Below are 72,089 nucleotides of genomic sequence, written 5' to 3'. Positions count from 1 at the left end.
GTAGGCTATTGCAGAAAATACGGAAGTATGGGATTGAAGGTGATTTAGCGGTTTGGATCAGTAATTGGCTAGCTGAAAGAAGACAGAGGGTGGTGGTTGATGGTAAATGTTCATCCTGGAGTTCAGTTACTAGTGGTGTACCGCAAGGATCTGTTTTGGGGCCACTGCTGTTTGTCATTTTTATAAATGACCTGGAAGAGGGTGTAAAAGTATGGGTTAGTAAATTTGCAGATGACACGAAGGTCGGTGGAGTTGTGGATAGTGCTGAAGGATTTTATAGGTTACAGAGGGACATAGATAAGCTGCAGAGCTGGGCAGAGAGGTGGCAGATGGAGTTTAATGCGGAAAAGTCTGAGGTGGTTCACTTTGGAAGGAGTAACAGGAATGCAGAGTACTGGGCTAATGGCAAGATTCTTGGTAGTGTAGAGATCTCGGCATCCAGGTACATAAATCCCTGAAAGTTGCCACCCAGGTTAATAGGGCTGTTAAGAAGGCATATGGTGTGCTAGCCTTTATCAGTAGTGGGATTGAGATTCAGAGCCACGAGGTCATGCTGTAGCTGTACAAAACTCTGGTGCGGCCTCACCAGGAGTACTGCGTGCAGTTCTGGTCACCACATTATAGGAAGGATGTGGAAGCTTTGGAAAGGGTTCAGAGGAGATTTACTAGGATGTTACCTTGTCTGGAGGGAAGGTCTTATGAGGAAAGGCTCAGGGACTTGAGGTTGTTTTCGTTAGAGAGGAGAAGGCTGAGAGGAGACTTAATAGAGACATATAAGATAGTCAGAGGGTTAGATAGGGTGGACAGTGAGAGTCTTGTTCCTCGGATGGTGATGACCAACACGAGGGGACATAGCTTTAAATTGAGGGATGGTAGATATAGGACAGATGTCAGAGGCAGTTTCTTTACTCAGAGAGTAGTAGGGGCGTGGAACGCCCTGCCTGCAACAGTATTAGCCTCGCCAAATATTTTGGGCATTTAAGTGGTCACTGGATAGACATATGGATGAAAATGGAATAGTGTAGGTCAGATAGGCGTCAGATGGTTTCACAGGTCGGCGCAACATCGAGGGCCGCTTTTATCCAGGTTAGTTTAATAATGTGCGCATGTTATTAAACTGTTAGTCGTGACTTGATCCAACGAGGGCCCAAAGAAACACTGATCGATTTGATCTGCGTTGTGCTCTCAGTAAAACTGATAATTCAAACATTTCCTGATTTCACATCACCTTCATTATTCCCGATTACCATTCCACCACATTTTCGCAGCTTTACATGGCACCAGGCCTGTGATGGATTTGCATATTCCATTCTCTTTTTCAACATATCAAAAATAAATAAAAATGTTGGCACGTTTCAGATGCTCCAACTCTGGAAATTTCCAACATCTGAGTGCTCTCCCAATTGGGAAGTCGTCCGCATTCTCAAGAACTTTCAAAACAAAGGGTAGAACTGGGTAACAAATTCCTGAATTCAAAGTGTTAAGATACCCCGGTAAACTGCTTCGCATCTTAAACTCATTTCAAAAGAAAATCACTTTTTATACGGTGACTATGTATGTAGCGTCGGCTCGAATATCTGCCTCTGTTACTCCATACTAACTTACATTTCATGACATATCTGAGAAGCGCTTTGGTTCGTTTTACAAGATCAATAGCACCATATAAATCGCAATAAGGGGATGTATCGGGACCGAAAGTTCCTCCATGGAGCTCAGGGTTCAGCTAGTTCTGGTCAATTGAAGAAAATTAACATTTTCAGATGGCTATGTCAATACAATCATGCTCTCATTAATGTTCAGGAGCACAAAATCTCGGAATTTACTGCATTATAGATTTTCAATTTCAGGAATCGTTTAAACTGTTTTTGTTGTCACATTCAGTCAGATGTTTGGTGCATGGTACATCCTTACGTTAATCACAACTCAGGATTAGTTCAGACTGAGCATATAGTTCAAACTGTTTTTTTAATTGTTACTGAGCACTTGGAAATCAGCTTTGAATAAGATCCATTTCCCGGAAAGCTGCAATTTCGGAGATCAAGCCTCTCTCACAGCAGCAGCACAATGCTCATTTGATTAGTGTGTGTCGGACCCCTGTTAGTTCCTGCCAATTGGGGACTTAAAACAGGCACTTGCGTGATCGTTTTTCATCAAATCTGTATATTCTCGCTGCGTCTTGCAGGCATGGGAACGAAAACAAAATATTACTTCAACAAATTCACTTATTTTGAGAATGCTTTTGTTTGAATATTGTTTCAGCTCAGACACACATTTCACATCGGTCGATTCCTTATTAATTCTGAAAAATGCATTTTCAGATTCTCATGTCTCTCAAAACTAAACTTGCTCCCGAAATATGGTATTCATATTACCAATTTGTAAAAGGGTCGAATAAGAAAATTACGTGTAGATGCATTAAGCCAACACAAACAGTTCTCACATCTGGCTACCCTTTATAGAATGATTTTTAATGCTCAAACTTTGCATTAGTTCTCTTATAACGGGAAGTTTTCGACTTAAAACCACTTTCATCCGCCAAATGATTGAATGTTAAATACATTTTCTTGTGATTTGAACACCAAACAACCCTATAAGTCTGTATTAAAAAATCTCCAATGGCTTTTGAGATTTGTTTATGCATGCCTATTTGAGCCTGTGCATACGTGTGCTTGCAAGTACTTGTCTGGGTTTCGTCCACTGTGTGCCACACTCCAGCTAGTCCTGGAACTTTGCTTTAGTCTAGTAATTGCGCAAAACTGATCACAACATTTGACATGAGGAACAGGTGCCTGTCAAATGTTCTGTACATTTTTCAAATATACATCACATTTACAAACTGCCAGGAAATGTTTGGACCTGCCCTGTGAATCAGCCATCAGAGGATTATCAGTTCTATTCATATCCACCGATTTGTTTTGTGTAGCTGAGATCGAGCCATTCTTTCTGGCACACAGAGCTCCTTTCGTTACTTCATATGGCAACAGGTTACGAGAATGAAACACCATCAGAGATCGAGACCTCGGGGTGGGCGCCATTGACCTGTCAAGCGTCATCGTGTAATCCATTGGGTTTGGAAACCCGTCCCGAGGCGTCATTGGCCAAAGGCCACAGGAGTGTCTTGAAAGGAATGGAGGAGGTGGGAGTGTATGCCCTCCCAGAAGTGACGGCTCCACCCAGCAGAGACGGAAGGAAGCAGCGTGCGGGACCCCTCTTTGCAATGAAGAAAGTTCCTGCGGAAATCTAGGAAATGCAGACACAGAGAACCGAACCCCTGGCACAGCTGAGTTCATCGGCATGCCTTGCTATGAATCTTGAGACCGTTTCGTAACATGTTGGGATGAGTTAAGGGGAATTGTGTTTTCCTGTTTGTTGAATAAAGTTATTTGATTTATACACTTATGTAGTCCTTTGTTTGCCACGTTAATAAATAAGTGTGGATAAAACTTTTTATTAATATACTCGTCATAATCATCTGATATTTTGCAAATAACACATCTACCCAAAGTCTTTGTGTTCAATTGGAATTTGGCCCCATCACAATAGGTGACCTCCAATCAGGAGATCCCTATTCACTACTTATTAAATCGCAGATGAGGCTGGATTACCGCAGCACGCCTGACAGCATCTGTGGAGGGAGAACGCAGTTAACATTTTGATCCTGGATGAATATTTGTCAAAGTTAGGGAGAATTGGAAAATTACGTGATTTATGCTGTATTGGTGTGGATGGGGCGACGGGTGATCAGTGGAGCTGGATTGATTGCATATTATATAACATGTATTGGTTGCTCAACAAAATGTAAGTACATCCCTACATGGAGCAGTAAAAGTCGGTCGGTATTTTTGATTGTATCCGCTTGATTCCTGAATGCACAGCTAATGGAATTTCATGAGCTATCCTTCGAATGTATTTCCGTGCACTCAGGTGCTAAGGAATTCAAATGGTGTTATGCCATTCTTTCTTCTCCACTAACTTGAGTAGCCATCTATTTTCTCTACAGCATGCTATCCTTCACATAGCTGCATTTAGGTACATATTGAAGTTCCTATTCCGACTTAGTCGTTTGATAAATTCGTTTTGATTTCACTTCATCTTCTTGGAATTCTACTGATCTGTTTGAACTCTTTTTTGTGTATTATGTTTATTATTACCTTTCGCCATTACTCAGCCAGAAAAGATAATGCCAGACATCTTTATATCACTTGCCTCATCCTTTGCTCTTGAATCCTCCTTCTCTTTTCTTATCTTCTGTGCCTATGGTCGCTTTGCCACGCAATCTTGATATAATCCAGGATGGCCATTTTGCATTTTCCTGTCGCTTAATTGTGTTTTTACAGACTATTCAACTGTAATGAGCTGCACACTTATCTGTAATAATAATATTTTATTGCTGCAAGTATGAAGTGACTGTGAAAGACCCTAGTCGCCATATTAGGGCGCCTGTTTGGGTACGCAGATTGAGAATTTAGAATTCTCAGCCGGTACGGGAATTGAACCCGCGCTGCTGTACTTGTTCTGCAGTGGACACTAGCTGTCTAGCCCATTTAGCTAAACCAGCCCTGTGATGCTGTATTTTCACAAAAATAGGCAGAACCCAGCATTATACCATATTCTACCCCTATTAAAACATTGCAGTTTTCTTCAAACTACTCCATACTTTCGCTTTAACCAAAATAGTTATATTAACCTCTGCGTGGATACTGCTAATCAGAACATCCTCCCCGAGTATTCCGTCGGAAAAACAATTGCCCACAATATTAGCGATTGACTTTCATCTTTCATTGAAATAAAAATATGGAGGAGTGGAAAACTGTCGGTGGAGCAGTTGACAAGGAACCCTCCACTCTGAGTGATAGACACTGTGCTTTCCGAAGAGAAATACTAAGGGAACCCTGAGAAACCTGTGCTGCATTTCCGAGAGACCAATGCAGGCTGGATGTGCCACCTTTCATCTAAAATGTTCAACCACCGACCAGACTATCTTATCATGTTATCAAGAATTAATACAATTAGACTTAAAAAATTATGGAGGAATAGGCATAGTGTTTCTCTATCTGCACATCCTATTTTTGACTCAAGCAGTGCAACGTATATATCACTTGCGGAGCAGTTCTGCTTTTAGCCCTCGCTGTGCGTAGTTTCACGCTGATCTGTGACATAACAGTGACAATTATGCCAGCGATGTTCATTGGTGTTTCTTTTTCTTCTTTCCAGCTATAAATTCTACTGCGGTAATGTTAATGTTTCCGGGTCGATATCTGAATATTTTTCATGAGCAAATCTAAAACTTTTATGTCTTTAATTGTTATTCCAAATTTTAGTGGCTGATGTCATAATAGTCATTCGGGGCTGTACGGGAGCACAGTGATTAGAACTGTTGCTTCACGATGCCGGGGTCCCAGGTTCGGCTCCCGCTTGGGTCACTGCCTGGGCGGAGTCTGCATTTTGTCTCCATGTGTGCGTGTGGTTCCGCCGGGTGCACCGGTTTCCACCCACAGCCTAAAGACGTGAAGTTTAGGTGGTTTGACCATTCAAAATTGCCCTTAGTGTCCAATTAAACATGTTCGTTGGGGTTACTGGGCTACGGAGATAGGGTGAGGTTGCGGGATTTGGTAGGATGTTAATTGCAAGGGCCGGTGCAGACACGATGGGCCGAATGGCCACCCTTATGCACTGCATATTTTATGATTCCATAATTATGACTGGACTTAATCAAGACCGCAGTCTTATTTTAAGTGAGACGCGCTATTTCTCAGTCAGTGGATACAGGTTTTAAAAATTGAACCAGACAGCTCCAGAAAGGATTGAATTGTATCCCGATCACGACATGTGCTCAGTAAGCGCGCAGTAGTTGTCACTGAGTTGCACGCAAACTCTACAGTTACATCCCGCAGCAAATTGATCCGTTTTCGAAGCCACGTATTACAATGCACAGGAGCTGACACTGCGCACAGTACGAAATATGAGTGAATACGTTTTCTTTGTGTCCATTGTAAACATCCACGGGGATCGGAGAATTAAATAATGTATTTCGTTCACCGGCTGGGAGCGAAATATACGGGATCGAGAAAACGTCATTGGCAGTAAGGCGGTCGGACAGTCAGAAAACGTGCGAGACCTTTTAGTAGGAGAGTGGGAGAGTGATAAAGATATAAGGAAAATCAGGAAAGAGAGACAGAGAGAAATGAAAAACGCCAGATTAATGATTTTTGGATGTTACTCGTTTAACTTTCAGGATTACTGGACGGAATAGCCAGAGTAAACGGTTGGACTGCACTGAATAATATTCCTCAAAATAAAGACATCTGCTGAAGAAATACTGTTCACGCCGATTAAGCAAAGAACGGAAGAGAGAAACAATGGTCTATTTGTGTTTTACGGCGTTTCTCTTCCTCTGTTCTTGTAAGTATCCGCATCATTCTACTGAAACAAAATATCTTTAATTCCAATGCCTCATTGGCTGATTTGCTTTTACGTAAATTATCCTTTTGGTCCAATATTGGGATTTTTGAACGAATAATGTTTTGTGAAATTCGGGATTACAGATTTCCTTCTTCATCGACAGCTTTCATTCTGAACTGAAATCGGCGGCAGAATTGGCCGAAGGAGTGCAGTCAGACAAAGATCTAACTTGTTACCTTCGCAGTATTTCTAAGTAGAACATTGGGAGAAGGTGGAAGCTTTGTAGCTGGCATGCGATAAAAAAGCAGTCGCATTTTCATGCCTTTATTTGCCTGAGATGAAACACAATATTTCTGATTTGATTATATTCAGCTTCTTAGGAGAATCTAATCTTTAATGGCCCACAATGGCGATTAGCATTTCTTCAGAGTTATTTAATTTCATTTATTCATTTTCGACATGACACAATAATAACAGAGTATACAAATTAAATAAATACCGAATAATGTGCAACACATATATGATCAAAAAGGAGTAGGCAGAATAAAAATTTATAAATCCCTCTAACATTTCAAAAATACAACTCAAGTACTTAATATCTTTGCAGCTCCTAGTCACAGGCATGTCTCATTTTCTGTCATAAGGGGAGGTAAGTTAGCACAGTGGTTAGAACTGTTGCTTCACGGTGCCAGGTTCCCAGGTGATATTTCATCTTTCATTTTTCATCTTTTCATTTTTTGTGTTCACTTTGTCCTGATTAAAAATTCCTTATGCAAGCTAGCCATATTTCAATGTTATGACTGCATTTAAAAAATATATATTTGCCAAGAACAGCACAAATTATTAATCAGCATTTAGGTTGACAACTGTAGTTTGCAGATCATGGAACTTCACCATGTCGGAGGTGCCGTTGACACGATGAATTACCCCCGGAGCTGCCCTCTCAGCTTGGTTTTAATGATCTCATGGGATAAGACATTGGAGCCGACCTCAGCCATTCGGTGTATCGAGACTGTTCCGCCATTCGATCATAGGTGATATGTTCCTCAGTCCCGTTCTCCTGCCTTTTCCCCTAACCGCTCACCTCCTTTTTCATGAAGAACATTTATATCTGAGTCTTAAAGACGCTTAGAGTCTTGACCTTCACAGCCTTCCACAGATTTCACACCCTCTGGCTGAAGAAATTGCTCCTTGTGTCAGTTTCAAATGATCGTTCCTTATGTCTGAGGCTGTACCCTTCGGTTCTGGTCTCTACGACCGATGAAAACATCTTGTCCACGTCAACTCTATCTAGACCTCTCAGTATTCTGTAGTTTTCAATGAGATCCCACGTCATCCTTTTGCCTGTGCCGAGTCCAGACACATGGTCCTCAACTATGCGTCATATGAAAAGACTTTCATTCCAGGGATCATTCTTGTGAACCTCCACTGCACCACTCCACAGCCAACAGATCTTTCTTCAGATACGGGGCTGAAAACTCCTCATAATATTCTAAATTGGTTCTGACCATAGCCGGACAAAAACTCAACACTACGTTTCTGCTCTTGTATTCTAACTCTCTCAAAGTGCATGTCAGAATTCCATTTGCCGTTCAGACAACGGGACCTGTAGGTTCACCTCAAGAAAACATTTAACAAGGATTCCTAAGACCCTTTGTGCTTCACATTTCAAAAACCTTTCCACATTTAGAAAATAGTATATGCCTCGACTCATAGAATTTCATAAAAGAATTTCAAAGAGTCCCTAAACTGCAGAAGGAGGTAATTCGGCTCATCGAGTCTGCACCGAACCTCTGAAAAAGCACCCTGTCAAGGTCCAATCCCTGGCCCTATCCGTGTAATCCAGCAACCACACATAACCTGTTGGACATTAAGCAGCAATTTTGCATGGATAATCCACCTAACCTTCTAATTTTTTGGACTGTGGTGAAACCGGAGAACAAGCAGGAAACATAGACTGCTATTGACCCCGGGCCATGTGCATTGTGCGGCATCAATGCTAACCACTGTATCACAGTGCCACGCCGATTTATCCGACCGAATTGCATAACCCCACATTGTTCCACATTGCGTTCAATCTGCAACTTCTTTGCCCACTCTCGTATCCTGTCCAAGTACTTCTGCAGACTCCCCTCTTTCTCAAAACTACCTCTCCTTCTGCATATCTTTATGATTTTCATATTTAGCAACAATGCCCTTGGTTCATTTTTCCAGGTCGGTAGTGTATATCGTTTCTAATTAGGGTCAGAACTGCAGAATGCAACTAGACATGAAAACAAAACTTTATTCCCACTCTCTGTCTTCTGCCAGTTCGCTAATCTTCCAACCACGCCAGTATATTTCATCTAACAACATGGTGTTTTATCTTATTTTTGAGCCTCCTGCAACACACCTAGTGAAATTCCTTCTAGGAATCCAAATAGATCACTGACTTCACATTGTCTAACATTCTCACTACCTACTCAAAGACATCTACCAGATTTCTCAGGCATAAACTCCTCTTGACGAAACCGTGCTTACTCAGCCATATTTTACCATTCATTTCAAGTAACCTGCAAACGAACCCTTAATATTGGACATTAAAATGTTATCAACGACCAATATCAACCGAACTAGCCCGCACTTCCCTCTCTTACATTTCACTCCCTTCCTAAACAGGGACGTTATATTGGCCGTTTTCCCAGCCTCTGGAATTCTCGCGGACTCTAGAATTTCCTGAAAGAACATAGAGCATAGTGACACACAGCACAGAACAGGCCCTTCACCCCACGATGTTGTGCCGAACTTTTGTCCCATTATATAATCATAGATCATATAATTTTGGACACTAAAGGAAATTCATCACGACCAATTCACCCAACCTGCACATCTTTGGACTATGGGAAGAAATCGGAGCACCCGGAGGAAGCCACGAACACACGGGGAGGATGTGCAGACTCCACACACAGTCACCCAAGCCTAAATTGAAGCTGGGACCCTGGAGCTGTGAAGCAATTGTGCTATCCACAATGCTACCGTGCTGCCCTTAAGAACAAATTGATCTAAACACTCTTCTGACACGCTACTCTATCTATACCATAATCCATGTACCTATCCAATAGCCACTTGAAAGTCCCTAACGTTTCCGACTCAACTACTTCCACAGGCAGTGCAATCCATGCCCCCACTACTCTCTGGGTGAAGAATCTACCTCTGACATCCTCCCTATAACTTCCACCATTTACCTTAAATTTATGTCCCCTTGTAATGGTGTGTTCCACCCGGGGAAAAAGTCTCACTGTCTACTCTATCTATTCCCCTGATCATCTAATAAACCTCTATCAAGTCGCGCCTCACCCTTCTCCGTTCTAATGAGAAAAGGCCTAGCACCCTCAACCTTTCCTCGTAAGACCTAATCTCCATTCCAGGCAACATCCTGGTAAATCTCATTTGCACCTTTTCCAAAGCTTCCACATCCTTCCTAAAATGACGTCCCCAGAACTGCACACAGTACTCCAAATGTGGCATTACCAAGGTTTTGTACAGCTGCATCATCACCTCACGGCTATCAAATTCAAACCCTCTGCTAATGCACCCTAGCACACCACAGGCCTTCTTCGCAGCTCTATACACTTGTGGCAACATTCAAAGATCTATTAACATAGACCCCAAGATCTCTCTGCTCCTCTACATTGCCAAGAACCCTACCGTTAACCCTGTGTTCCGCATTCATATTTGTCCTTCCAAAATGGACAACTTCACACTTGCCAGGTTTGAACTCCACCTGCCACTTCTCAGCCCAGCTTTGCATCCTATCTATGTCTCTTTGCAGCCGATAACAGCCATCATCACTTTGGTGTAAGGTCACCATCAATCCTGTCATTATGTCCTCATCTCTCTCCGTCGGAATCCTACGGTTTAGTCCATACAGAACAGATATTCCCCGTCCCATGTCAGCTCGTTTTGCCTCGTCCTCCCCAGAGAATGGTTCCTCTTCCTTTGGGATTAATTTCTGTTGTGCCTTCTGAATAACACCCAAAACTCCTGCCATTGCTGTTCCATCGTCTTACATTCTAGTTTCCCGTTCCAATCAACTCTGGCCAGTTCCTCCTCGTACCTTGTGGTTACCTTGATTGAATTGTTAAACCATCATTTAATTTTAGATTCTCCCTCTCAAACTGCAGAGTGAAATGTATTAAATTGCGGTCACACCCCAAGCGTTTCCTCACCTTGTAGTCCATAACCATGAATGACTCTTTACTCATGAAATCCATAAATACCTGTATCCTGGTGGGCTCGATCACAATTTGCTCCAAACAGTCCATCTTGTATACATTCCACGAATATTTTTTTGGTGTAAGCTACCAACCTGATTTTCTCAGTCAACCTGCAAACTGAAGTCTCCCAAGAAATTGCCTTTCTCATATTCATTTTGCATCTCTTGACTTAATTTCTGCCTCACATCTTGAACGCAAGGGAGCCTGTACATAACCCTCGTCCGGGTATTTTTCCTTTCCCATTCCTCAACTCTAGCCACACAGATTATTCGCCTTCTGACCATATATTGCTTCTTGCTACCGTTTTAAATTTATTCTATACCAACAAGACAGACTCGCACACTCTGTACTTCTGACTGTCCTTTCCATAGGACACATATCCTTGGATATTCAGAACCTAGCGCTGATACCCTTGCAGTTACGTGTCTGTGACGTCCAGAAGTCGTACCTGCCAATTTTAACGTGCGCAACAAGTACATTTGATTTCTCCGCTAACTGCACGCATTTCAGCACAACACAACCAGTCCTGCATTGACTGCCCTCTTGCTCATAGTTGTCCATTTATCAGATGTGCCTGATGTTAGGTTTCTGACCCGTTCCATAGTCTTTGTTCTATTATTTGTTCTGGCAACTTTACCAACCTCTACTCAATCCACGGCCACATTACCTAGTTCAAAGTTCTCATTAGTAACTGATAGTCCTATGTCATCTTCTTATTAAATCTGATTTTCAAATATTCCATACAAATGACCCCACCCCCGACACTGTTTAGTTTAAAGCCTTATCGACCGGAAACAAATGGAGGAAGCCCTATCCACAGTGCTGATCAATATTAATCATTCAAGTAACACCACGGATTTGCTCAAGTATGCTGCAATTATGCTATTGCAATTCTCTGGCTTGTGGGGTTGGAGGGGTATTGAAAACATTAGTTTTCCCCAGAGTAGAATCATAACTATATTTCATACATATTTTCCCTTCGAGTAGTTTACTTTGAAACTTCCAATGGTGCAAACTATTTTACAAAAATGCGATATATATCCTTCAGCCCGTTTAACAGTTTAGTGCAGTTGCATGGATGGCTGGTTCGTGGTTTAATGAGAAGTGTGGGTGAAATTCACCTATTGGCTGAGGTTATTCATAAAGCTCCCGCCTTCTCAACTTTTCCCAGAGCCTGAGGTGTGGAGACCTCAGGTAAAATCACCACCTATCAGCAATCAGAGAGGTAATCAGCCGATGTTCATCCGGGATTATGGCGAATTTTATATATAAAGTTAATTCTTTTTTTGTGATCTGTTCTCAGCATCAATCTAAATATCCGTGCAAATCCTGATTTCCACATTATTTTCCAGATCAGGGCCTTTTTGCTGCCAGTGTGAGTGAGATCAGCGATGTCATCGATCTGGGCATGGTGGAAAGCTCTGCAGCTTACATCTTCAGCCAAAGTGATGAATCAGATCAGATTGCAATAGAAAACATCCCGCATGACAGAGGAAACAAACTATTTGATGATGTTTGGAGCAATGCAGAACAGAATATGATATGCAAAATATCTAATGGGCTAAAAAGAGAGTACATGCTGGCACTTTATGCCTATTCGGCAGACTACCCCGAAGACAACCCGTTCTACAAAGTATTCAATGAAGAAGTTAGAAAGTACGGAGCCACTGACGAAATCTACGCGAAGAATTTCAAGTACAAAAGTTTTCAATATCTGCTAACAGTCGCCGTGGAGCAACTAAAAGATGATTCCGGAAGTTCAATAGAGATGACATATAGAGCGATGAGAATTCTGGCTGAGGGCACGAAGGGTTCTGAAATGAGATTTGGCTCCTTTGCTTCTTCCTCACTTGAGAAAAATGTGGCGTTGAACTTCATTGACGAAACAACAAAGACTAACACATTGTTCGAGATACACACAAGGTATGGTGCCAGAATCATGCAGTGGTCATGTTTCCTGGCCGAGAAGGAGGTTCTGATTCCACCTTACGAGGTGTTTCGAATCGGACAAATCGTGCCCTGTAAATATGGCAATATGATTTCTCTCACAGGGCAGAGGAAGCAGGGAGTCTGGGTTAAGTTGGAAAGGGGAAAAGATGGGGCGCTCGAGGTGGTACGAAGTGAAGGAGTTGCAAGTACTGCGTTCACGGCACTATGGGTTCTGGCGGCGATGCTTACGATGTCCATGTAAATTGATAGTTATTTCTCCAATTTTGGGATTGTGTAGCTCCGTGTTCCCGTCCCTGATATAAATTAATACTTCTTCTCACAATTCTGGAATGCTAGCGCCACTGGTTTCCATATCTATATAAAGTATTGCTGAGTTGTTGCACCTCCACTGAACCACCTAACTAGCCCACTCAGCTAAAGGAGACATGTCCGATTTGATTTTCTACTCAATTCTACTCAGCCCATTCACCTCGAGTCCCCTTTCTTTCAAAAGTCTGCCTATCTGCGGTTTGGAATAAACCGGAGATTAGATGAGGAACCAAATATTTTCACAGCTAAACTGGTGTTAATAGAAAAGCCCGTTTAATTGGAAGCAGTTCCAATGGTATTTCTCAAAAGGGAATAGAGTACGGTCTTGACTGTATATATTTCAAGATACAAGGCCAGGAGCAGAATTTGCGGCTTATAGGACAATTTTCTGAAGAGTCGGTAACAGCACAAATGTCTCAATCTGTGTTCAATCATCTTCTGAGCCAAAATTTCCTAAAAATGTTAAACAAAATTAATTGTTGAATAAAAGTAACCTCAGTGTTCATAGGACCAGCACGTGAAAATCAAAACCGATTTGTTATGAATCGAAGTATGCTTCATTAATTACCCGAATGATTACCACATCACATTTGGTGATATCTGGTCACATTTCTGAAATAAATTACAACGATGTTCTTCCGACTCACGGCTTCTTTCCTGACACGGCATTATCCATTTGATTCCCGGTTTCGTTATGTAGCTGAAAAAAAACATTCATGACTTCTGAGGGATACAGCAGAAACAATATGAATCCTGCTTACTGTCTTTCAGGGCTGAGGTTGGCACATGATGATTTCATAAATATAATGGAAACAGGCGATCTTTAGGTAGATAGCAGGAACTTATCACTAATTTGGTCGTGTTGGATGCATTCAGATTTCCGTAGACAGAGTACACCAGAGTTTGTTTCGCTACTTTCAACATATGTCACTGTTATTTATAGCTGTACATGAACAACTTGGCTGAAGACGTTGACAATTCTCGACCCAAGACCAGCACGATTACAATATCGCTATCAGAGCTTATTCAGTAGCTACAATTATCAGTTTTTTGCCTTACTGTTACTCACAGGAGCATCGGTGAAACTTTCAAAAACTCGTTTTATTCGTTTGATAATGCCTCAAAATCCAGCACACAATAGCCAATGCATGACAGAAGAAGAGAATAACAAAGCAATTGTTGGGTGCAGGCATTGTCACTAATACTTGGCCACAATATTCCGCATCAAAGGACCATACAGAAAATTGCACATGTTCCCGATTATGACTAATGTGCTCTGCTGTCCGAGACTTGAAACACCCAGAGTGCTGGGAAAATGATCCGTGAAGAAATCACCCCCCCCCCCCGTTGTATATAAGTGACTGCGACACGAGAAGAGTAAAGTGCTAGTCACTGTAGCGCAATGGTTAGCACTGCCGCTTCATAGCTCCAAGGTCCCAGGTTCGATTCGCAGCTGGGTCACTGTGTGGACAGCCTTTTTCCTTCTGCCTGCGTGAATTTCCTCCTGGTACTCCAGTTTCCTCACACAGTCCAAAGATGTGCAGGTTAGGTGGATTGGCCATGTAAATTGCCCTTGGTGTCCAAAAATGTTGGAGCGGATTGCTGCGTTTCGGGGATGGGTTGGAGTGTGGGTTTGAGTAGGGCGCAGGCTCTAAGGGTCTAATGACCAATTTCTGAACTATTAATTCTGTGAATTCTTAGCTGGAGGACGGGTCAGCAACCGTGTGGTGAGTGTTTGGATGAATCGGTAAATGTATTAATGAGTAGAAAGATACGTGGAACGATGGATGAGGAGATAAATTGACAGATTGGTTTAGTGAACATGTCGACATGTGTGCGCAATTAATGGAGAAATACGTCGTTTGAAGGATATGGAGGTCGGAAGTCGGTGATTTGGTCACTTTGGTTTGTTGGGGTGGCTAGTTGGGGAAATCGACCGGTAGCGCATAACATGTGTCGGTGAATTGGATTGTTCCTGAGTTTGTTACGTGATAGTTATAGCGGCGGGTTGTTTGGTTTCAGAATGTCAGTGAGGTGGGCACATTGGTGGGTGGACGACATGCACAAGTCTTGAGCTGGATAGGTACTGTATAGGTAGTTCTGTTAATATGGTGAACGTACTCGTGTGCTTTTGTGTGGGGTCTCATTGGAGAGTTAGCTCAGTAGTCAGTAGATTTGGGTTCAAGTGGTGTAGATGAATCTGGGGTCCAGGTGGGCCTTGTTTGGGGCTTGGGTGATCAGTGGGAGTGCGTGGAATTTCTGCGCAGATGTGCTGTCATTTGGAGGTGGGTGCGATCAGGGCGCAGTTAGGTATTCGCTTTGTGCTGGGTATGGGTCATTATGATTTAGGGTCCGGGCGGGAGTTAGGTCGACTGATGTGGAAGTAGCTTTATTGCGATGGGTATATTTTATAATTTAAGGAGCATATTTACCGATGTGATGTTGTTGAAAAACAGGATTAAGTGGTGTTTTGGTGGTTCGTGGGGTAATCGCGTAGCACAGAGCACCATGAGACCATAAGACTATTAGACATAGGAGCAGAATTGGGCTGCTTGGCCCATCGAGTGTGCTCCGCCATTCAATCATGGGTGATATTTTCTCCTCCTCTGGACCCTTTCGAAGGCGAGCACATCCTTCCTTCGATACGGGCCCAATACTGTTCACAATTCTCCAAATGGGTTCTGAGCAGAGATGTATACCGCCTCAGAATTGCATCCCTCGTCATGTATTATCGCCCTCTTGATATGAATGCTAACATTGCATCTACCTTCTTCACTGACGACTGGATCTGCACATTAACCTTAAGAGAATCGTGAATAAGGACTAACAGGTCCCTTGTGTTTCTGCTTTCCGAAGCATTTCCCCATGTAGAAAATAGCCTAAATTTCTCCATTCAAAGTGCATAACCGCACACTTTTCCAAATTGTTTTTAATTTGACACTTCATTGACCGCTGCCGTAGCTCGACCAAGTTCTTCTGCAGCCCTTTGCTTCCTCAAAACTGCGTGTCCCTCTACAAATATTTGTATCATCTGCAAACTTAGCAACAGTGCCTTCAGTACGTTCTTCCAGGTCATTAATGTATATTATAAAAAGCTGAGGCACACCACTAATCACCGGCTGCCATCCTGAAAAAAACCCTTTATTCCGACTCTCTGCCTTCTGCCAGTCAGCCTATCCTCTATCCATGCCAGGATCTTACCCTGAACAGCATGAGCTCTTAACTTATTTAACAGTCTCCGACGCGGCACCTTGTGAAAGGCGTTCTGGAAACCTAAATAAATCACGTCACTGGTTCTCCTTTGTCTAACTTCCTTGTTATCTCCTCAAAGAACTCTAACAGATTTATCAGACACGGCCTCCCTTTGACAAACCCTTACTGACTCAGTCCTATTTTACCATGCACTTCCAAGTGCTTCGTGATCTCATATTTAATAACAGACTCTAGAATCTTAGCAAAGACATTTTTTTTTTAAATTTAGATTACCCAATTATTTTTTCCAATTAAGGGGCAATTTAGCGTGGCCAATCCACCTACTCTGCACATTTTTGGGTTGTGGGGGCGAAACCCACGCAGACACGGGGAGAATGTGCAAACTCCACACGGACAGTGACCCAGAGCCGGGATCGAACCTGGGACCTCAGCGCCGTGAGGCGGTTGTGCTAACCACTAGGCCACCGTGCTGCCCTGAATCTTAGCAAAGACAGACGTCAGGCTAACCGGCCAAAAATTATTGTATTCTGCCTCCCTCCCTTCTTAAACAGTGGTGTTCCATTAGTCGCCTTCCAGTCCTCTGGGACTCTTCCTGCCTCCAGTGATTCCTGAAACATTATCACTAATGCCTCCACAATTTCCTTTGCTATGTTTTTGGACCCTGGGGTGTAGTCCCTCCGGTCCAGGTGAGTTATCCACCTTCAGATCTTTCTGTTTCCCCAGAACCTTCTCCTTAGAAATGGTAACTGCACTCACCTCTTCCACCTGGTTCTTCTGGAGCTCTGGCATTCCACTGGTGTCTTCTATCGTGAAGACTGACACAGATGTGTGGACCGCTGGCTGAGGTGTTAGAATGCAGAGAGCAGGTTTTGAGTTCTCCAAGTGTTTGACCAAGTTTAATCAGTGACACACGACGATACATAGAAGATTGGAGGAGACCTTTTGGCTTTTGGAGCCTGACGCATCATTCTTCAGGATCATGGCTGATTATCGAACTCAATAGCCTAATCCTGCTTTCTCCCCATATCCTTCGATACCTTTCCCACAAGTGCTATGTCTAGAAGCCTCTTGAATATATTCAATGGTTTAGCACCAACTACTTTCTGTGGCAATGAATTCCTCAGGCTCACCGATCTTTGGATGAAGAAATGTTTTCTTATAACTGCCGGGAATGGTTTACCCTGAATCCTCAGGCTGTGCCCCTGGTTCTAGGCACATCCATCATTGGCAACATATGCCCTGCATCAACCCTGTCTAGTTCCGTTAGAACGTTATAAGTCTCTATGAGATCCCCGCCTTATTTCTCTGAACTCCCGCGATAACAATCCCAACCGAGTCAAGTTCTCCTCATATGGCAGCCCCCCCATCCCGAGAATCAGCCCAGTAAACCTTTGCAGCATTCCCTCGAGAGCAACAACATCCTTGCTCAGAGACGGAGACCAAAACTGCAAACAATTCTCCAATTGTGACATCACCGACGCCCTATTTAATTGCAGCAACGCATCCCTGCTTCTATACTCGAAACCTCATCCAATGAAGGCCAACCTATCATTCGCCTTCTTTACCTGATGCTGCACCCGAATGCTTACTTTCAGCAGTGCACACGGACATCCAGGTCCCGCTGCACACTCCCCTCTCCTAATTTACAACCATTCATTTAGTAATCTGTCTTCCTGTTTTTGCTTCCAAAGTGAATAACCTCACATTTAGCCAAACTACCCTGCATCTACCATTGATTTTCCCACTCGCCCTACCGGTCCAGATCATGCTGCAGGATCCCTGCATCCTCATCACAGTTCTTCCCACCCAACTTGGTATCATCGGCAAACTTTGAGATGTTACATTTTGTTCCGTCATCCGAATCATTAATATATATTTTGAATAATTGGGGTCCCAGCACCGATCCACATGGTAGCACACCAGTTACTGCCTGCCAATTTGTGAAGCAGCCATTCATCCCTACTCGCTGTTTCCTCTCTGCCAACCAGTTTTCTAGTCACCTCAATGCATTTTCCCCAATCCCATGTGCTTTAATTTTGCACAATAATCTCTTATCTGGGGCGCTTTCTGAAAGTCTCAATATTCCACATCGACTGGCTCCCCCTTGCCAACTGTACTGGTTACATCTTTAAAGAATGTGAACAGATTTGTCATGCATCATTTTCGCTTCATAAATCCATGTTGACTCTGACTGATCTTGTCACAGATTTCTAAATGTTCCGCTATAGAGTCCTTGATAATGGATTCAAGGATGTTTCCCACTCCCGATGTTAGGCTTACTGGTCTATAATTCCCTGATTTCTCTCTACCTCTCTTTTTGAATATTGGAGTGAGGTGATCTGCCCTCCAATATGCAGAGACTGTTCCATAGTGCATGGAACCCTGGAAGATGACCACCGATGCATTCACCATTTCCAGTGCCACCTCCTTAAACACTCTGGGATGCAGATTCTCAGGCGCTGGGGATTCATACGCCTTCTATCTCATCAATTGGCCCAGCACCATCGCTCTTCTAATATTTATCTCCCTCAGTTATTTCCTCCCACTAAAACCTTGCTTTCTCTAACATTTCTGGTATCTGATTTGTGTCCTGTCCACAAGTAGTGTGGATGTCTATAGCTATGTATTGCATAACTGTCCCAAGTCTCCGCCTTTTATTGGCATTTGGAGACGTTCACAAATTTCCAAAGGAAATTCCAATTGGAAATCAAACCTTCCTGTGAAATGATCATACAGGCACATTCTGCTAGACTTCGGCAGCATGCCACAATGCACACAAGTTGTTTATCGGGAAGCGTATCATTCAGGGACGGGTTAATTTGATTTGGTGACTATTACATGCCTGAATAATATTTGCAGCAACAATCACTAGCTCATTGCCACTCTGCCGCGACTTGTTTGAGTCTCGAACAAGCTCAATGTTCCGTAATGTCTTGTTAAGCTAGCGCAGCGTTGAGGGGAATCCCAGTGATGCACTGGGGTATCCTTCTCGGACATTTGCACATAACAGTTAACCCAACAGTTGCCGAGAGAAGCTAACTTTCTCTGGACATTTCCGTTGAGATGGGAATACCCGACAGATGCGATTCAAATTGCTAATGTCGCATGACCTTGCTATTTTTACCCTGATAGTCACTTCTAGCTCCAGAGTAATTCTGCAAAAAACACAGACAACCTCGCACAGACAAACCCCCAAAAAATATCCTCGGGAGAGGGCTACGTCGCAGTACACCTGACAAGGACCGAATCAGCCTCCTGTCGAACAGACAATCCCCCTCTTCGCACCCGACCGTACACTTCAGCGGACCACATGATCTGACTCCTCATTCAGGACCACAGACAAACACGAAATGGCGCCTGGTGGACTGACACCCCCGTCTGGGACTGACAAGCCCCCTGACAGGGACTGGCAGTCCGACCCATAACTCTCCTGGACTTGCACCGCCTCCGTTCCGAACTACCCGCCAGAATTAACCACCTTCATCAACTGCCCCCACCCCTCACCAGTCCAAGCCGCCATCCCGGACTGACAACGGCAACCCAGTTTTACGCCTCTCTTGCAGACAAAACCAGCTTAATTCCCAACACCATCTCCAATACGGAACTACCGAGACTGATTCCACTCCATCCGCTCCGACGCCCTGTCAGACTAGACACAACTCTGATTCGGTCACCTTAGCCAGCCGGACCCAGCTTTCCAAGTTGACACCCACTGCGCTACCAGCTGACCACCCCGCCCAGTGCAGGACTACTCTCGCTTCCGGACAGGCATACTCAACTGCGAGGCTGACCACACCTCCGAAACCTAGACCCTCTCAGAGTCCGCCCATCTCCCTTACTGATCCCGACGTTCAGCCCTACCGCCCCCTTCCGCCGTTACTCTCAGCCAGTACACTGACCCATCCTCCGGTCAGACACCACTCTCCAGACTGACATTCACTCTCCCTGTCCGACCACCTCCAAGAAAAAAAACGTCTCGTCCCCGGTCCCGCACCCATCAGCCACATCTCCACATCTCACCTGGCCGACGCCATCTCCATTCCAGATTGCCAAACTACTCTGGTTCAAGGCCCCTATATGGTCTGAACCGGAGCCAACACTACCCCCCTCTCCGCTTCCACAGAATGGACAAACTCCCACCGCACCCCCCCCCCCCATACCCCTCGCTCCCCCTACCTCCGGTCCGACCCAACGGCTTCCCGATAACCAACCCACGCTCTCTGGTGTTTTCCGAAAATGACACCGCGCCTCCCTCACCACGACCATGACTACACTCCTCGCTTATTTGAACCATGTTTATTTTGTTTGTGCCTTTAAACAGTACCTTTATAGCGGCGTTTTGTCCCTCACTGCAGTGCAGTAACTCCACGCCAATGCAACTGCGGGCGCGCATCGCTTTCCAATCACAGCCAGAGCGAGTGAAGAAGGATGGGTGACACAGGCTTTTTGGATTTCCTGCGCGGTTAATCCGTCCAGAGTTGCAATCCACTAGAGATTGCCACTCTGAGGACGTTACGGGCTCATACTTTCGGCGATGCTTTTCATTGCTGAAGGGAACCAGAATAGTGAAGTAACATCAATGGACAGCAAGTCACATTCTCGTTTTTTTTTCCGGCACGCGTTAAATACTCTCTGAAGTGTTCGCTCTGACACTGAAAGCATCATGATATTTTTAAAAAGCCATCCAGTGGCTTAGTGAATGTGTGTGAGAGAATGGTGAGTTTTGGGGTGAATTCGTTAATGTTTGTGTAAAGTGGTCGAGGCGAGTGGTTATGGATGTATGTGCGGTGTGTGTTGTGGTTAGGGCAGGGCGATGGTGAGGGAAGTGGGTATAGGACAAGCTCGTTAATAAAAGTTAGTTAAAATGTATGGTGGGTGACGTAAGTGTGTCGGGTGACTGTTGGGGTACGGTCGGGTAGAAGGATGGTAATTGGCAGCTGAGTAGGTTGCCAGCTGGGAAGATTCATAGTTTGGAATGATGGCCGGATAGAAGGAGGGTGGGTTGAATATTAAGTTTCTTCCCTCTTGCTGGCTGTTTCCCTGGCGATGTGATTCGTCAATCATCGTCAAGACGAAGCAGGGAAGTTAGAGTTTCAAGAATCTGTGAGATGGTACAGGAGGTATAGTGCATTCCGCTCCTCTGGAATCTTTGTAATTTTCCCTACGTTAAACTGCTCCATCAGGTATTTTTGTCAGGGGGAGGTTTTAAGCATTGTTATCTGAAAATCGTCTTCAGAACGATGACCATTCATACCTCTTACAAAACAATATCACAAAAAGTACATATTTTATATAAATACAATGTTGCTTGTGCAACTGCTGTCCGGCTGCAGTGATGAATGTAATTGTGGGACATCTGCGTCAATTAACTTAGTTGCTGAGACAATCCGTGCTCAGTGAAAGGCGGGTTTATGTTGAATATCCTGAGGTGCAGAGAGTTTTCACACAGATCACGGGTGGAAAAATAAGAACCGGTTTCCAGGTATTGAATACATATATTCAACGATATTATCTAGAATAAGGAGCGTTCACTCGTACTTCTGTTAACATTGAAAGTGAAAAAAATATTTTGAAACCACTTCTAGCTGGTTTCAGAAGAAAGGTCTCTCAATGTTCTGAAGGGAATCAGTAACCTGTAAATTTAAGTGGTACATCATATTTCACCCAGAAGATAGAACTCTGATTTCCACAGCACCAGGGTCAGATCAATTTCACACTATGTTATTCTAAAAGAAAATAAGTCAGATGGAACTGATTTACTGTTTATATTATTTAATTGGTTAATTCACCTCTTCAATTTAACCAATAGTTTGACCACTATATCTAAATGCCCAAACTTGGCGTGATTATGTAATAATAATAATCTTTATTCTTAGAAGCAGGCTTACATTAACACTGTATTGAAGTTAGTGTGAAAAGGCCCTCGTCACCACATTCCAACGTCTGTTCAGGTACACAGAGGGATAATTCAGAATTTCGAAATTACCTAACAGCACATCTTTGAAAACTTGTGGGAGGATATGTTAAACAATTATTTCTAATTTATGCTCCATTATTTTGCCATCTCCTTTTCAGCTCCGGTTCTTCATGCATGTTCGCCGTTTCGTCGCTCGCATTAGGCCATAAATTATTGGCAGAACCAAAGTGATCAGCACGCCATAAATCATTCTGTGTTCAATTCATTTCAAGGTTTTGTTAATCACTTCTGAATCAAAATGCTGCAATTGGACTCGAAATTGGTAATTGGTAACGAAATACATTAGATGTACAGGTGTTCAATATGGTCATGCAACATATATTTGGTGGAACAGGGAACCAGAGCTCATGCGTCTTCATTACCAAAGGAAAATTTTGTCTATAGCGATGTGTAACACAACAAAAGGAACATTGCGGCTGGTTTAGCACACTGGGCTAAATCGCTGGCTCTTCAAGCAGACCAAGGCAGTCCAGCAGCACGGTTCAATTCCCGTACCAGCCTCCCCGAACAGGCGCCAGATTGTGGTGACTAGGGGCTTTTCACAGTAACTTCATTGAAGCCTACTCGTGACAATAAGCGATTTTCATTTTTCGTTTCATTTATTGTAAACTCGCGCGATTGACACGGTTGCGGAAATAATTCATAATGCAAACTACGTCATTGAACGTTGATACATCTACCTTCTCGGTTTGTATTTACATGTACTGTACTGTCCTCCCTCATCTTCAATTCCCGGGTTTAATTCAGGTCCTGCCTTTATTGCTGTCTTTGCAAACGTCTTCAGCGGGGCCAGAACAATTTCACGGTCCTTGTAACTGTTTGAGCCCTGGTACATCCAACAGTACTCTCAACCCTGTCTGATCGTGAGTCGAACTGTTTCAGTCCCCATAATCTCGTTTGTTTCAACCGTCAGCCCAGGGACTGCCGAAACAGTTTGCAATGAGTTGTTACATTTTAGGCTCATGAATTTTCTGATCCTCTTAATGTAGCTTTCACCGTGAGTAAAACTGATCTGATCCAAATGTTTGCTTTTATTCACTGTAACTTCATTAATTGCGTCGTTCTTTCAATATATTTGCCTTGCTTTCATGGTCCCCAGACCGGTTATGGCTTTGCTTTTTCCACTATATCTTTGAGGGAGAGTGGAACAACTGAGTGATCGTATGGGGGCAGTGCTGCACACTGAGACTATAAGTTGAGCTACGTACAAGAGACGAGAACGTATGTGCTGTGTGAGTGCGACACATTGCGTGTGTCTTGGGCTGACTGTGACTGTTAACTTACGCCCAGAATAAGTTTGCACACTCACTCATACAACCACACAACACACATATACAAACATCCACTCACACTCACCCACCCCTAACTTTAATACGCAATACAAAACTGATTGCCTGGAATATTGTGAAATTCAAAGCACATCGTGTTCAGTCATAATTAAAACTATGTCAGCGCATGCCTCGAATAGGTAATTTCAAACCCTCTCGATGAAGTTATTGTCCAGAACTGTTGGTCAAAAATCCCACTTCCCGAAAGTTTTGAAAGTTAACAAGCAGAGGATGGGTGAAAGTTGTTTTTATGGAATTTGTGACAAGTAAGGATATTTAAAATGTATATATTGTAATATGTTTGGGGTCAGCGTTTCCGACTGTACGTCTCACTCGTGCGAAACCGGAGAAGAGGCGACATTCGAGGCGAAAAGCGGACAATCCGTCTCTATAAAAGATCAGTGCACATTCTCACGCCAGATACATTCATTCGCAGAAATATATATTTGTTACTATCCGAAATCCATCTTGGAAACCATCAACATTCAACCTCCGTATAAACCAAGCACAGGACTGAGTTTTATTTAAATATTGGCCGAAAATGCTGGATAAACTCAGGAAAAGTCAGGAGAGAGAAAAACACAATGTTTTGAGTCACTGATCCTTCCGAAGGACGGAACGTTTTAGCTATGCAACAACGTGTACGTTCGCCGTTTTGAAATAGTGAATATAATTGTGGAATGTCAGAAATTCATCAACTAATAGCTGGGACAATTTATGCTCCTAGTCGTGTAAGAGTCTTTCCGGTTTCTACCCTACTTTTCCCTTCACCTTCGTTTGCTGTTACATTATTGATTCATCTCTGATCAATGGACACTAATGTAGTACTGGAAAGGAATGACATAATTTGTCACCTGGAATTGCCTACCCTGAGAAGTACAAACTGACCAAGGCACTTATTTCATGGGAATTAATTTTTCCTTTGTGTCTCAAACAGTTTAATTCGGTCGACAATCAGTCACAAACACAGTGGGCACTGGGGAGATATCAACAGACTCTCAAGACAACGAATAGGGCCGATTGCCATGACTATCTAAATGACTGGGACAAGGGACTTGATTTTCTACTATTCGCTGCAGGGGACTCTACGAACGAATCAATTTGAATTGGTTGATCACCGTGAAATATGGGTTCAGTTAATATTCCTGAAAGAGAGGTTTCCAGAGGAGACTTCGTTGCTGTTGGATAACTTGTCTACATTTCTTTGAAGACACATATGTCTGTCGGGTATTCAGGGAGCATTGGGATTTTTCTGGAGCTGGAATAAAACTGAGGGCGGGCAAGTTGGATTGGATTGGATTGGATTTGTTTATTGTCACGTATACCGAGGTACAGTGAAAAGTATTTTTCTGCAAGCAGCTCAACAGATCATTCAGTACATGGGAAGAAAAGGGAATTAAACAGAATTCAAGAAAATACATGAGAATACATAATAGGGCAACACAACATATACAATGTACTACATAAGCATTGGCATCGGATGCAGCAGACATGGGTGTAGTGTTAACGAGGTCAGTCCATAATAGGGTCATTTAGGAGTCTGGTGATAGTGGGGAAGAAGCTGTTTTTGAGTCTGTTCGTGCGTGTTCACAGACTTCTGAATCTCCTGCCCGAAGGAAGAAGTTGGAAAAGTGAGTAATCCGGGTAGGAGGGATCCTTGATTATGCTGCCTGCTTTCCCCCGGCAGCGGGAGGTATAGATGGAATCAATGGATGGGAGGCAGGTTCGTGTGATGGACTGGGCGGTATTCACGACTCTGTGAAGTTCCTTGCGGTCCTGGGCCGAGCAGTTGCCATACCAGGCTGTGATGCAGCCCGATAGGATGCTCTCTATAGTGCATCTGTAGTGCAAGTTAGTGATTTCCCAAAACTTTCGGCACTTTTATGAAGCATTAGTATTATCCTCATTCCAGAATGAACATCTGGAACTGGATTCTACGTTTCTGAGAATAAGTGCTGACGCCGGCGTGAAAAATGTGGACTTTGTTGACGGCTAAAACGGCGCGACAGGTGGAACGAATCAGCAACTCTCAAGGGACAAGCATGGTGATCACGTCAATTGCCACGGTCTGCAAGCCGAACTGCGCCAGATTCACCGGTTACATGATTGATGTATAACTGCAGGTACACTCAAGCGTTTCACCCCTGCCCGCACCGCCACACACATGGCAGCCAACATGGCTGGAACGAGAGCCGTGCCGCAATTCCGAGATGCAGAGCTGGAGGCCGCCCTGGATGTCGTTGAGGAGAGGCAAATGGTCCAGTATCCCCTCCCGCCCCCCGGGAGGTAGGTCCTCAGACGCCGCCGTTCGCCAAGTCTGGACGCAGGTGGCATACACGGTCTGCGCCATTGTCCATATTGGCCCGGATTGCCATCAAGAGCAGAATCAAATTGCACTGTCACCACAATGTGGCCAGAATGAGTAGGCTGCGCTATGCCCATGGAACCAATCCCCATATCCTCTCACGCACATGTTACCAGGAACCCCCTCCCCCCGGGGTCGCGCACAACCGCTGGGAGCAGAGGAAGACGGCAGAGGGAACCAGAAGACCTGCGCCCCCGCACCGTCCCCAAGCAGAGCGCACTAGATGTGATCGACGTCCCGGAGGGGAGGGAGGTCGCCGACGGGGAGATCGGTGGTGGGTGAGGATTTGAGACCCCCGGCCTAGTTGCGAAACATCATGAAACATGTGTACACCCCACACTCCTCTCACCCTCAACTTCCCCACCTCCCACACCCCCGTCAACCATCCACACCCCCTCACCCTTATTGCCCCACCAGCCCCCTTCCGGATGTCTAATCATAAATGCAGTCTTCAATCTAACTGGAACTGCCAGAGATGGGCCCGGTCGATCCACAGCCCCCTGCCCCTAGCCAGTTCAAGGGCCGGATGGGCAAAAGAGTGTAGAGGCTCCTGGGACAGAACCTGGTGGCACCAAACATTCTGTCCGATACAGCAGGTGGAGTAGGAGCATCTGAATGGCCGGAAGGTCAGAGTGCTGTCCGGCCATAGCAACCACTGCCGGAAAGATGGTTCCAGACTCCTGGAACACCCAGTCCTACCCACAGTGGAGATGAAGGCACTGTCCCAGGGATTAAGGGAGGGAATGACGGCACGGGTAAAGCAACTTTGGGCACAGGTGGAGGAGTCTGGGAGTGTTGCCGGGCATGAGTATGACTTCGGCCGAAACTGAATGGTTGGCATCTGCGGTGGAGGCAATGAGGGCGACGGTGCCGGATATGAGTCTGGGTGTAAATGGCCTACGGAATTCTGTCCAGCCAGGTTCTCAGGCACATTACCGGACTGCCCTCTCACAGGCAGCCATGTGCCAGAGCCACTTTTGTATTGCAGCGGCGCATCTCAACGTGGCCCAGTCACATGAGGCCTTTGCTGAGAGCATTGGCGGCATTGCCCAGGGGCAGGCAGGCGCGGCACAGACACAGAGGGATGTGAGCCAGTCCCAGTGTTACGATCTGATCCCAGAAGACCTGGCCCACGCATTGGCTGATGTGTCCCACACTCAGCGGTTTTTGGCCTACACCCTAAGGAACGCAGCCCGCTCACTGGTTGATGTGGCACAGACCCTCAGGGGAATGGCAGAGTCACAGAATGATGTGGTACAGTCCCAGACGGAGATGGACCATTCGCTGGGCTCCATGGCGGCGAACATGCAGACCGTTTTCGAGACCAGAACGGATATCCAGGGCTGGCAGCACTAGGTGGCGGGCGGACGGGGCCTCAGTGGATGGCTACACTCGCACCTCTGTCCCTTGGAGTAGCCCGGGGACCGTTGGCACCCCCCCTCCCCCGCCAAGGAGGATGAGTTGCCGGGTCCGTGCCAGTGATCCCAGCAGCAGAGGCGCCGGAAAAAGGCTCGGACTCCCACCCGCCTGCCGCGCCTGGTGCATCTGGTGGGCAGCAAGCAGAACAGTGTGGCACCACGCCACCCGGGACGCCCGAGTAATAGGCGGGCCCATCCAACCCGGGCTACTCCAGGAGACATGCGCCAACCGAGTCCCTCAATTGAGGGCAGGAGTCACAGCAGTCCGCCTGTACTCCTTCTGTCCATCTGGGAAACCACGTTGCAACCTGCCTCTATGCACTATCTGATGGGGATGGGCGTGGGGCGGTCAGTGCTGGCCAGTGGGAGTGGGGCGAGACAAGTGAAGGGCCAGTGGGTGGACCGTGTTCCCCCCAGCGCTCGGACTGTCTCCAGCATCCCCTCTGTCAGTGATTCAGCAGGACCGTGTGGAGGACAGACCAGCTTGCTGGCAGGGAACACTCAGGTGAAAGGTGCTACTGTGGCCATTATCAGTCAGTGTCAAACGATGCAGAGCACGGAGCTCATTGCAGAGCGGGCTGTCGCCCTCCTCCGTGCTATGGATAGGCACGCTGTCACTAGCAACACAGTACCCCCAGCTCATAGTGCCGCAGGTTTGTGTAATGGAGGGAGTGTACATACGGCTGGTTTGGTGATGTGGGTGAAGGATTATGTGATGTTGGAGGTGAGGGTGAGCAGTATGGTGGTGCCAATGCCCCTGCCCAGCCACCACACCCTTAGCTTTTGAAGCACGTCACAAGGAGAGTGTCCTATGCGCGCTGGCCCTGGCGGTAGCGTTGCACAGCCTCCCGTGCCTGGCCAGGCACCAATACCCTCTCATTGTCCGCCTCCCCCTCATCCTCCTCGTCCTCCTCCAGCACATCACCCTCTGCTACGCGATGTTGTGGAGGACTCAGCGGTCCACCACGATGTGGGCGACCATCCTAGCCTCGTACGGAGGACCAGTCCAGAGCGTCCCATACACTTGAAGAGCATATTCCGAACCATGAAGCACTTCTCGCCAAAAGCCCAGGTCGCTGTGCGGGCGTCGGTGTAGCGGGTCTCTACGTTGGTCTGTGCTCTCCGTATAGGCATCACCATCTATGACCGTAATGGATAACCCCTGTCGCTCAGCAGCTTGCCCCGCAGTCGAAGTGATTGGAACATCAAACATGCCGAGGATCACTGAGTGCGGCAGTATGATCGAGTCATACCACTGCCAAGGGTACCGAGCTCAGACGTGCATGATGCGCTTCTGATTATCTCAGACCGGCTGTATGTTCACGGTGGTAGACCCGCCTGTCTGTGAACTGTGGCTTGTTATTCGCCAGTGGCCGCAGGGTGACGTGCAACCCGTCTATCACCTCCTCGACCCGGGGCACCCCAGCGATCGACGGGAATCCCACAACCTGGTGGGCATGGTGCAGAGGGTTTGCGATACACAGCTTCACCTAGGCATGCAGGGCGTCAGTGGAGGAGCAGATGCACCTGTGTGCCAATGCCAGTCAGGTCGCACTAACCTTCTGAAAAGACCCCAATGCGTAGAAATTCAGCTTGACCATCACTTTGATGGCCACTGGTAGCAGGGATCCTCTCCTATACTACTGTGGTGCCAGGTATGCCATCGTCTGGCAGATGTGTCTGACTGTTTCCCTGCTCAACCGCAGTCTCCTTCTGCATGCCCTCTCCGGAAGGTCTTCAAAAGGCATTGTGGAAAGCACACGTATAACCAGAGAGTAACTATTGGTTTATGAATGAGAAGCGATGCTTAACAAATCGACTGGAAATCTTTGAAGATGTAACGAGTAGAGTTGACCACAGAGAACATGTGAAAGTAGTTCATGAAGACTTTCTGAAGACTATCCACACGGTCGCCTATAGCAGGTTAGAATATGAGGTTAAAACGCAGATGATTGTAGGCAGTGACGAGGTGAGAGAAAACGTGTTAGCAGACAGCAAGCAAAATGTTGTAATTCATGGGTCTTTTTCCGATTCATAGGCCGTGAATATTGGGTAACCGCGGGTATTTGTGCTAGGACCCCAACTGTTCACATTATATATTAATGATTTTGACAAGGGCATAAATGTAGAATCTCCAAATTCGCAGATGAAACATAGCTAGGTTGGAGGGTGAGCCGTGAGGAGGATGGAGAAATGCTTCAACAGATTTTGGAACGGCTGACTGAGTGGCCATATACAAGGCAGACGCAGTATGATGTGCATAAATGTAAGGTTGACAACTGAAGTAGCAACAGTATCATTTGAATACGTACAAATTGAGAGACTGGATAGTCAGCGAGACCTTGGTGTCCTCGTGCATCATTGTCTGGAAGTAAGCACACAGGTACATCAGGCAGTAAATAAGACGAATGGCCTTTATTGTGTGAGGCTTTGACTGTAGAAATAGGGAGGCCTTACTACAATTGGGCAGCACGGTAGCACAAGTGGATAGCACTGTGGCTTTACAGCGCCAGGGCCCCAGGTTCGATTTCCCGCTGGGCCACTGTGTGTGTGGAGTTTTCTCATTCTCGCTGTGTCTGCGTGGGTTTTCTCCGGGTGCTCCGGTTTCCTCCCATAGTCCAAAGACGTGCAGCTTAGGTGGATTGGCAACGACAAATTCCCCTTAGTGACCAAAAATGGTTAGGAGGGGTTATTGGGTGACGGGGATAGGGTGGAAGTGATGGCTTAAATGAGTCGGTGCGGACTCGATGGGTCGAATGGGTTCTTGAGGAGACAACGTTGTGTAATATCAAGAAGGAGTTACATATAGGTATTGGAGCTAAGAACAAGGTATCTGCTGGGAATGCTGGCAGGTTCGAAGGGCGGAATGTCCTTCACTTGCTTCTGTTTTCTGTGTATATTTTATGTCGAGCGTCCAACGATTTGTGTTCTGGACATTACAAGTAAAGCTTTTGCCTCAGTACGTACCGAGTGATACTGTCAGTCTGTGTTTCCCAGCACAGCTTAGCCTGAACAACTGAATAATTCCAGTCTGTTAATATTTTGTTTATACAGAACGAGAAGGCTTGGAATTGTTCTGTGGAAAACTGGAAGGCATCACATTACAAGGCTGCTTTTGTGCAATTATCTGATAAGCTTTTTTTCCCCGAAGTCAGCAAGTGAATAGAAGAGATTTAATCTATTCAGTGTTGTGCAACCATTCATAAAACTCAAAGTCCACAGCTTGTTTGCGCAAGGTGTGAGGAGACTTAAATAACTCTGTTATTTAAGGGTTAGTTTACATTAAGGTTAGGTTTGTGGAACATTAACTAATTACGCATTTCGACTTTTGTTCTTCTTAAATTTGATGTTTACTCGATATATCAAATCTACCTCTATCGTTAGTGCTAGACAATGCCAATGTGTCTGTGGTTCAGTTGGAATGGAATGCTTTGCAGTTATATATTTTTGACAAGGCTGCTTATCGGCACAAGGTGACTTTGGAAAACTATTTTGATCTTCGTGAGTTCTTGAACAACGAATGTAAAAATCAATATAGATTAGTTTCCAAGTTCACTTATGTAATGTTTTCTAGGCATATTGCTATGGTTTGTGATAGTAAGTGGCCGAGCCCTTAAAGAAATATCACACGCTATTTATTTCTTTAGAAAACATGGCCATCCACCTAACCCGCAAATATTCCCGTTGTTTTGAAAGTGCCGTTCTGCCCTTTTCTCACATACACCTATTAGTTCTTTTTGCCATAAACGAACAGCATTTCATCGTCCGATAGGGCACTTTATATTTTACTGCACGTGACAATGAGTTGAACAAACTGGGGGCATGGACTTTGTTCTTCATGTTGATGTTTTTCTATTCCCCAAGCTACACATCCCTCAAGGTCGCTAACGTGCTCTTATGTTTTCTACGCAGAATTGTCCGCCCCTTATTCTGCTATTTATACATTCCAATAACTGATACTGATGCAAATTGTAGTTCCAGATTTAACGCGATGAAGAGTATAATCCCTACATGATACGTGCGTCAAACCTCTCCTGGCCTGCCGCATATCCACGTACTACTATTTTTCTGCACCTCCTCCATCCTCACTCTTCACTTGTCCCTTTACAATTCTTGTCCCTTTACAATACGGATTCGAAGTATTCATTGTATCTCTGCCTAAACGATGCTACTTGACGTGCTAAATAATTCCCTGTATTTTCTGCATGTTAAAATGAATTTCATTTTTGCATATCTGTGCCAATAGTACCAAATTTCTCAGGTGGCACAAACTTTAAGGTTCTGCACGTCTCATAATATTTGGCAGTCGGGAATTGAACATTGATGATACATTGTCATGCATTGATGTCTGCAGCATCGGAATGAAGGAAGCAACGGACAAGATGGGAAACAGCTGCCGCAAGATTCTACGAAGCCTTTGTGCAGTGCTGCGTGCAAGACGTGACAGTTTCAGCTACTCATGTCAGACATTGGGTGGTGGAGAGAGTCCATTCAGAGTCATGCTGCCTGGACGGAGGTAGCAGACAAGGTAAATAGTGTCAATATGGTTATTAGGACTTGCACACATTGCCATGAAAGTTTATATTGAACTCATGAGTGCGAGGTCTCTGTGGCCCTGCGTAAACTGATCGGCAACTACGGTGAGGGTGTCTGCTTCACCCTGAAAAATGGTGTCGAGAGCTTATCTGTCACGCTCCTGAGAACCCAAAGCGTCCAACACAACCCTCTCCCCTCTCGTTCCTACCGTCTTTATCCTCCTCTTGCAATCGTTTTCTGCTCCACCCCGCAGTTTGTGTCTGATAGATAAATGATAAATTCACCTTTGCCTCAGACTCAATCATCCTTCACTCCTGGGGAATTGACAGGGACACAACCCATCAATAGGGACCTTAATTCGTTGGAGTATTCTCCTCATTACACATACCCACATCATTCCTCTGTTCACTCAACAGTCAGTAGTCACTGCAGCGAATGGCGCTTGAAATGAAATACTGATACACTAGTCTCACTGCCCGTTCAAACCCCGTCCCAAAAAGCTTGTACTTTAAGTGACAGATAATCTACTGGTTCAAGGTATCACGGTAGCATAGCGGTTAGCAGAATTGTTTCTCAGCTCCAGCATACCAGGTTCGAATCCCGGCTGGGTCCCGGTGGACGTTTGCACGTTCTCCCCGTGTCTACATGCGTTTCCCGTCGTTGGTCCGGTTTTATCCCACAGTCCAAAGTTTTGCGGGTTAGGTGGATGGCCATGTTTAATTGCCCTTAGTGTCCAAAAAAGGTTACGTGGGGGTTACGGGGTTAGGGTAGATACCTGGGCTTGAGTAGGGCCTTCTTTGTAAGGGCAGGTGCAGACTCGATGAGCCAAATAGCCTCTTTCTGCACTGTAAATTCTATGATTTTGATTCAGATATCACCCTGAAGTTGAATTACTGATGTCTGACTGTACCATTACAGTGAGCCAGGCAGTTCAGTAAGACCTGGCTTTTTCAAGTTATATTTTAATAAATCGGATTCCCGATTTTTGGAGCCGCCCCGGTGGGGTGATACCGAAAAATGGCACCATGACGCCCTAATATGAGCCCGACGTCACAAAGCTCTATTAGCGGCTCCGCAGTCTACTCCTGAATTTTGGAACATACAATCCATCTCACATAATTCGCTTGTTTGACATGATTGAAATAAAGCCCTTCTCTGGGCTATGTGGCTTTGGAAAATCGCAGTAACACGAATCAACAACGACACTGCTTTCTGATGAGTTCAAATGTGAGCCTACATTGGCGATCGAATTGTTGAATAGATTTGTGGTAAGGAGTTGGCGAAGAAGCAGAACGTGGGCTATGATTTCAATGTAAAACATGGTTGTCATTTCTGTTCAGAACGTAGGCTGTGGTTGGCGGTCAACGTGTGCAGTGGATTGGAAATAAACATCTGGCGTGACTTGTGACCGGAGTTTTACTCTGCGTTATAATCAAAATGCGAAATATGATTACAATACTTCCTCTGAATTTTAAGCATGAATTCTGCTTTTATTTGAGAGTAGAATACCGGTGCCGATTAGTGATTAGAACATGAGGTTTCCCTTGTTACTTTAAACTTGCTTTTTACCGGATGTGTGCTTCGATGGCTGGGCCATTATTGTTTGCCCATCCGTAACGCTCCTTGAGAGGTGTCAGTGGGCTGCCTTCTTGAACCGCTGCAGTCCCTTTGGTTCAAGTGCATCTACTGTGCTATGAGGGAGGTTTCCAGGATTTTCACTCAGCGGCAGTGAAGGAACAGTGATATGTTTCCTAAGCAGGATGATGAATGACTTGGAAGGCAACCTTGGAGGGTTGGGTTCCCATATATCTGCTTCCTCTGTCCTTTAAGATGTTCGTGGACGTGTTTTTGTCAGGAGCCATGGTGAGTTCCTGTAGTGTATCTTGCAGGTGGTACACTAGTTTGCTCCTGTGTGTCAGTCGTGGAGTGATGGTAATGCCAATGATCGTCAAGGGTGATGCCTTGATTCTTTTTTTTTCGAGTTGTTAATTGCATGTCAGTTGTGTGACGCGACTGTTACTTGCCTATGTCAACCTAAGCCTCAATATAGTGCAGATCTCGCTGCATTTGCACGTCGATTTATTTAGTACCTGAGGAGTCGTGAATGATGCTCAACATTGTGCAATCATCCGCGAAATTCCTACATCTGACATTATGTTGAAACCAAGGTTATTGTTGAAGCAGCTGAAGATGTTTGGTCCCAGTCTATGGCCCGGTTAGAGATCGATATATATCTTCCTTTTGATCTAATTGGCTACCAAGGCGTCAGGTTGTAGTTTCATCTACTCAACAGTTTAGCTTTTTCCGCTTTACCAATCGCTCTGCTACCCTGTAGATTGAACCACTCAGCATGTACTAAACATTGATTTTCTCTTTCGGATTACTATATCGTGGCATTGGAACGGTTCAGAGATTAACTAGATGACTGCGGAAGTACGTGGAGCCAGTGACGATATGATCATTTATTAGCCCATGTTTGATCATAAACTACACGCTATGTACAAATTGTATAGTTATTTTAAGATAGATGAAATCAGTGTCATGAATTAATTCATTTAAAAAGTTGTGCTTTAATTCAAATATTATTAACAAGTGTCCCGTGTCTCGATTAACGTACTAATTTGTTCAAAAATCCATTGCAATGAAATTACAAAAACAATCTTATCAGTGTGTTCGAGTCGTCACGGAAGCACTTCTCGTAGTTTGAACAAATGTCACACCCATACTTCGACACATGCTCTGCCTTGCTGCTGTGATCTCAGTTGTCTTTTTCCAAATGTTGTGAAGCTGTTGCATGCTAACCTGAAACAATATTAAACAATCTGTTGAAGTGGGTACCAAAGCAATGACATAGTGTTACAAAACATGCATTAATGTAATTCCAGCAAAGATAAAGTCACACACGTTTCAGATGCATATTGTTCAAATACGCGTAGTACTGTAAAGCAGAGGTTATTGAATTGCAATCTCTGTATTTCTTCATATGATGTCAGATAAGAATTAAAGCTGACGTAGAATAATAACAAGAATGGAACCGGATAGTACCTGATCCACTTCAAACCTGCACTGCTTTTTACGAGACGCATGAATGGACCAATGGATTTATCACTGAAATGATTTCTGTCCAGATCCAGTCCGATCAAGGACCAGCTTTCACAAGCAAAAGAAGCAATGTCGTCTGCGCAGTCATCAGTGAGTCCGTTACAATCCAATCTGGAGATGTGAGAGATCCATAGTTGAACTCGAGGAATTACTTTTCCAATAATTGAATTTTAAGTCATGATTTGTTGCGTGGTAAGTCTGTAATTGCAACAGCTCTATGACTTTCGACAACCATTATCAACTGTTAGTTACAGCAATGCAGAAGTGACTTGCCTTAATATTTTGATTTTGCTTCCAGAATCTCTCAGTGCGGCAGTCAGTTGTATGACTCCTGAATCTTCCAATCTGTTGTGGCTGAGGACCAGTACTTTCAACGTCCGGTTTATACGTAGAGCAGAGGCCAGGTGTTCAGCACCAACATTGGTAAACTGGTTATCCCACAACCTGAACGGAGAAAAGAGAAACAGTTAAGTTCCAGGAATCTCCTGAAAACGTACAGTGGTGTTTTTCGAGAAACCAACATTGATATAATTATGTTGACAAAATAATACTGTCCTTCAAAGATCAGTCGGGCTGAGTTGCCGGATGTCTCATTTCAGTATAATAATATGGAGCTCCGAAGACCAACTCCAAAGCCAGCCCCACTAGATTGATGCTTATCTACAATAATGAGGAACTACTGCAGGGATGGGTGTGATATATTTTGGATGACACTTCAAAACATATATATCACCTATGGTGGCAAATCAGCCACTTGCGCCTGTGGACGAAAAGGGAGTTACAACCACGCATAATTCGCACACATTGCATCTCTTCGTGGTGCTTAAGGTACCTTCTTTGGCTGAAGTAGTTCAACATTTTAATCCGAGTAGCAGTAAAGCGTACACTTGAAAATTAATTTCAACGGTTGTGAATCACTTTGCAACTTTTCATACAATGGCAACACATCCAGTTTTTTCTTCTTAAGTATAACAAGGATGCTACTTCGACAAGCAAAAGCAAAGGTTCTCGATCACTGACTGTGCGTGCCATCTTACAGTTGGAAATGACAGACTGTGCTCTCGGATGAATTGTACTTGCGAAATGAAAAGTCTGACATAAAAGTAATATGCTCTCTAGAATATCTGGGCCAGAAGTCGGGTTTATGACCTAATGACAAAGACGGCACATTGAGAAAAAATAAACAATCTTCAGGACCATACTGATGCGACAGGGAAGAATTACGTTCTAAGCCTTTGGCAACGCTTGAATCTACAGCTTACGCGTTCCAAAAGAGAGTGTGGTTCATTCAACCAAACTGATTATTCAAGTGGAGACAATAAACATTGGATCAAAAGATATTGAGTGAAGTTTCAAAGAATACTCCTTACTCAAGTGTATGTATTTGACAGTCTGGTCTAGTTAGTGCGTCAGAAAATCCCTTTGCTGACGTGTCGCTCAATTTGTTTTCGTTCAGCCTACAAAAGGAAATAAAAACACTCATAGTGAATAGAATCTCATCTCCACACCAAAACTAGAAGCTGATTTGACTGAAAAGCTCAGAGGAAAACAATCGAGTATTATTTTAATAACTGGTATAGCTGGAAAATTGCTTCTTGTCATTGAAACCTGATTATGGTTATTATGAATTAAAATATAACGTAAACCTATTTAGTGGTTCTTCCTTGAACGTACCAACCGATCAATCTTCAAACCTGCAACTGACTGTTGTCATTCAAACGAACAGCAATCAACTGCGCCTAACTTTGCGATGCTGGAACTATGTTATAATTACAGAAATACTTAGAGTTAAATAAGGATATATTTTTTCGGCTTGTTTTGGGTAAAGTGGAGATTTATGCCATTTTTCAGTTTAATCGGATGATGCCGTTTATGGATCTGACCGAATCGTGTTATTCAGTCTGACCACAGTTGGATATTAAGGTAGCAATTCGAGCATCATGACATGCAGAATCGAAAGTTTTGCAAAGAAGAGGAACTAAAATACTGCCAGCGTTCTATTTTGACTTCGCAATTCTTCGTTATTCCAATTATTTTTTTTTTCTTTTGGGGGGGGGGGGGGTGGTGGCGGTCATTGTCGATTGTCTACTATCACGGCAGGAACAAGAGCTGAGAACAATAAAGTAGCGTCATTCTGTTTCCCGAATTAATGTTTGCGAATGTAAGAATTATTGCATTGCGAACGATATGAATGGCACGGCTGAATTAGCTCAGAACAATATTTAGGTCGTGTTTCTTAGTTTCATGTTTCATCGAAATAACAAACATACCTGGCAAATATTTTGCACAAACAATTAACCCGTGGATATTTGCAGCACGTTAGAATATATGACATTTCATTCTCTTCGACAACGAAAGGTCTCTCACTTGTATCATGTACCTGTACCTGTTAGAAGTTCTCAACCGGATATTCTTAATAAGGGCAATACTTCCTGTTAGAATTACTTCACTGGGTTTACAAGTAATCCAATTTGCTATACTTTCTTTATTTATTTCTTTCTTTTTTTCTTTCTTTCTTTCTTTCTTTCTTTCTTTCTTTCTTTCTTTTCTTTCTTTCTTTCTTTCTTTCTTTCTTTCTTTCTTTCTTTCTTTCTTTCTATCTTTCTTTCTTTCTTTCTTTCTTTCTTTCTTTCTTCTTTCTTTCTTTCTCTCTTTCGTTCTTTCCTGTCTTTCTTTCATTCCTGTCTTTCTTTCATTCTTTCCTGTCTTTCTTTCTTTCTTTCTTTCTTTCTTTCTTTCTTTCTTTCGTTCTTTCCTTTCTTTCTTTCTTTCTTTCTTTCTTTCTTTCTTTCTTTCTTTCTTTCTTTCTTTCTTTCTTTCTTTCTTTCTTTCTTTCTTTCTTTCTTTCTTTCTTTCTTTCTTTCTTTCTTTCTTTCTTTCTTTCTCTCTTTCGTTCTTTCGTTCTTTCCTGTCTTTCTTTCGTTCTTTCCTGTCTTTCTTTCTTTCTTTCTTTCTTTCTTTCTTTCTTTCTTTCGTTCTTTTCTTTCGTTCTTTCCTTTCTTTCTTTCTTTCTTTCTTTCTTTCTTTCTTTCTTTCTTTCTTTCTTTCTTTCTTTCTTTCTTTCTTTCTTTCTTTCTTTCTTTCTTTCTTTCTTTCTTTCTTTCGTTCTTTTCTTTCTTTCTTTCTTTCTTTCTTTCTTTCTTTCTTTCTTTCTTTCTTTCTTTCTTTCTTTCTTTCTTTCTTTCTTTCTTTCTTTCTTTCTTTCTTTCTTTCTTTCTTTCTTTCCTTTCCTTCTTTATTTCTTCATTTATTAATTTATTTATTTCCTCCCCCCTTCTCTACTTCTACATATTAATTTGAGCATATCCTGCAATACCTCACCACTTTACATTTATGCAGCACAGGCATTAAGCGATGTGATCCGCTATCTTCAATATAACACTTGTTGAGGTTAAGATCTTCCACCATGTTGCACAACTCTAATCCCATTGCGATAGCTGTGCAATTGTTTGGAGTCAATTTTACAGGTTTCCAGCCTCCGAATGCGAGTTGCTTTACCGAGCCGATAGTAATTCTGGCTAGTTCCTCATTCTGTGTTTCATACAGGTAGCACAAAGTATTCAGAAGTTCAATTGTTGTCTTCTCGTTGTTCATATTGTGAATACCAACTTCGATACGTGATTTCAGAAAGTCTGTTAAATCGCAAATGCTTTCACCCGGAAAAGGACCCAGGTATTCCTCCAGCATATCAGATGAATTTGCTGAGCAAAGACCAAAGAGAAAGCGTAAAAATGTCACCGATTGTTCTTGCTTCTCACTGTAATGCTTTTCGACGAGCGTGATGAGTTCTTTGGGTGTTGTAGTAAGAAACAGCCCAACCGCGGCTAAAAAAACCTGAACTGGCTGATGGAGGAATTTATCTGTATCTCCAGTAGATGATTCATTCTCCATAATCACTGCCAGAAATGAAGACTGCAATTCAGATTGCTGGAATGTCTCGTGGCAGCTCAAATCTTTGAAAGTGGAGGTCTCCATACGGATTTTCTCACAGGCTATTTCAGAGACTCTCAGAAGGAAGTGGAGATTAGAGGTGATTTGACTGGAATGTGCTATGAACGCTTTGCAGAGGTAAACTGATAAGAGGTGCGTCAGTGTGACTGAAGGACTTTCGTCACATTGACATTGGAGCATCAAAAAATGTTCCAAATATGCACAGAGGATTTTACAATAGGAAGCATTTTCACACAGAGTCTCCAAGTTAATATTCCGCTCCAAAAGTCTGACAACTTTCGCCGCAGTTTCTTTATTTTCAGAAAATTTTCTGAAATATTCTTGTTTCTCGAGGTCCGAAAGTCCGAGTTTTTGATTATCATCATTAAACATTGAGTTAGTTTCATGTTGCTTTTCTTTATGTTGTTGCTCTAAGCCTAAAACAGAAGTTAAAAAGAAACGTTTGTATTATTACTGCAGTCTGTTCCCCTAAACTTACCGGAACACATTTATTTCCCTGGGAAATTTGCATAGCCTGCGTTTTACAAGCAGAAATCGGGGAGCCGAAATAGTACAACTTCGAGAAAGACTTTCTGACATACTTAATGGTGATAATTCTGATGATTTTCTATGGATTACCAGCATTCTCTTCGTCTCGAGAATTTACCCCAGATGAGTAAATCTCATCTCATCGTTACATTTTCTCAAAGTTTTTACTTTTACAGGTTCTTTTTTTGTTTGTCTTATATTGTTATCCTTCATTATCTTTGGATAGCTATTAAGCTCAAGATCGAAGATATCGCTCACCATTTGCATGGTCTTGGTCTTCACGAGAAAACGTATTTTCGACTGCTGGCAATGCTTGATTAGAACCTAGTAAAAGGCACAGAGAGCTGTCATTAAACTGTTTCTCAATGATAGAATTTCTTTGCGCAATACTTAATTTCAGAAATCGTTTTTGCGTAGTCAACAAATTAAGGACACCGATGGGCAGGAGGGTATGTCGAGAGGATGCTACTGTACAAGGGTATCAGCTATCATCTTGCTGAAATATGGTGCGCGTTTCCCAAGGTCAAGTCTACAACTTCTGCTCCTATTTCCTATGCTTCAATGGTGTGATAAGATATGTTCAAGAAGCAGCCTTGCAAATAAATAGATTTCAAACATCTGTCCTAAATAAGGTTGGTAAGGTAGCATTATCTTCACCTTAAATTGGGCGCATTTCACTGAGACGTGTGTAATAAGCAGTCAACAAACAGCGGTTTGTATCACTGCAGAGGGCACTGACAGATTAAATGTTATGTAATAACATAAACTTAGCATTGCTGTTTATTTACTTCATCTGGGAAGATAAGATTCTGAATATTGGCAACTCTTAGCTGAGTCTATTCAGACAGTGAAATGCATAAACAGACGGTTATCGTACAGTTGCTCACTATGAATATAACACGACTGCAGTAATTTACTTTCCAAAGGATCGAGATAGTGTAAGCATTTGTGCTATGTTCTTGCCAACATAATTAGTTCTGGAGAACTGGAAAAATGCCAATGTGCGAACCCTGTTCAATAAAATATGAATGCAAAAACTGGCACTTTGAGACCGATTTGCGTAACACCTATCGTTGGAAAAATGTTGGAATCAATTATTAAGAAAGTAATAGGAGCACTGTTGGAAAATAATAAACTAATCAAGCAGAGTTAGCATGGCTTCATGAAAGGGACATTCTGCTCACTAATTGGTTTAGGAGGAATCCTCAATCAGAGTGCATTGGAAGAACAGTAAATAGTAATTATAGTTGGATACCCTGAAGGTTACTGGGGGGTAAGGAGCTATTTTCCAAGTTGGCTACCTGTAACATGTGGGGGGCTACCAGGATCAGTGCTGGTACCACAACTGTTTTCCCTACATGTTGATGTTTTGGAATAAGGGCGGCGATATCCTTTAGCCACATTTGCAGACAACACAAAATAATTAGGATAAAACGTCACAGAAGGGATAAAAACAGTTTGCAGGCAGTTATTGATAGCTTATAAAACAGTTGGAGGGAAAATGTGATATCTCTCAGTTTGGAGCGGAGAACAAAATAATAGTGTACTATTTAAATGGACTAAACCTGCGTAGAACTGCAACACACTGCGACGTGTGGGAGTTGTGCAAGGCACTCCAAAATGATGGCATAAATGTGCAGCAGGCAATCAGGAATGCTGATGGAATTGTCCCTCTTGTTTCAAGGGAGTTGCAGTTTAAGAGTCGGAAAGTTTTGCTGAAAATGTGTAAGATACTGGTGAGACCTCACCTGGAGTACTCTGAATGGATTTTGGTTCCCTTAGTTATTTAAATATATTCGTTCATTGCAGGCGGTACTGAGAACGTTAACCCGGAGGAAACCCACGCACACACAGGGAGGATGTGCAGACTCCACACAGACAGTGACCCAAGCCGGAATCGAACATGGGACCCTGGAGCTGTGAAACAATTGTGCTATCCACAATGCTTCTGCGCTGCAGTAATGTAAACGGACTTAATTGTTTTGTCATAACCGACAAGAGAAAGGGAAGGGTAACCTAATTTTTGGACATATATTACGCATTCCTACTGAAGTTGACACGAATAAAATTTGTCAGCATGATAAATTAGTGCCAACTAAGCATCACTCGTTTTGGTTATTAATCCAAGATGAATTACAGACGCAGTTTTTCAATCTTACTTGCTGAAACGCATAACTGAATTCCAGAAGAATTATACGATGTAACGCATTACTTAATAGCTGACGTAACTGTTGTTTTTCCTGTAAGGAAATGGGTTAATTCGTTGACAAGCTCGTACGCACTGAACCGCATGTGAGAAATTTTCAAGATTGTGTCAACATCTACCTGTGTCTAGCATTTCTTGCGACGTTAGACCACATTGACCCTCCTTGATTACCTCAGGCTTTGTGTATTTCGAAATCTTTGTATTCGTATTATTCGCTGAGATAGGATTTGGTGTGAAAGCTGCTTGAGAATCGTCAGTGTTTGCATCGTTTGAAGAATCAAACGCGGCGTTAGAGAGACAGTATGTGGCCTTGGCACGCTTCGTTATTACACGCATCTGACTTCCATTTAAATCCACACTTCGATGTTTCCAGCATAGACAATTGAAAAATTTTCTTAAACAATTGACGTCTTCATCTATCTGTCCAGTGGAAGCATCATGAGTGCTGACTGCATATTCCTTTCTGTTAGCTGATTCTATATTTGTCATTTTTTCAGATGCTAACATTTGATTTTCAGGCCAGTCTGTACTCCTTGATATAATAGAACACTTGTCGTGCTGTTTAAATTTGGCTGTTATTCACTTTTCGCCTTCTTCCTCCTTCAGTCGGAAGCAGCCCATCACAGCATGTTATCATGAAGATATGTTTAACCGAATACTACTGTCGTCATTCGCAAGGTTATTTCTAATTTCGTGTTCATGCGAACGTCTTGTAGGAATTTAGTTTCAAAAACATATTACTTCCTGCTTGGAAAAAATAAAGAGGCTTCTTATTTCAATGGTAAAACTAATAATACAACGACGTTAGTAACAGTAATAGAATGTTGCTTAATTGCAAGCAAACAGCATTATCTCAAAAAATAATTCAGAATAATTCGTTTTAGTGTGACTCGGAACATGTGAGAAAGAATCTAAGTCCATACCTAATCTGTTTGTCTATCTCTCTGTCTATCCATCCTTCTATCCTGCTATCTATCGACCTATCTATTCTCTATCTCTCCCTCTCTCTCTCTCGCTCTCTATCTATCTATCTATCTATCTATCTATCTTTCTATCCATATATCTACATATGCTGCTTAATCTCAGCAATGATGATCATGAACGATCTCATTGTCTGTTATAATCAATAATTTCGTCAGTAATACTTTTAACGGCCAGGACATCAGCCACCATTACCACATCAAGCGTCAATATGATTCCAGAGAAACATCCATGTGCTCTAAGCTTTACTTTTTTTTTTAAATGGCCCAGCAGCTATTCAAGGATAGTTATGGATGGCCAACAGTTGCTGGCCTTGCATAGTATGCAATAATATATTTGAAAAATCCCGTTGAAAAGGAGCTTCGGTAATCAGTGAACAGAATGCCTCAACAAGCAGGTCATGATAGAGGGTTATTAGACATTTTCTAAACCTCGTGGTGAACTTTTGTCTTCCACCCAGAGTACTTTGGAGAGAGTGTATAGACCAAAGATGCGTATGTTACGTGGATTGGTTATGATAACATTTACCCTGAGTGTCCAGAAATGTACTGCTTAGATCGGGTTACGCGGATATGGCGAGGAAGTAGGCATAGATTGGGTACTCTTTCAGAGGGTCGGTGCATACTCGCTGTACCGAATGGCCTCCTTCCGCACTTTTGACATTCTATGATCTTTGGCTTTAAGATATTTACCAAACTAACAAAGATAATAAGCGTCTCTACTAAGGAGCAGAATCTCATAAAACTGGACATATTCCCTTTGGAGGAAAGAAGGTTAAGTGACCATTTCATAATGCTACTCAAAATGATGAAAGAGTTTTATGAACTAAGTAAAGATAAACTATTTGAATTGGTAGAGGAACATATTTATCATGATGGACAGAAACAACAGTAGAGAGAGGAGGAAGGTTTGTCACTTGGATGCCAGGAATCCAGATAAATGCATTCTTTGAAACTAGATTACATCTACATCTAAGGCCGAATAAGTGAAGACATAATGTTTTGGTTGACGCCGTTGCCTTGAACCTATTAGATGTGGAAATTTATACAGCAATTGTCCGGTTAATATAGAACTGTGAGGTTGCCTTCCTCCAATAGTGAATGGTATATTGCATTTGGTTGGCCAGCCTCGCAGCAAATATATATATTTTTATTTTTATAAATTTAGAATACCAAATTCATTTTCTCCAATTAAGGGGTAATTTAGCGTGGCCAATTGACCAACCCTGCACATTTTTGGGTTGTGGGGGCGAAACCCACGCAAATACCGGGAGAATGTGCAAACTTCACACGGACAGTGACTCCAGAGCAGGAATCGAACCTGGGACCTCGGCGCCATGAGGCAGCAGGGCTAACCCACTGCGCCACCGTGCTGCCCCTCAGCAAATATATTAATGCACTTAATCTAAGAAGGTACCTAATACGCGACCAAATACCACTAAAATATGGTCAGAACAACGATGTAATAACGTGCACGTTATCACAATTGAGTAAAATCCTCATTCGTACACACTGAGAAGAGGTATGCCGTGCCATACAAAAATGTGCCAATTATTATGGGAACTTGGAAATGGTCTAATTTCTCTCGTGGAGAGACGACAAATGTTCAATGTTGGCCTCCTGCCCCTTTACCTATCTCAATTCCGAGCATCATCATAAGTCTGCACATAAATGACATATGCAGATAACTTGTATTGGAATACGGTGATAAATCATTAAAGTAAACTAGTGATTCAAATGCGTCATTTCTCGTCCAATAGGGCTGTTCCCTTGTTCAGGCGATTCCATAATTGAGCAGCTTGTGAATGCCGGAACAAACAAAAAACTGCAGAAAACAAGAATCAATTGAAATAGCCTTACCGCCAGCCTCTGGGAGTGCCGCGTTCTTTGTTTTGTGAGTTTCTGTCTTGTTATCTCCACAAAACAATGACAGCAGACTTCAGAACAATCCCCATTCAATTGTTCTTACGTCAGGAAGCTTCGGACAGAGTGGATTCGAACCTGTCAATGTGAATCATATCTCCATTTTGTATGTCATTTCGTCTATCATTCTGACCGGTTTTAAGCGGTAGTAATCTTTGCTGTGTGTCAAATAGGAGCTCTGGGCACACCTTGATCAAAGGTCGACAGCACATGCCATAAAAAAAGATTAGTTGAAGGATTTAGGAATGCATTCGAGCCACGGAGCGATCATTAACCCATGATCCAACCACTCTCTACCCACTCAGCACCGCCCCTCCCTCCAGCGAAACCCCTAGCCAGCAGAAGTAGATAGTACCAGAGGAAAAACTAATCATACGTACACTTTTAACGGAGAGACAGGCAGGGCAAGGTCACGCGTTTGGAAAAGTTGAGCTTGGCCTCCAGCGAGCCGCACTCTGCGGCAGATTTCCATGTCATGCCCACGTAGCTATGCTAAAGTCCAATAGCGCCTGTCTCGCCCAACCTTCCTGACTGAGGCATGCAAAGTTCAAGCTGCGCAGCATCTTGATTCGCCTTGACCCTGTGTCCAACACAAGCGCAGCGAAGGTCGCCACGCCCTCTTTTAAGCGGGAACTCCTGTGGTGAGGGCGAGGGGAGGGGGGGGGGGGGGTGAGGGGGGTTGGTGGAGGATTCTGAGCGGGCCGTGCGTGTGTAGGGTGCTTCGGTCGCGTCATGCGGATAGGATCGTGTTCTCGCGGCGGATGTCCAGCTGAGTCCGGTCGTTAGGTTATATCGGGTCAAGGAAGGTTGGTTACTGCTTCGAGTCGCGGCTGAACGGGTCGTGGCGTGCATGTCAGCACGAAACGGGGTCCTGTCAATGAGGATGGGTATTCCCATGCTGGGATGGAGCATTCTGGGAGGCGAAGGCCATTTGTGAGTCCCTGTGGCAGGGTGTGGGTGCAGAGGTGTGAGCCAGGGTTTATAGAACCCCAAAGTGTATCATGGAGTACTCGCACATGCACATCCTGCCAAGAAAAAAACATCAACCTCAAGATGGTTTCATTTTTCACCTTTTCAGTATCCTTTCAATGACATTTTTAAAAGGTTCCTCAAATGCTGGAATGGGTATTAAGGACATTCGTTTTATCACTGCTTGAGGTTTCCCTGTCACTTGACATGTGTGATTTGCTTGATAAAATTTAACTGCATGTTTATGTAGTCCAGGCCAAAAAAATGTTTCTGGATTTTAGCTTTAGTTTTCCTTATTCGCAAATGGCCTTCCAAATTTACCTCATGTGCAACTCACAACACCTCCGTTCTATACGCTGCTGGCAATACTACTTCGTAGAATTTACAGTGCAGAAGGAGGCCATTCGGCCCATCGAGTCTGCACGGGCTCTTGGAAAGAGCACCCTACCCAAGGTCAACACCTCCACCCTATCCCCACCCAACACTAATGGTAATTTTGGACACTAAGGGCAATTTGTCATAGCCAATCCACCTAACCTGCACATCTTTGGACTGTGGGAGGAAACCGGAGCACCCGGAGGAAACCGACGCACACACGGGGAGGATGTGCAGACTCCGCACAGACAGTGACCCAAGCTGGAATCGAAACTGGGACCGTGGAGCTGTGAAGCAATTGAGCTATCCACAATGCTACCGTGCCGCCCAAACCGGAAGCTGTGGAGAATCACGTTTTCACAATAGTTTGAGTTCTGGACCATCAAACAGATGCACAAACATGCACTCAGCTCTCAACCCGTTTTAAAGAGTCAATTGCACAGAAAATTCCTCATTCGTTCATTTGGGAAAAACACATCCCCTTATCGCTCCCGTGGCTCGGATTCGAACCGAGGTTGCTGCGACCACAACGCAGAGTACTAACCACTATACGATCACGGCGCCACACGTTACTGCCGTTACTTGATGAACTTCTGCCCACATTTCATTCGCCTGCATTTGAAAAAGTCTTCATTTTCTCATTAAGACATTACTTGTACGGTAATAACACCCTTGTTTTCCACTCAGATTCCTCTTCCGTATATGCTTTCTGATACATCCGTTTTAGTTCTATAGCTTTCTGTAATTCCACGAATTTTCCTGAACTAAAAATATCCGCCTCATCCTCCACCTGATCTTGTTCTTTTTCAACCATCTGATCAAAAATTGTTTCTGATAATTGCACTTCAACTTCATATTCACTCTTTGGTTTCTCCTCTTTTCTTAACCTGTGCCTTTGCGAACTTGGTACTGCACAATCTTGAAAAATCCCAGGATATTCGCCCTTCAACACTTCAGTGGTCTGTTTTTCCACTGGCTTATTAATCACAGTAGGCATCACTCCCACCTGCGATCCAGCTGTATCATCACCCAAGATAAGCTCTATTGCTGGGCAAGATAGATTCTCTATTACTCCTACTAGCACTTCACCACTCTTCACTGACCCCTCCAACCTTACCTCATACAACAGAACACTACTCCTCTCACCCTGAATTCTACATACTACCACCTTTTATGGCACCATACTTCCCAAACTACATAACTCCTCATCTCTCACCATTGAAGATTGACTAGCTCACGTATCTCATAAAATTATGACTTATTTAGGTGCTCCTCCTGATACACATGAGTAAACTATACACGCAGAAGTAAATTATTTAACGAGATCTGCCAACTTCTTATCAACCACCTCTTGATCAGGCTGTACGATCTTTTGCACCTCCATCGCTTCACTTGGGCTTTCCCTTCCCACGTTAACAAACCCCACTGTCTTATCCTGTTTTGCCATATCAGCCTTCCTAGCGCTTTTCTTCAACCACCAACACTGTGACTTTACATGGCCTAGTAAATTACAGTAAAAACATTTGAAAGTTTTCATTTATTTTCCACCCTCCTGGATTTTTTTTCAAATCTGAGATACTCGCTCCTTATTATCACCCATCAGGTCACCTTTAGTTTTCCCACTTGAATATTTCACATGTCCCCAGTTTCTGTCCCTCGCAGGCTGAAACAGCTGTCCAAAACTAAGCTTTGATTTATGAACTAATTCATAATAGTCTGCTATTTCTGCTGCCAATCTCGCAATTTTAACCCTCTGATCGTCCACATGAATTTTCACTACATTAGAATTGAATTTTTAAACTCCTCCAAAAGTATAATTTCTGTGAGAGTTTCAGGCGTTTGTTCTATTTTCAAAACCCTTTCAAAACCTCATGTATGTTCGACCAGATTTTGTTCTTACATTTCTAAACCTTTGTCTGTAGGTTTCAGGCACTCGTTCATATGCACCTAAGATAGATTTTTTCACGTCCCCATACGTCCAAGATACCTCCTCCGGTAGTGATGCAAACACTTCACACGCACGACCTAGCTGCTTTGTTCGAATCAGCAATGCCCACATGTCCTAAGTTTGTGGATTTGGAAGATGCTGTCGGATGCGCTTTGATTTGTTGATGCATTCCTCCCAGTCCATGGTACACAATGTTGATGCAGTGGTTCGCTGATGGAGGGAGTGGGATGTAAAGTGGTGGGAAGGGTACAAGTACAGCAAACTGTTTTGTCCTGAATGATGTCTAATTGATTCAGCATTGTTGGAGCTGCACCCATGTGGATAACTCGAGAGAATTCCATAAATGTCTACACTTCATCCTTGCAGGTGATTTGGAACTGTTTGCAGACATAGCAACAAAATCATTCCTAAGGCTCGACGATTTCAGTTTCTAATCAGATATAATCTACAGATTGACAGTTAAACTGATCCGCCATGCTGACGTCGCATTTTGGTAGCTCTTGGTCTGCTCTTATTAAACTTTTGTCAACCTTTCATTGAACTCGGATTGTGCCCGGTTTGGTGGTAATGGGAGCATGCGGGATATGCAGATGCTATGAGCTTACCGAAAGTGGTCGAATTTAATTCTGAGGCTGTTGGCAGAAAGCAATACGAGACACAGTTCTGGATAGATATGTCTATTCCAAATAAATCCCATCTAGCTGAATGTCAATGATTCATAGGATGATGGAACGCATCCTCCTGTGAAATCATGGCTCCATGTCCTGAAGGAGTGTGTTGTATTCACTCGATAATAATGTCATAGGCATCTGAAAATTCTTCAGGCAGTTTTATGAGTGGAAATTCAATGAGGCTACCCCTCCTGCTTGCTCCATCGAAACTTGCCGCAGAACCAATCAAACAACTATGTTCTTACGATCCTGACCATTTGGTCACGAATGGCGCTGCCGAAAGATTTTTGATGATGGATATTGACTTCCGCCAACAGGAATACAGTTTGACCCATTCTGACGCTTAATGCCTTACTCATGTGCCGCTTTACTACATGAGGGTTCGGGATTTGGTTATGGCGGTTCTTGCGCAGGGCGGGGTGGGGTGGGAGAGCGCGGCAAGGCGATTTTGAGAAAATAATAATTTCCAGAAGGTTTTCTGACCCAAATTTGACCTGCTGCCATGAGACTACCTTTGTTCCAAGCATATGTTGACGTCGCCTCTCTATATTCCACCCAGATAGTTACCATTTGCAGCCAGCCTGGTGGATCGCTCCTATCCGTGGAACAAAATATGCTCAGAGCTGGTATTGGCGATGTCTGGGATGTTTCCTGTAAGACATGATTCTCTGAATATGGCAATGCCATGCTGTGTTTCATTAACCTAATGAATGGTTAATTGAGCTCTCCCAAATGTTGGGGATATAGATTGTGTTGGGCCGTCAGCGCTGATTTTCTCGTCTTATTTCCGACAACCAAAATCAACGCAGTGACTGGGTGGAGCGGGAGAGGGACCGCTTTGGGACTACCCTTGTTGTTTCTTTGCTTTTAGGCTTATTATTATTTTGATTCAACTGTTTTAAGTGTCATTTAGATGAACACTTGAAACACAAACGCACACAAGCCTACAGATAAAGTGTTTACAACGGGATTCCAATAGATGGCCGGCTCAGACACGATAGCCGAAGGGCTCATTTCAGTGCTTTCGAACTCCATGTCTCTGACTGTGACCCGAGAGGCCTGTATAAGCTAAGTAATTGTGTCTGTTTAACGCAGTGATTGATAGATTTCTGATTAACAATATCGTAAAGGGTTGTGTGGCTGCTCGGTGTAAATTAAATTTAAAACTCCTGTTAGCCAGTGTCGTAGACAATGGTGGTACAGTCCCGAAGGATTAAATGGCTGCTCCAGTTCCTATGTGTCGATGTTCCTGTGATCGGCTTGCTGTGACATTTTCAGAGGCATCTAATATTGTTGTGGGCTGTAATGTAGGCCAGACCTAGTGGCGATGGGGAATTTGTTTCCATGGATGATATCAATTCAACATATCTTTCACGCTCAAGGTAACGGGTTTTATTTCCATATTTATGAGTTGAATTTAAATTCCACCAAGTTTCAAGATGGTAAAGATCCATTTTCCTGCAGGGTCAATATGTCAACATTACTTGAATGGGTATTTGCAATTCAATTTACCTTCGACGAAGGAAAAGGATGCAGAAGTGAGGTTTCGACTGTCTTAATAGTTAATGATTTTGGAATCTGCGGAAGAGAACTAAAACGTGTGTTGACGTCTCACTATTCAATTTCCATACTGTCCTGTAATGATGGAACTGCACCTAATACCTGCCTCGGTTTGAAAATTCACTGCTAACCCAGCAGTAGCCTTCAAACACGTCGACCTGAATCTTCAGGATAGCAGATCTACCCGGACAGTTCTTCTGCGATTGTCAGCTCCACTGCCCTTCAATGGGTAACAAGCAACACATGTAACCGCCATTGGAGGTTTGGCTGGTGCTCTCCACCGCTCCAGACGCTGCATTGCAGTTATCAGAAGAGGATCTGCACAATTATCCATGAGTAGAATTCCCGGGGACAATAATTCCTGCAAGTAGGAGGATTGTCGGTGGTGAGAGGTGACGTGAGGCTATTGGATGCCGAAAAGCGGGAATTCTCGGAGCGCAAATTAGGGGAACTGAGGGCGGGCTGGGGCGATCCTAATCTCCACGATGAGCGGGGAGAGCATTCAAAATCTAAAGCGCCAAAGGCGCCAGACCCCCTCCCCGCCCGAGTATGATATTTACTTTTTACTTTTTGTATCTGTGATCTTCCTCTAAACCGTGCCTGTGATCCTAAAAATATTCCAGTTGCCAGTGAGCTATTAAAGAGGGCAATAAGTGGGCTTCTAGTCCGATGCGTTCTTCGCTCCACCTTGTGACTGCGTCTAGACCTGGACCGGCAGCATTCCCAAGGGAATTCCGTTGAAGGAATTTGAGCAATCCTCCTCCCCACGCACACGTTGGAATTCACAGGGGGAAATTGAACCACTTGCCACGGTTTCCGGTCAGTGTTGAAATAATCAAGCAGCCAATTTATTTCGTACGGTTTACATCTAGTGGAGGTTATTCGCCATTACAAGACGTAGTTCAGCTTCTGTCAGATTCTTCCTGCGTCATGGAGAGAGTCAAGCTAAACGTTGGACATTTATTCTGCCCTACGGCTAAGAATAAATAATTAATTGCACCTAATCGGTTACTAGATGCTGAATGTTCACCTACATGCTGCTGCCTTGTGTGTTTAATCATGTTTACCAGATTAGAAACACAGAAACTAAAATCAGGATTAATCTATTGAGACATTCTACCATGTCTACCTGTATGCTTCCAATGTTGTGAAAGTTCTGTAAGGTTTAGTGAATCATATAAGACGAGGAAACTATTTATTGGGGTGTAGTTAATCGTGCCAGGCGATATGAGCTGAACGTAAATAAGATCATTAATGAGGGAAACATTTATTCACGCAAAGATTAATAAAATAGTGAATTTCCCCCTGCGCATGGTGACTTTAGTCCAATGTAAGTGGGAACACTGCCATGTAGTACTTTTGAAGGCAAGAAAGATAGTGACTGTCTTGTATGTGATACGTGGTGTAAATATGCTGATCAGGCCCACTGAAGCCAAAATTAGATCTGTGAATTGCCAAATCATGTTGTCAAGGACAGTAGTGGGAAGTTGTGCGTGGAGTCCGAGGAGATAGGAGAGGTGCTAAATGAGTATTTTTCGTCCATATTCAAACAGGAAAAAGACAATGTTGTCGAAGAGAATACTGAGATACAGGCTACTAGACTAGAAGGGCTTGAGGTTCATAAGGAGGAGGTGTTAGCGATTCTGGAAAGTGTGAAAATAGATAAGTCCACTGGGCCGGATGGGATTTATCCTAGGATTCTCAGGGAAGCTAGGGAGGAGATTGTTGAGCCTTTGGCTTTGATCTTTAAGTCATCTTTGTGTACAGGAATAGTGCCAGAAGATTGGAGGATAGCAAATGTTGTCCCCTTGTTCAAGAAGGGAAGTGGCGATAACCCGGAAACTATAGACCAGTGAGCCTTACTCCTCTTGTTGGCAAAGTTTTGGAAAGGTTTATGAGATAGGCTGTATAATCATATGGAAATGCATGATTTGATTAGAGATAGACAACATGGTTTTGAAGGGTCGGTGGAGGGGAGGTGGTGCCTCACAAACCTTATTGAGTTCTTCGAGACGGTGACCAAAGAGGTGGATGAGGGTCAAGCAGTTCATGTGGTGTATATGGAGTTCAGTAAAGCGTTTGATAAGGTTCCCTACGGTAGGCTGTTGCAGAAAATACAGCGGCATGGGATTCAGGGTGATTTAGCACTTTGGATCAGAAATTGGCTAGCGGATGGAAGACAAACGATGGTGGTTGATGGGAAATGTTCAGACTGGTGTCCAGTTACTAGTGGTGTACCACAAAGATCTGTTTTGGGTCCGTTGCTGTTTGTCATTTTTATAAATACCCTGGAGGAGGGTGTAGTAGGATGGGTGAGTAAATTTGCAGATGACACTAAAGTCAGTGGACTTGTGGACAGTGCAGAAAGATGTTACAATTTAAGAATGACATAGATAAGCTGCAGAGCTGGGATGAAAGGTGGCAAATGGAGTTTAATGCAGAAAAGTGTGAGGTGATTCATTTTGGAAGGAATAACAGGAAGACAGAGTACTGGGCTAATGGTAAGATTCTTGGCAGTGTGGACAAGCAGAGTGATCTCGGTGTCCATGTACATAGAGCCCTGAGAGTTGCCACCCAGGTTGAGAGGGTTATTAAGACGTCGTACTGTGTGTTAGCTTTTATTGGTAAAGGAATTGAGTTTCGGAGCGATGAGGTTATGTTGCAGTTGTACAAAACTCTGGTGCGGCCGCATTTTGAGTATTGCGTGCAGTTCTCGTCACCGCATTACAGGAAGGACGTGGAAGCATTGGAAAGGGTACAGAGGAGATTTACAAGGATGATGCCTGGTATGGACGGAAGATCTTACGAGGAAAGGCTGAAGGACATGATGCTGTTTTCGTCGCGAGAAGAAGGTTAAGGGGTGACTTAATTAAGGCATACAAGATGATTGGAGGATTAGATAGGGTGGACATTGGGAGCCTTTTTCCTCTGACGGTGATGGCCAGCGCGAGGGGACATAGCTTTAAATTGAGGGGAGATAGATATAGGACAGTTGCCAGAGGTAGATTCTTTACTCAGAGAGTAGTAAGGGCGTGGGATGCCCTGCCTGCAACAGTAGTGGACTCGTCAACACTAAACGCATTCAAATGTAATTGGATAGGCATATGGACGATAGCAGAATAGCGTCGATGGGCTTTAGAGGGGTTTCACACGCCGGTCCAACATCGAAGGCCGAAGGGCCTGTACTGCGCTGTCATGTTCTATGTTCTATGTTCTAAGATGATATGCCTGTCACAGAGTGAATGACGAACAGTGTTCAGCATACATCAGAACCGGAAGAAGACGTTTCTGTTGTTTTGTATTCCACTGCGGCAGATGGTGCGACTTATATTCAAATTAATAGCAAACAATCGGTGGCACAGTTATTTGTACTGCTGTCTCACGGAGCCAGATTCTCAGGATCAAACCGCGCTCGAGTGACTGTGTAGAGTTTGCACATTTAACCTGTCTGTACGGGTCTCATCTGGCTGTACCGCTTTCTTCCCACAGTCCAAAGACGTGTAGTGTGGGTAGATTACTCTACATTTCCCCCTTCGTGCCCAAAGATGTGCATCTTGACTTGGGTTAAGTGGTTACCGGGATCGGCCTCGATCCCGTGCTCTTTCAGAGGATTGGTGCAGTTGATGCATCGACTGCGCACCATCTGGACTGTATGAATTATATGGTTCTAGTCTACTACGATTAAGCTTAGTCTCAACAATCGTGACCATGAGCGATCTCACTGATTGTTCAAAAAATGAATCTGATTCAGTAATGCTTTTAAAGGGAAGGACATCCGCCCCCATTAGCTCAGCAGGCGTCAATGTGATTACAGAGAAACATGTCGATGATTAATTGCCCTTATAAATGGCTGAGCAGTCATTCAAGGGCAATTATCGATTGGCAACAGCTGCTGACTTTGTCGATGATGTCCGCATGGGGGAAAGAATATATAAATGTAAAACACCCTGTTAAACTGAGCGCATAGGGTCCTTGCTTCAATTAAACACTGAACTTAAGTCATCAACAAGCAAGTATCGCCATAGAATTAAATGGCACTTACTATACCTCATCTGAAATGTTGTCTTCCACCATAATGGAATACTATGGAGCGAGTGCATAGTCCAAAAATGAGTATGCTTGGTTCATTCTCTATGATAACATTTCCCATCAGTATCGAGGGAATTGCCGGTTCGGTGGACTTACGGCGATTACGGCGTAAGGGAGTCGACCGAGGTTGGGTGCTGAAGCAGTGAGTTGGTGCAGACCTGTTTGGCCGAATGGCCCCTTACGTGCACTAGGAATTCCACGTTTCTATGTCTCTGTCATATTTATATTATATTATTTTATACTTACCAAACTCACAAAGGAAATAGGAATCTCTACTTATGATCAGAAGCATATCCAGCAGGACATCTTTTCTTTGCATGAAAGGTTTAAGTGGTGATTCATGAGGTTGCTCCAAATAATGAACATATTTGGTGTAGCTAGTAAATATACACTGTTTCATTTGGTCGATGGTACTGATTTAAAATTATTTCCAGAAGAGCCAGAGGATGTAGGAGGAAGTTTTTTTCTCGCACTTGCCAGGGAACTGAATGCACTTTCTGAAAGTAGGTTGGATCTACACCAATGCAGAAAAAACAAAACATATTGGTTTACTTGCGCACATGCCTTGATCCTATTATATGTGTAAACGTAGACAGCAATTCGAAAAACATTAAAACATGGCGAGAAAAACAATTAAATAAAGTGCACGTTATCGAAACTGAATACACTCAGCATTAGTTCACACTCAGGACAGGTGCATCGTTCAGTGGAACCATGTGCCAATTATAATGGAAACTTGGAATTGCTCTCTTTTTGCTCACGGATATAAGTCAAATGTTCTCATTTGCGCCTTCTGCCCTTCTACTTCCCTTAATTTGGAGCCGCATCGTAAATCAGGAAACGGTTCACCTCTGCAAATTACTTGTATTGAAGAACGGTGACAAATCATTAAAATAAACTCATGAGTCACTTCCGTTACTTGTTGTCTAAAAGGGCTCTTCTCTTGTTCAGGCGGTTCCACAATAGAGCAGCTTGTGAAAAAACTAAACAACAAGCATGTGGAGAAATAACATATTAATTGAAATACAATTACCATCAACGGAAGGGCGTTGGGATTTTTATTGTTTTTATCTTGGTGATACTTTCGCAAAACAAAGGCAGCAGAATGCAAAAGTATCAACATTGAATTGTTTTTCGCCCGGAAGTTTGGAGATCGACTAGCTTCAAAACCGCCAGTGCGAATCATTTCTCCTTTCATCTGTGTTATTCTGTCTTGACTCTGACCCTTCAAAAGCTGTAGCAATGGTCGTTCTGTATTAATTATCAGTTCTAGGAAACACATGTCTTAAAACGGAAGGATATTCGTCGAAGATTTTATGAGTCATGAGTGTCCGAAAGCGATCATGAACCCTGTTCTCCAACCACCCGCTACTCCAAGACATCCAGCCACACCCACTCTGCTACCTCCCACCATCCCTCCCCCCGTCCCTTGGAGCTAGCTGATGAATAATAGTCCCTGAGTACAAACAGATCATACGTCCACTTCAAAAATACATTTGGAATGGTACTTTAAATGGAGGGACAGACAGAGGAATGATGAAAGATCACCCTTGAGGAACGGGTTGGGCCAGACCTGGGAGCGGCACTCTGCGAAAGAGTGACGCCTCATATCCACGTCGCTACGCTAAAGTTCATAAGCGCCTGTCGCACTCCACCTTGCTGGCTCAGCAGGGTAAAATTCAAATAGTGCAGAATATTCATGCACCGGAGTGCAGGAGAAACGGAACGAAGGTGGACAAGCCCTCGTTTATCCGGCAATACGCGCAGTAAAGCAGTTGAGTTTATAAATATCCTTGAAACTCGAAGGTTAGTCATAATGAACATTTTTAATGCAAATGGACAATATTTGGAGGAGGTGTTAGCGATTCTGGAAAGTGTAAAAATAAGTCAGTCCCCTCGGCCGGATGGGATTTATCCTAGGATTCTCTGGGAAGCTAGAGAGGAGATTGCTGAGCCTTTGGCTTTGGTCTTTAAGTCATCTTTGTCTACAGAAATAGTGCCAGAGGACTGGAGGATAGCAAATGTTGTCCCCTTGTTCAAGAAGGGGAGTAACGATAAGCCCGGTAACTATAGACCAGTGAGCATTACTTCTGTTGTGGTTAAAGTCTTGGAAAGGGTTATAAGAGATAGGTTGTATAATCATCTGGAAATTAATAATTTGATTATAGATAGACAACATGGTTTTGTGAAGGGTAGGTGGTGCTTCACAAACCGTATTGAGTTGTTCGAGAAGGTGAACAGACAGGTGGATGAGAGTAAAGCAGTTGATGTGGTGTATATGGAGTTCAGTAAAGCGTTTGATAAATTTCCTCACGGTAGGCTATTGCAGAAAATACAGAGGCATTGGATTCATGGTTATTTAGCAGTTTGGATCAGAAATTGGCTAGCGGATAGAAGACAAACGATGGTGGTTAATGGCAAACGTTCAGACTGCTGTCCAGTTACTAGTGGTGTACCACAAGGATCTGTTTTGGGTCCGCTGCTGTTTGTAATTTTTATAAATACCCTGGAGGAGGGCGTAGAAGGATGGGTGAGTACATTTGCAGATGACACTAAAGTCGGTGGAGTTGTGACAGTGCAGAAGGATGTTACAAGTTTCAGAGGGACATAGATAATCTGCAGAGCAGGGATGAAAGGTGGGAAATGGAGTTTTGTGCAGAAAAGTGTGAGGTGATTCATTTTGGAAGGAATGACAGAAAGGCAGAGTACTGGGCTAATGGTAAGATTCTTGGTAGTATAGACGAGCAGAGAGATCTCGGTGTCCATGTCCATAGATCCCTGAAAGTTGCCACCCAGGTTGAGAGGGTTGTTAAGAAGGCGTACGGTGTATCAACTTTTATTGGTGGAGGAATTGAGTTTCGGAGCCATGAGGTCATGTTGCAGTTGTACAAAACTCTGGTGCGGCCGCTTTTGGAGTATTGTGTGCAGTTCTGGTCGCCACATTATAGGATGTGGAAGCATTGGAAAGGGTGCATAGGAGATTTACCACAATGTTGACTGGTATGGAGGCAAGATCTTATCAGGGAAGGTTGAGGGACTTGAGGCTGTTTTCGTTAGAGAGAAGAAGGTTAAGAGGTGACTTAATTGAGGCATAGAAGATGATCAGATGATTAGATAGGGTGGACAGTGAGAGTCTTTTTCCTCGGATGGTGATGGCCAGCACGAGGGGACATAGCTTTAAATTGAGGGGAGATAGATATAGGACAGATGCCAGAGGTAGGTTCTTTACTCCGAGAATAGTAAATGCGTGGAATGCCCTGCCTACAACAGTAGTGGACTCGCCAACACTAAACACATTCAAAAGGTCATTAGATAGGCATATGGACGATAAGGGAATAGTATAGAGGGACTTTAGAGGGGTTTCACAGGACGGCACAACATCGTGGGCCGAAGGGACTGTACTGTGCTGTAATGTTCTATGTTCTATGTAATATATATGGGCACGGGGTGTGGATCGTGGGGAGGCTGGCGGCGGGATAAATTCGGGTTTTGAGGGCTCGATAATCTGCAATTGATGGGATTGGACATTTGGATGTTGGGTCCGACGTCGGAGAAGGGTCGGGTCGGGCCGGTGTGTTTGAGGTTCTGATCTTTCAGGCAGTGGGAAGCAGGATCTTCAGGTGGGTGCCCTGCTGCTCAATCGGTGGGTTCTGCCGTGTCAAGGGCGGTTGGCTCATGGATCCGATGACCTCCTGACGGGTCGTGGTGTTTCTCTCAGCAAGAAACCAGGATCGTGTCTATGAGGATGGGTAATGGAAAAAATGAAAATCGCTTATTGTCACGAGTAGGCTTCAATGAAGTTGCTGTGAAAGCCCCTAGTCGCCACATTCCGGCGCCTGTCCGGGGAGTCTGGTGTGAGAATAATATACTGTACTTGCCCTTCGAAGTGATAAAAGTTTCGGATTTGGAAGATGTTGCCAAAGGAGATTTGATGAGTTGTTGCATTCCATCCAGCCCATAGTACACAGTGTTGATGCAAGAACAAAGAACAAAGAAGAGTACAGCACAGGAACAGGCCCTTCGGCCCTCCCAGCCCGTGCCGACCATGCTGCCCGTCTAAACTAAAATCGTCTACACTTCCTGGGTCTGTATCCCGCTATTCCCATCACATTTATGTATTTGTCATGATGCCCTTTAAATGTCACTATCGTCCCTGCTTCCACCACCAACTCCGGCAGCGAGTTCCATGCACGCACTACCCTCTGTTTAAAAAAACTTGGCTCGTACATCTACACTAAACCTTGCCACTCGCACCATAAACCTATGCCATCTAGTAATTGACCCCTATGCCTTGGTTAAAATTTTCTGACTGTCAGCTCTGTCTATGCCCCTCATAATTTTGTAGACCTCTATCAGGTCTCCCCTCAACCTTCGTCGTTCCAGTGAGAACAAAACGAGTTTATTCAACCGCGCATCATAGCTACTACCCTCCATACCAGGCAGCATCTGGTAAATATGTTCTGCACCCTCTCTAAAGTCTCCACATACTTCTGGTAGTGTGGTGACCAGAATTGAACATTAATCTCCAAGTGTGGCCTAACGAAGATTCTATACAGCTGCAACATGACTTGCCAATTCCTATACTCAATGCCCCGGCCAGTGAAGGCAAGCATGCCGTATTCCTTCTTGACTAACTTCTCCACCTGTGTTGCCCCTTTCAGTGACCATTGGACCTTTACACCTAGATCTTTTTGAATTTCAATACTCTTGAGGGTTCTAACATTCACTCTATTTCCCTTACCTGCATAAGACCTTCCAAAATGCATTAGCTCACATTTGTAGTGCGCAGGTTGTGGAATGTGTAAAGGTGGAAGGTGGTAGGACGGGTGCCAATAAAGCAAATTATTTTGCCCTGGATGATGTCGAATAGCTTGAATGCTGTAAGAGCTGCGCCCGTGAAGATGATTCGACAATATTCCATCACTGTCTTCACTTCTGCTTTGCAGGTGATTGGAAAGCTATCGATGATCTAGCAACATAATTATTCACATGGTTCGTCGATTTCAGTTTCTATTGAAAAATAACCCTCAGAATGTGGACAGTTGAACGGATTCGCCATGCTGACATCTCATTGCGGTATGCATGGGACTGGTGTTATGAAACACTCCTGAACCGTTCTTTGAAATAAGATTGATGACAGGTTTGGTGACAATGAAAGAGTGGGTGATACGCATGGCATGAGCTTACTGACAGTACTCGAATTTAATTCTGGAGCTGTTTGCCGAAGCCCACTATGTGCGCATAATTCTAGGCTGCTTCGTCCGTTCGAAATCAACCTAATCTCGGTTACATTTAAGATGGCGTGCATCCTCAATATGAAGGCACAGCTTCATCGCCGGAAGGAATGTGTGCTATTCACCCACTAAACATTGGCATATACATCGAAATCTTCGACAGATAGTTTGGTAATAGGAAATTAAATGCGGTATCCTATCTTGCTCGCTCCGTCGACATCTGACACAGCCCAGTCTAGCAGTTATGTCCTATCGTACCTGACCGTTTGTGTAACATATGCAGCTACCGAAACACTCTTGATGATGGCTTTGGGGTCGTTCAACAATAATACATTTCCTCCATTGTCACTCTTTGTGTCTTCCTCTAAGTGTTGTCCAACATGAGCATGTGCCTATTTACCAGCTGTGGGTTGGTGAGTTTGATGAGGGTCAAACAAGGAGGGCTTGGTTGGGCTTGCGGGGCAGTGTGGGGCGAGGTTGAGAAAATTATAATTCGCAGAAGATTTTCTTACCATAGTTCGGCCGGCTAGCATGAAACATTTCTGTGTTCCAATTATATGCTGAGGGTTGGTAGATATATTTGACCCAGATGGTCTACCACGATGCAGCCATCGCTGCCCTCTCAGTGGAACAAAGCATGCTCAGGGTTGGTACTTGTGATGTCTGGGATGTTTTTTGTAATGCATGATTCTATGAATATGCCCATGTTAGGTTGTTGTTCGTTGTTGTCTTGGACCGTTATCCAACCTTTGGTGCGTTCTCCCAAATGTTGGGATACAGATTTTGCTAAAGTATCAATGTTCGTTTTCTCTTCATATTTCCCACACTCGAGATCAATGCGCTGATGGAATGGAACGTGAGATAGGGGCACTTTGGTACTTGTGCTGCCATTGCTTTCAGACTTGAGTATCATTTCCATGCATGTTTTTTGGCGAAATGTAGCGAGACCTTGACATACAAGCCAACAGATCGTGTTTATGACGGGTTTAGGATAGATAGCCGGCCCAGAAACTATGGCTGAAGAGTTCCTTTCTGTGCTATATAACTCTGACACGGACTGTAACCCCATAGGCCCGTGGAAGCTCAGTCATTGTGTTTGTTTAAAGCAATGATTGATTGATTTATGATTAACAGTAACTTAAATGGTTATGTGGATGATGGGTGTAAGCGAAATTTCAGAGTCCCGTTAGCCAGTCCCGCGGTGCAATCTCGAAGGCTTGAGTAGGCTACCCCAGTTCCTGTGTGCGGATGATCCTATGATCGGCTTTCAATGCCATTTTCAGAGGTAACTAACAGTGTTGTGGTCTGTAATCGCATGTAGGTCATACCTGGTGACGATGGGAAATTTGATTCTAAGGCAGGCATTAATGAATCATATCTTTCACGCTCGGGGCAACGGCAACGGCTTTCACTACCCTTTTTATTTGTTGTTTCAATTCAATCAAGTTCAATGGTGGTAGACATCTGCTTTCTTGGAGAAGAATTTACCAGCATTACTCAAATGGCTATATGAAAATGAAATTAATTGTTACGATGGGAAATGGGCGGCAGAGTATGTTTTCAACATCTGCCAAACTATTGACGTGAGAATCTACGGAGAGAGTGGCATGTGGCGCAGTGGTTAGCACTGGGACTGCGACGCTGTGGCACCTGGTTTGAATTCCGGCCCTGGGTAACTGTCGGCGTGAAGTTTGCACATTCTCCCCATATCTGCGTGGATTTCACCGCCGCAACCCAAAGATATGCAGGATAGCTTGATTGGCAATGATAAATTGACCTTTCATTTGAGAAAAAATAATTGGGTACTCGAAATTTATATTCAAAATTAATCTACGGAAGAAATCTACAACGGTTGTACGTCTCTCTCTCTATTTTCCTCACAGTCCTGTTATGTTGGAACTTAACCCACCATCTGTGTCCGTTTAAAAATTCATTGCTATGCTTTAAAACACATGGCGTGAAGTTTTCAGGATGGCGGTCGAACCGCGACACTTCGTTGCCGGTTTAGGCGCTTTAACGGGCACCAAGCAAAACACTTATCCGCCCATCGAAGGTTGGTCGTTGCTATTCAGCCCTTCAAAGCTGATCGGAAGAGAGTCTCCAGCATTGTTTGTGAGCAGAATTCCCGGGAACAAGAATTGCCTCGAGTAGGAGGATTGTGCGTGGTGGGAGGATAGCTGATGTTAGGTGATGGCGAGAATCAGGTTTCAAGGAGGTGGAAGGTCGGGGAAGTGGGGGATGGAGAGCCTAATATCCACGATCCGCAAGACGATCAATCAAAATCCGAAGCGCCAATAGCGGCCGGTCACCTCCCAACCTGATTATAATTTATATCTTTATTGTTTTTCTGTTTGACATCTTCCTCCACTAGCGCCTGCCACCGCAAAAGCTTTCTGTTGCCAATGAGTCATTAGAGGGCCCAGGGTGGCGTCTCGGCCGATGCATTGCTCGCAAAACCGTGTTCTGCATCTCGACATGGAACCGCAGCATCTCCAAGGAAATTTCGTTCAAAAAATATTAGCAACCCTCCTCCCACACACCTGCACACAGCTTGGGATCCACAGGTTGATACTAAAATACATGCCACTGTTTCCGATCAGTGTTGATATAATCAAGCAGCCAATGTATTTCTCACGTTTACCATCTAGTGGAGATCGTGCGCCGTTACACTACGTAGTTCAGCTTCTTCCAGACTCCTCCTGCGTGACTAATTAGTTGCACCTAATACACGCCGAACTTACTCCTGCAGTGATGCTGCTGCCCTTTGTATTCAAACCTGTTTACCAGGTGAGAAACACATAAACTAAAAACAGTATTAATCCATTGAGACATTCGATCAGCGACCTGTATGCTTCGTCTCCACTTTCCGTATTATCTGTGATGCATGTACAACTAATCAATCGCAGAATGTTCAGCTGAAGTGTCACTGACTGACGAAGTGGTATTAATGTTTGGGACATTAGTTCCGGAAGATATAAGGAACTCGGTCTCTGAGTTCCGGCTTCTGGACCTGTCGGGCGGAATCAGAGATAGATAACTGCGAAAAAAGTTCGCGTTCCGCATGAGACCACAGTGCTTAACGTCAGGAAATGTCGGAGTCCCGGTAGCCAGGCTTGTATAAAATGGTGGTACAGTCTCGAAGGGTTGAGTGGGCTACTCCAGTTCCTTTGTGCCGATGATCCTATAATCGGCATGCGATGTCATTTCCAGAAGCAACTAACAGTGTTGTGATCAGTAATCGCTTGTAGGCCAGACCTAGTGGCGATTGGGAATTTGCTTCTATGAATTAATGAATTAATTAATGAATTATATTTTCACGCTGAGGGTAACGGCTTTTACTTCCCTATTTATTGGTTGAATTCAAATTCCACCATGTTCTATGGTGGTAGAGATTTGCTTTCTTGCAGAAGAATATAACACATTACTCGAATGGTCATATGCAAATGAATTTAAATTGTACGATGGGAAAAGGCGGCAGAGACTGTTTTCAACTCTCTTCCAAACTTTTGACATTAGAATCTACGCAAAGAGCAGCATGTGACGCATTGGGACTGCGGCGCTGAGGCGTCGGGTCAGAATCCCGGCCCTTGGTCACTGTCCGTGTGGAGTTGGCACATTCTCCTCATGTCTGCGTGAGTTTCACCCCCACAACCCAAAAATATGCAGGGTAGGTTGATTGGCCATAACAAATTGACCTTAATTTGAGAAAAAATAATTGGGTTACTCGAAATTTATTTTGAAAATGAATCTACGGAAGAGATCTAAAGAAATTGGACGTCTCTCTCTCCAGTTTCCTCTCAGTCCTGTTGTGTTGGAACTGCACCCACCAACTGCGTCCGTTTAAAAATTCACTGTTAAACTTCCAAACACATGACGTGAAATTTTCAGAATAGCGGCCGCACGGCGACAGTTCCGTTGCGGTTGTAGACTTCTGTGAGATTCAACGGACACCAAGCAACACACTTTAACGCCCTTGGAAGGTTGGTCGTTGCTCTTTAGCCCATCAAAGCACCGCATTGCAATGATCGGAAGAGGTTCTGCAGCGTTGTTTGTGAGCAGAATTCCCGACGACAACAATTGCCTCGGTAGGAGAATTGTGTGTGCTGGGAGGATAGGTGATGTTAGGTGATGTCGAGAATCAGGAATCTCGGAGGTGGACGGTAGGGGAAGTGGGGGATGGCGAGCCTAATATCCACGATCCGCAGGGCAACCAATCAAAATCCGAAACCCCCGGTCCCCTCCCCGCCAGATTATACTATCTATGTTTATTCTTTTCTATTCGAGATCTTCCTCCAACAGCGGCTGCCACCGCAAAAAATGCCATTGGCAGCAAGCCATTAAAGGGCCCTACGTGGCGTCTCGGCCGATGCATTGCTCGCAAAACCGTGTTCTGCATCTCGACATGGAACCGCAGCATCGCCAATGGATTTCCGTTCAAACAATTTGAGCAACCCTCCTCTCCACACAGCTGCACACAGCTTGGGATCCACAGGATCAAATACATGCCACTATTTCCGATCAGTGTTGAAATAGTCAAGCAGCCAATTTATTTCTCACATCTAGTGGAAATCATGCGTCATTACACTACGTAGTTCAGCTTCCGCCAGACTCCTCCTGCGTGAGCCTGCGAGTCAAGCGAAGTGTTGGAAATGTATTCTGTTCCTCGATCAAGAATAACTAATTAATTGCACCTAATCGCTAAATACATGCCGAACCTACTCCTGCATGCTTCTGCCATTTGTATTAAACCCTGTTTACCAGGTTTGAAGCACAGAAAATAAGAGCAGGATTAATTGAGGCATTCGATCTTGCCGACCTGTATGCTTCGTCTCCACTTTCCGTATTATCTGTGATGCATGTTGCACGAATCAATCACAGAATGCTCAGAAGTAGTCACTGACTGACGAAGTGGTACTAATGTTTGGGACATTAATTCGGGAAGACGTAAGGAACTCGGACCCTGAGTTCCGGCTTCTCGGTCAGTTGGGCGGAGTCAGAGATACATAACTGGGAAGAAAAGTCGATGCGTTCTGCATGAGATAACGGTGCTTAATGTGAAGAAATGAAACAGTCAGTTTGACTAAAGTATTATAGAACAGCAAGAAAAGCAGAACTAAATGTAGAAATGTGGTAAGTTTAAGGAAAATTGGACAGAGCCGAGCATGTTTTATCTTCAGCAGCACATTGCAATAACTTAATGTTAATAGGACATCTATACAGCTGCTGCGACTATAACTATTCAGTACGTTCAACCACTTCGAAATCAACTCCACTGTTTTGTCTTGGCCTGTGTGTGAGTTGAAAGAAGGAGTGTGGGTTGAGAGCGGGGCTGTGTACGCTCCTGGCAGAGTGTGTATTGTACGCGTTAATTGTATTGCACTCAAATGCTTCTGTAACCCTGTCTTAAACTACAGCAGCACAGGATTATATATTTCAAGATAGAAGTAAAAATTATTCGTCCAATTTGAAGTCGCTGGATTAATTGCTCTATGTTACGGTTTTTAACTAAGCCAGATCACTTTTTAAAGGTCAGTGGATAATATGTGAAGTTACATTTGTAACAGCAATCCTCTGTTCGAAGGGGTTGCATGACAGATATGATTCTGGGCATCACCCAGGCAAAATCAGTAATATGTTATTTTCACCAGCCTAAATTGAAAGACATCACTCACGTGAAATATGTAAGGTTGACACGAAATAACCGAGCAAGCAAGAATCGGGCATTTCGATATTTGAGTGCTTTAAAAAAATGTCACTGTGGAAACAATCACACTGACAGCAGGGAGAGGTAGTGCATAGGCGGCAATATCATATCAAAAATTTGAGATTTTGTTGATATATCTTCAGGACATAAATATTGGCGACACGGTGGCACAGTGATTGGCACTGCTGGCTCATGGCGCCTTGGATCCGGGTTCATTCCCAGCCCCGGGTCACTGACCGTGTGGAGTTTTCCAGCTAATATCAAATGACATCACTCACGTGCAATATGTATGGCTGACGCGAAATAACCTAGCAAGTAAGCGTCGGAAATGTTAGCATTTCACTGACTGAAAACAATCTCATTGCAGACAATTCCACAGTGAGTGCAGGGAGAGACAGTAAATTCCCGATAATTCAATCTTAAATATTTAGCGATTTTGGTGATATATCTTTATGGCGACTGTTAGCGTACAGAGCTAGTTGTCACAGCAGGACCTGTACAAATGTACATATCAATTAACGTGTTCGCCTTTGGTGAGTGAATTACTGAGGCGATTCAATAACCGTGCACTACCGTTTGTGCTGCAACATTTGTTGCAAATAAGACGTCGCCCACAGAGGAGTTGTGGAGCCGATTTTGTTTGTTAATTATACAGCAACATTCTATTGAAATGTATTTCTGCTAAAGACTTGTTCCTATTCCATGGCATGAATGTGTAACGATTGTATTCTCTGACTTTCTTCATTTGACGTGTGCATACAGGTATTAGCCGAATCGGATTATAAAAAACGTTCCTGTTCAGCATGCTGTGCCAGAACCAGTTCCTTCGAAGCCTAATCCAGTCTGCGGAACCCCACCGGTATTTGCAGCTAAACTGAAAACATACAGTGCTGAAGGGGGCCATTCGACCCATCAAGTCTCCACCGACCAACTTAACCCCTCACTTCCTCCCTTTCCCCGTAATCTAACAACACCTCCTAACCTTTTTGGTCACTATGGAAAATTTAGCATGGCCAATCCACCTGACCTCCACGACTTTGGACTGTGGGAGGAAATCGGAGCACCCGGAGGAACCCACGCAGGCATAGGGAGAACGTGCTGACTGCGCACAGACTGTGACCTAGCGGGGAATCGAACCAGGGACCCTGGCGCTGTGAAGCTTGTGCAACCGTGCTGCCGAACCGTGTATTAACTAAACAATTACGTTTCCCATTCTTCAACCTGTTATTCGGTTTAAGTTTTAATGTTAATGCAACTTAGAAGTGGCGTTGGAAATTTCCCACCATTCAATGTTCACGACGATATTTCTCCCTTCGTGGTGTAGTTATAAACACTTGGTTTTTATTTAGTTTCGTGGAAAGTTGGTATTTAAAAAATTGCCCATATATATTGACTTTTAATTACATTTTAAATAAAGTCATATCTAGCTACTTAATATTGATATTCTGTAGATGAAATTGATAACAGTATTCGAGGTTCGTTTGTTTTTAAATAAGTTATTTTTAGTGGAATCTGATGGTTTGGTCATAATGATCCTGAATACACAGATAACCATTTGAGATACGTTTCCCTCTGGTTCAACGGATCGCTAGAAAAAATTCATACGTCAGACAAAAACCCTGGTGATAGGTGTATTCAAGTCCTATGCCGTAAGTAGTGAAGTAAAAACCTCACCATTTTTCTTAGAATTCCCCCTATATCCGTTAGAGCGTTGTTATTCTGAATGGTGAGCCCGGGATTCCCTTGCTTTCCCTGACAACTAGGCAGACTGACGTGGATGCCAATCAGGTCAGACTATTCTTTCAAGTTATCTATCGGTATAACCCATATTTTCCCAGAAGATGTCGGTTATTTACCACTCAGTAGCTTACACACGGGTCCGGCTTGCTAAGTAGAGTAAAGTAAACTTTCTAATAATAATAATAATAATAATAATAATAATAATAATAATAATAATAATAATAATAATAACCACTCTTCCAGGATATCAATTTAAACGTAACTTCATTTTCAAGTTAAAAAGATAAAAACTACTCTTGCAGAAAGGTAAAATGATGTTTTCTTGTTCGGAACAGGAGTAAGACTTTCAAGTCTCTCTCATCACCTCTTCTCTGGGTGCTCGGTCTTCAAACGCTGCTTGTCCCACCAGCGAGGAAGATTCTGCCTCTCTGATCAATTTTCAGAGTTTTTATCGCAATTTGTGCAGACTAACCTTTACAAATTGCGCCCCTTCGCTGACTGCTTGCCTCCCTTTGCTGACTGCTGGCCTGACATTTGAAAGCTGTCTTCTATCGGATGGTAGCTTGGCTCCTTGCAACAGCGCGGCTTCATGCTTCATTCCACCAGTGCGTCAATACTTACTTGGAACTTTTTTTACTTTGCTTGATATGTAATAAATGTGTCTGTGTCTTCATCAGTAACCCTTGGGTCAAGCTAATGTCATGATCAGGTCACCCCATTTTGACTCTAACCTTATCTGGCTTTGCTATCTTCTAAAAGGTTTTAACGTCACAATAGTGTAATGTTATGTTATAACCTTGTCACCTTATGGGTTTCTTTATTTGTAAATCAGTTGCCTCGTCTTATTACTGCTGTCAGCAAGTTTTCACGCATAACAGTTGTCCCTTATTTTAAATCTTAGATTCTGGCTGCTCGTCCTATTTGTTCAATCACATAATTTATTGCTTAAAGAATTGTGAAATACTGGTCTCTTTCATACAACATAAGAATTTAAGTTGATCGAATGTCTTTTTAACTTTTAAAGCAGAATTAATTGTTCTGAGCTGTTTTACTTCAAGCCTGTGAAGCTGCCTGGATTTCAAGCAAGCTGCTGCTGTTAACCAATTGTGGAACGTTTCCCTTTCTTAAAAAGTCTCAGGCATTCTCAGTGTTCCTTTTATGGTTCAAATGTCATATTTCTCCATATTTTCAGTACACCCTGTCTTGACATTTGAAACATGACATATCCCATCCAATACTTATCTCCCTAATCATTTTGTCCATATCCAATTTCCTTGTTTTAAATTTCATGTAAATATCCATCGTTCACAACAGTGTTGGTAGACCAGTTATTCCTGAATTTCAAAATAATTACTTTGAATTATCGTGGCCGCTATCCCGAAAGGTAATACAATAGCTATTTTCCGCGTGTTCCACAATCTACAAAATATTTTACCTCATTGGCAGAGCAGCACCAGATAGGCTTCATCGTTTCCCTTAGGATCAGTTCGCCACTTAATCCAACAGTAACCAAAAAGGTCTTCTACTTGCTGCTGGCAGGCGAGAATCCCATTCCATTTGCACCCTAATCGCCTTACGTTCCTCATAGGTCTCATAAATGATTATATCATGTACTAACACCGAGTCCTCATAGATCTAAAAGGTGGGTGTCTTTGATCCTGCTTCTGTCCCAGGATATCTCTCATGAGTTTGCAATATACCTCTAAACCAATTACGCCCGTGACCATTCGTTCCACATCCTATTGAAACTGTTTGTCATTAAGATCCCTGTCCTCCGTTATCATGTCCCGAAGGGCTTGAAGTGTACCCTTGCTATGATAACAGTTCCCACACAGCAATCGTATGGTATTTGATAATCCGTTCCTATTTCTAGCCATGAAACATTTAATAAATACAGCAGGTTGGGGGGGGGGGGGGGGGGGGGGGTTGTAACACCATCGAATCCACTTTCCTCACATCTAACCATGATCCTATAATTTTCCAGATAAACAGAGAAGCCGCCCTTTTGTCAAATATAAAGTTACAACAAGTAAGTCTTATCTTGGCAAGTTGTCTAGCAACTAATCACACAACTGTGTGTGTGTCACTGCCTTACATAATTATTTCAACAGCTATGACAATTCTATACATAAAAGGTAAAATCTAACATCGACAGTTCAAATCCTGGCTGACCAGGGTGCTATTTGAGTTAACTTTTGTGACTATTAATTCAAATACATAAGTCGCATATATTAGCAGCCATAGTATCCTTCATCGTGATATCATATGACCCGGTACTTAGGTAAACTACTTTTATTCATAAAACTACTTTTATTATATATCAAGTCAACCTTTGTGGAAACCCTCTATTTACATAGTCCCATCCGACAGAAAAAACTCTCACCCCCTGCGGTTGCTGATTGAACAAGATTTGTTTACACGACTGCACATCCTGTGCACCTCAGCGCAAAATATGCCGAGATCTACTATTTTCAGCCGTGAGAGATGAAGTGATGTACTTGTCTCTTCCTCCAAATTTTTCTTCAAAATTTGAACTGTTGCACATCATTATATACCTACCTATTGCATACCTGCCTCTCACTGGTGTTTTATAATAATTCATAGTTTCAACAGAATCCATTGCTCTCCTCGTGCCAATCGTTCGATTGCCCACCTACCTGCAACGTGTTCGTAACTTCAGAGCTGTACCCCCCCTCTATTCACAACACACCGTCAGCGTCTAGTATTCACCTCTTATCAGTTGGCATCACATATATCAAGCCATGTCAGGTCTTGCTTCAAACATTTTCATTTTTATTTTCTCACATACATACATAACAATACTGTATAAGATACATAACATTTCTTAACTGTCATAATGCCTCAAGCAACTACGTTTAATACATTGGTTGTAAATTTCCTGCCGCGACAATTAAGCTTGAATATATTTGCTCCATTCAGTAAAAAAAATGCCTTCACTGCTATTGTTTTCTTAACTGTAGGGGTTCCTCGTCAGTATTTTGTTACCTGCCGAGACCCACAATAAATCAATCATGTAGTACACATCCCGTGGAGACCTCAGATTATCCATCAGCTGGCTTTCAGTGCACATATCCAGCCAGAGTTGGCGACCGACGATTTCACTCCTCAGCAATGATTTGATATGTTGGTTTCGTTCTGAATCGAGACTTCTTCTACCTGGCTTTGTCATTTACTTTCCTCAAATATGTAGCCAATTGTATCATTTTTCTCTCTTTTCGTTGAACAATTTTACCGCACATTTTGCAGCATATAATTCTACATAATTTTAAAATTCCCGAATCCCATAGCAATGCAGCAATGAATCCCCGTCTGCAACTGATACTAGCAAGTAGCAGTTGTTTCTCCTCCAGGTTAATATAGTTCAAAACCATTTAAATGGATGTGCTATGAATTTAATGGCTGGTTGACCCGTTTTTTTAATGTTTAAACCCACGTCTATCAAATCGTTTGCCAAATTACTCCAGCTGGGATAATATGGAAGGTGTTCTATTTCAGACACGCAAGTGATGTTTGTTTTATCTGGGCATTTCTTATTCCAGTATTCACCCTTACACTATTCTTCTTCCTTGAAATCCTTCCAGCCCTCCATCAATATCTCACTTATCATCCATTTGGCAAACTATTCCTGACCCAACTGCCCTATCCACATACCAGGTGGCTGTCCCATCCTCCATTTTGCTCCACCCATATATGGCGGTTAACTATTTCATCAGATTTAACCCTGTTTCAGGGTGTTCTCTTTTTAAACATACTGGTTTTGCTTGATTACATTCTTTCATGCTCATCATGTTTCCCCATGTACACCGTTCAAGTTCAATCTCTTTCTTAGATTCTCTCTGTTTCCTGAATTATCCTATCAATTTATATTCTCTTTTATCTTTACCCAAGGTATTGGAACAATGGTCCGCTACCCTGAAATCACTGCTCTTGATGCAATTTTTATTTCTCTGTCCCAGTGGTATCTCCCTCTTGATCGTCTCCCTATCAATGGCGTCGCTATTTTTAATTAATTTTTATTAAAGAAGTCACCAAAACATTTTGCCAATACCAACGTATATTCAGGTGTCCACGTTGTTGTTGTTTCTAATATTTTAACCAGTTCTCCTCCAGTTAACACAATATACTTGTAGACTTGACCTTTACTTCCTACATAGGCCTCATGTTGACCAAATCCTCCTGCTACTCTTTGTCTCACTAGATATCTTACCATTCTTCCTCCGTCTAACGGCTCTGTACAGTTGTATTTTCTGTCAGAGGCATCGCAAGTTGTTGCCCTTTTTGAGAGACTGCACATAACACATTGTTCTTTACATGGATCTAATATGCATTCCCCTTCAGCATTCTCTGGGTGCGTAGCCAAACGCTTCCACCGTTAGTATCATCGTTCTCGTGTCTACCACGCCATAATGACATCATTCTTCTCATCATCCCTTTTTCTATGTTCTTAAATTTATGCATGTCCAGGTTCCATCCTTCACTACAAAATTTTTATATTTCACTCACTTGTGTTTTTTCTCCTCGCATACCAATAATTCCTTCAATACTCTCTGTTTGTCCTGTCGTTACTCGCCCCCAATCTATTGCTAACCGCCATTCCTCTCTGGAATGTTCCCATGCAGATTAATTGTTCGGTTCTTTCTTTACTTTGTTCTTATTATCTGGTCTGATTACTAGCCACACCGGTCCTCTTGTTAACATGGGAGCTCGGGCGATGCCATGTAATCCATTCCTACATCTTTTCTTTAACTCGGTCCACCAATCTTTCATTGAATTAGCTGGTCCTTAATTATTGTTATTATTTGAATTTGGATCTTCTAAACTATTTTGTGTTGTGACATATTCATCGCTTATTAGTTCATAACATGTTCCTCTATCTATTAACGTTACATTCCTCATTAGAGTGACTTCATTCAGGCATTCTAATCTGTCAATTATTTATTTTACCCATACCTGTACTTTAGCTTTCTTTGCTTCAATTAACTCAATACTTCCTCCATTCACCCATACATCGCTAATGCTCCAACGTGTGAGATTGAATTTCAATTCACATACCCTTCCTTTCATTGGTGGTTTGAGGCATTTATTCCATCCATTTTGTATAATTCCCCTACTAATGGGTTTATTCCGTAATGCATTTCCTAACTTGATTTGCCCTTTCTCGGACTCCCATTCAGTATCATTAGTTTTTCCGCACACAGTTTAAAAGTCATCAATCTGTATGATAGGTTCAGTATGTATCCCGGACTGTTTGTCAGTGCTCCCCACATTTTACTGAACATATTGTTACTGGAGCTCTCTCTTGGTTCTAACATACTGCTGTTAAGTCCGACCCTC

The 72,089-nt window shown here is 43.4% G+C and overlaps 1 protein-coding gene across 3 annotated transcripts; it reads right to left on the bottom strand.

Moving 5' to 3' along the window:
* Positions 1-34,196: 34,196 nt before the first annotated feature.
* LOC119967866 (NACHT, LRR and PYD domains-containing protein 1-like) lies at positions 34,197-44,931 on the bottom strand. 3 transcript variants are annotated; one of them, XM_038800926.1, is made up of 9 exons: positions 44,825-44,931; positions 44,382-44,522; positions 41,661-42,285; positions 39,594-39,659; positions 38,173-39,223; positions 36,227-36,313; positions 35,130-35,300; positions 34,800-34,967; positions 34,305-34,556 (listed from the first exon to the last, which is right to left on the bottom strand). In XM_038800926.1, exons 3-9 carry the CDS (start codon positions 42,046-42,048, stop codon positions 34,469-34,471), a joined length of 2,019 nt encoding a protein of 672 aa, XP_038656854.1. In that variant the 5' UTR covers positions 42,049-42,285; positions 44,382-44,522; positions 44,825-44,931; the 3' UTR covers positions 34,305-34,468. The 3 variants fall into 3 exon arrangements, with proteins under 3 accessions (XP_038656855.1, XP_038656854.1, XP_038656853.1); XM_038800925.1 differs by lacking the exon at positions 44,825-44,931 and having other exon boundaries at positions 44,382-44,809; XM_038800927.1 differs by lacking the exons at positions 34,800-34,967; positions 44,825-44,931 and having other exon boundaries at positions 34,197-34,556; positions 44,382-44,809.
* Positions 44,932-72,089: the final 27,158 nt, after the last annotated feature.

This window comes from Scyliorhinus canicula, chromosome 6 (assembly GCF_902713615.1).
Source record: "Scyliorhinus canicula chromosome 6, sScyCan1.1, whole genome shotgun sequence".
NCBI classification, from domain to species: domain Eukaryota; kingdom Metazoa; phylum Chordata; class Chondrichthyes; order Carcharhiniformes; family Scyliorhinidae; genus Scyliorhinus; species Scyliorhinus canicula.
Note: the sequence above shows the minus strand (reverse complement) of the source record. Positions and strands in the feature narration are given on the sequence as shown.

Bases quoted from the DNA above. Each gene is read 5' to 3' on its own strand.
- LOC119967866 (XM_038800926.1), bottom strand. From the start codon at position 42,048: ATGTTAGCATCTGAAAAAATGACAAATATAGAATCAGCTAACAGAAAG. The intron at 35,301-36,226 runs GTAAGGAGTATT...TTCTCCGTTCAG, and splicing joins TGTCAAATACATACACTTGA to GTTGTGGGATAACCAGTTTA. The intron at 34,968-35,129 runs GCAAGTCACTTC...TCACATCTCCAG, and splicing joins AGCAAAATCAAAATATTAAG to ATTGGATTGTAACGGACTCA.